Source organism: Procambarus clarkii, chromosome 31 (assembly GCF_040958095.1).
Source record: "Procambarus clarkii isolate CNS0578487 chromosome 31, FALCON_Pclarkii_2.0, whole genome shotgun sequence".
NCBI classification, from domain to species: Eukaryota; Metazoa; Arthropoda; class Malacostraca; order Decapoda; family Cambaridae; genus Procambarus; species Procambarus clarkii.
The window spans coordinates 30,871,984-30,932,931 of record NC_091180.1 but is presented as its reverse complement, the minus strand read 5'-3'; the positions used below and the strand labels follow the sequence as shown (position 1 = coordinate 30,932,931).

At 42.3% G+C, this 60,948-nt stretch overlaps 1 protein-coding gene across 1 annotated transcript; it reads left to right on the top strand.

The window, feature by feature from the left end:
* The first annotated feature begins 3,245 nt into the window (after nucleotides 1-3,245).
* drosha (ribonuclease 3 drosha) lies at nucleotides 3,246-53,298 on the top strand. Its single transcript, XM_045743588.2, has 24 exons — nucleotides 3,246-3,383; nucleotides 7,846-8,662; nucleotides 9,466-9,654; nucleotides 10,015-10,212; nucleotides 11,855-11,941; nucleotides 13,427-13,669; nucleotides 14,505-14,656; nucleotides 15,224-15,747; nucleotides 17,245-17,412; nucleotides 19,083-19,272; nucleotides 19,791-19,907; nucleotides 21,103-21,246; nucleotides 23,882-24,032; nucleotides 25,880-26,087; nucleotides 26,552-26,685; nucleotides 29,463-29,575; nucleotides 31,684-31,861; nucleotides 33,554-33,728; nucleotides 35,800-35,943; nucleotides 38,148-38,357; nucleotides 40,019-40,180; nucleotides 41,032-41,192; nucleotides 51,054-51,199; nucleotides 51,286-53,298. The coding sequence occupies exons 2-24, from the start codon at nucleotides 7,854-7,856 to the stop codon at nucleotides 51,885-51,887; spliced, it is 5,205 nt and encodes a 1,734-aa protein (XP_045599544.2). The 5' UTR covers nucleotides 3,246-3,383; nucleotides 7,846-7,853; the 3' UTR covers nucleotides 51,888-53,298.
* The last annotated feature ends 7,650 nt before the right edge of the window (nucleotides 53,299-60,948 follow it).

Genomic DNA, 60,948 nt, shown 5'->3' with positions numbered 1-60,948 from the left:
ATATGTTCCGGATATGTTCGAATGTCAGCAGTTGTGAGCCGTGTGTAAACCGCTTTTCATTCATAAACAGGGGGTTTGGCGGGTGCATGAAATCACTTTTGGATCTTTGTTTGGAGGACGGGCTGTTGTATTTATAGTGGATGAAGCATTTACAGCGTTGTAGTTCGAACAAAAGTCTTCAGTGAAGCACGACGTCATCAGTTGTGAGTCGTGAGTAAACCGTTTTTCATTCATAAACAGGGGGTTTGGCGGATGCATGGAATGGACGTAGGGTCTTTGTTCGGAGGACGGGCTGTCAGTTCATATATGCCTCATAGGATAAAAACTATGCTTTTATCCAGAATTTATTGCTTTTCTCCTTACTTTCCGCCCTACCTATTTATCATAGCTAACTTTTCCAGAGCTGCAATCCTGTTATCCAACTTTTATTCCAATATTTTTTTTTTTTTTTAGATATATACAAGAGTTGTTACATTCTTGTACAGCCACTAGTACGCATAGCGTTTCGGGCAGGTCCCTGGAATACGATCCCCGCCGCGAAGAATCGTTTTTACAACCAAGTACTCATTTTACTGTTGAGTTAAACAGAGGCTACAGTTAAGGATTTGCGCCCAGTAAATCCTCCCCGGCCAGGATACGAACCCATGACAAAGCGCTCGCGGAACGCCAGGCGAGTGTCTTACCACTGCACCACGGAGACTGGTGCAGTGGTTTAATATCTGTGTACCAACCTCAGAATTCACAGTGCTTCTCTGCACCTCATCACCACGAGGGTACACTTTTTTGGGTCCCGTTTCCTACTGCCACATGGCTAGCCTTAATCGTCGCCATTCCTTTCTCCCAAATGTTGGTCAAGGGGCTCGTTGGCTCTCCACTGCTTATCCCTTGCACCTGCTGGACGATCTTTATTTATTATTTATTTATTCAAATAAATACAAAAAGGTACAGTGGGACGTTCCTTCGGAGCTTCTTTTACCCTGCTTGTGCAAACCGTCCTCGACTCGAGTCCATTCCATCCAGCGGTCGACCCCACAGATATATTAATAAGTTTTAACATGCTGTTCATTCAAAACGGGAATTTTCTCAAATATAAATTAATATTATAATATATTAGCATATTGTGCATATATAGGCATTGGTTAGGTTAGGTGTTTAGGTTCTGTTGGCGTTTATTTGTATTTGTAGCAAGTAGGTGAAGCATTTATAGCGTTGTGGTTCGAACAAAATTCGTCAGTGAAGCATTTGCAGTGAAGCCCTTGACAAAAATGAGTTTCCGATTGGACTCTTCATTGACCTGAAAAAGGGCTTTGACACTGTTAATCACAATTACCTCTTACGTAAACTCCATCATTATGAAATCCGAGGCCATGCACTGGATTATATCCAATCCTATCTTAGTGATAGACACCAATGTGTAGCCATCAATAATATAACCTCTCCCACTCTACCAATAACCGTTGGAGTGCCACAAGGCAGCATCTTGGGACCTCTCCTATTTCTTATATACATCAATGATCTGCCTAATGTCTCTAACATTCTGAAACCTATTTTGTTTGCTGATGATACTACCCTTATCTACTCTAACCCCAACCCACATACACTAAATGATGTTGCTAATAATGAACTAAAAAAAGTCCACTTATGGATGTCAACCAATAAACTAACACTTAACATAGAAAAAACCTACTACATCTTATTTGGAAGCAAATCTACAAATGCAATTCAGCTTCAGATAGATAATGTAAACATTAGCAATAAAAATGATGGAAAGTTTCTTGGCCTATTCCTAGACAAGAGACTCAACTTCAGTACCCACATACAATACATAACTAAGAAAGTCTCTAAAACAGTTGGGATACTCTCCAAAATCAGAAATTATGTACCTAACTCTGCTCTCATCTCTCTATATTATGCACTAATCTATCTCTATCTTAATTATGGTATCTGTGCATGGGGTTCAACCACTGCAAACCACCTCCAGTCCATCATCACCCAGCAAAAATCTGCTATCAGAATAATAACAAATTCTGCTTTCAGACAACACTCAGCCCCCTTGTTTAACTCCCTTAACATGTTAAACATAATCTCACTCCACAAATTTTCGTGTGTCAATTACATTTACAAAACCCTGTTCTTAAACGCAAATCCTGCTCTGAAACTCTCCCTGGACAGATGTAATAGGACCCATTATCACCACACCAGAAATAAATATCTCTTTGATATCCCCAGAGTCAATCTTAATCTGTGTAAACACTCTATGCAAATAAAGGGACCCAGTCTATGGAACTCACTCCCTAATGAATTGAAAAGCTGTCCAACTTTTGCGTCATTCAAAAACAAAACTAAAAAGTACCTAATCTCATCTGCATAGTTTTTTTACCTTGTTGCTTTAAAATTGCACTGTATCTATTGCTACCCAATCTTTATGTACCTAATCCGAACATCTCTACCAATGTGATCATTACAGTCTTCTTATATGTGCTATCAATCTGCTGTATGGTGTCTGTTAATCTTGTTTAAATTACCTATCAAGTTGTCAATGTAATCAACCAGAGCTTTAATATACCAATGTGCTTTAATATACTTACTATTCTCTCTCATCTCATTTTTTTCTTGCAATGTATTTATCATTTTATTAATTCTGCTAGAATTTACCTACTTAAAATTATCTGTTAGATTAAGGACCTCTGCCCGAAACGCTGCGTGTACTAGTGGCTTTACAAGATTGTAAATACTATGCTATGTATTCTCTCTAACCCAATGTACCTTCTTGTATATAAATAAATAAATAAATTTGTTCTGGAAGTGTTCGAAGGTCATCAGTTGTGAGTCGCGTGTAAACCGTTTTTCATTCATAAACAGCTGGGGTTGGCGGGTGGATGGAATCACTTTTGGGTCTTTGTTTATAGAACGGGCTGGATTATGAATGAAAAACGGTTTACACACGACTCACAACTGTTGACTTTCGAACACTTCCAGAACAAGTACTTCACTGACGACTTGTGTTCGAACCTCAAGCTATAAATGCTTCACCCACGTACTACAAATACAAATAATCGCCAACAGAACCTAAACACCTAACCTAACCTATGCCTATATATGCACAATATGCTAATATATTATAATATTAATTTACATTTTAGAAAATTCCCGTTTTGAATGAACAGCATGTAAACATTTATGAATGCGTCTGTGGGGTCGACCGCTGGATGGAATGGACTTGAGTCGCAGTCGGGTTCGTAAAACAATATTGTTCCCTCATAGTGGGAATCCGGATGGCCAGGATACATGCGTCTAGGTGACCGTCGCCCTTCAACTAACAACAACACAAGGTGTATGTGTGTGTGTGGGTGCTACTCTGCCTCTCGCCCTCCTCCTTACAGGTATGTTGTTCTCGAGAAGAAATGTAGATGATTGTTATTCATTAAATGTGGCCTCATTTCCAGGCTCGGTGACATACAGCGTCTAATTACGGCCTTCATTACAGTTATCCTTACGAGGAAAAGTGCTTACTTAGAGACACGACGATTGGTTTCCCGACGGGAAACTTTATAACTCCATTTACTGTAGTGTGTATATTGTTAGATTAGGATGTATTAGGTTAGTGTGTTAGACTCGGTTAGAATAGGGTGGTGTGGATTAGCTTAGGCTAGGCTAGATTGTCGTGGGACGGATTGGTTTGGCTTGGATAAGATGATTAAACCACACACCAGAAGATGAGACGACGACGTTTTGGTCTGTCCCGGACCATTATCCAGTCGATTGTGATGGGAGCGAGGTGGTTGTTGTTTTTAGATTCAGCTACTGGAAACAAAAAGTTGCAAATAGCATGGGCTATGGCGAGTCCATAGTGGACTTGCCTGGCACAGGAGTGGGGCAAGTAGCAGGGGCTATAGTAAGCCCATAGTGGACTTACGTGGCACAGGAGCGGGTCTGTAGGGTGCGAGGGAGGCACAGAGGGTTTGGTTGTTTTCTAATGTTCTTATGTTTTGGTTACCGTACTATGGAATGGATATAAATTTACTTGAACGTGTCCAGCGTAGGATGACAAAGTTAATTCCCCAAATTAGAAGTCTTTCATATGAAGATTAATAAAGCTTAAATTGCATTCACTGGAAAGATGAAGAGTTAGGGGTGACATGATAGAAGTTTACAAGTGGTTGAATGGACATAACAAAGGGGATATTAATAGGGTATTAAAAGTATCAACTCAAGACAGAACACGAAACAATGGGAATAAATTGGATAAGTTTAGATTTAGGAAAGACTTGGGTAAATACTGGTTCGGTAACAGGATTGTTGATTTGTGGAACCAATTACCGCGTAACGTGGTGGAGGTGGGGTCCATCGATTGTTTCAAGCGTGGGTTGGACATGTATATGAGTGGGATTGGGTGGTTATAGATAGGAACTGCCTCGTATGGGCCAATAGGCCTTCTGCAGTTACCTTTGTTCTTATGTTCTTATGTTCTAATGGTTGCCCATTGTCGGGCAGAAAGCCTGCTTGCCTTCACAATTCGGAACTCGGCCAATGACTGGACTGGTAGAGGTGCGGTTACCTTTTCCCCCGGTTCAGTTCTTACTCCAGGTACTATCCAGTCTGGAGTAATACTCGGGGAGGGTGACCGTTCTGGCTCCTTAGCCCTTGAACTGCACATATCATATCTACAATAAAGTGGCACCTCGACTTACGATTGCCCTTACTTATGATAATTTCGAGTTACGATGTAAATTTCATTGAAAAATGCAACTCGACATCAGATGGTGTCGTCGACTTCCGATATTTGTTGATACACGTTCGGGTCGACCGAGCGCGTGGTTCCCGGTCACGCGGTTCGACCTGCCTCGGTTTACTACAGCTGCCCGCTTAGTGACGATCGCGCCTATAAGAAATTCCGCATTTGTGGTGATTTTTTTGCATTTTGAACATTAAAGTAATTATTATATATCACACCATGAGTCCCAGGAAAGTCAGTGGTAAGGCTCAACATATGAGATCCCAAGTAAGAATGACCATAGAGCAGAAATAAGAGATCATTCGTAAATACTGTATGAAGATGGTGTGCGGGTTGTTGAACTGGCTAGGCAGTACTATCATGCAAGAGGAGCCACACATCTATGGATCATCCAATAAAATCAGCAGACTTCTAGATGTTACTACTGCTCGGCTTAGACTCGGTTACAAGTATCTCTGGGAATTCTCATTATCTGCTGATGTAGACCTGACCAAATGTAAACTGTCAACAAAATTATTCGCACACCCTCCGTCACTGTGATGGAGTGCGAAAAGATACGTGAATTTAGAGACAATTCTATAACCAATGTTCCAGCGATGTGTAAATATTTCATTCAAAATGATCTGCTACCAGAAATTTTAGCCAAATATCCCCAGTTTGCTAACTGTAGGTAGTAACTGAGTGATTGTAACCTATCCACTGCTGCCCACTGGATGGGGGGCAGTGTGCAGGACAAACATATAAATTTTGACACTAGCTCTCCACATATGTCAGTTGCTTAATCTAGAACCTGTACTTGAGGTCGATCTCGAACCCATTGTTGATGTGACGACTTATATTGAATTTTGTAACTAGCTCATCAAGATTATAACTTGCTTAGCTAAATGAATTGTGGGGTTCAGTCCCTGAGCCCATTATGTGCCTCTGTAACCCTTTCCACTACTGCCCACAAGATGGGTATGGGGTGCATAATAAATGAACTAAACTAACTCTGGGAACGGATTAGCATCGCCCCATTGTATATGATTTTGGCCTAACCGACTGCACTGCACATTTACTGTATATATATATTTTAGTTTTGCATAAGATTTAAGTCCTGCACATACACAGGGCTCACATTTGCTTCCTCAGGCCTCCAGTAACCCGCACTCATGTTAAAAAAAAAATCCTGAGCCTTTCTCATTCCTTCTAGGGGGCCTTAGTAAAATAAAAAAAAAATGAAGACTATATCTGGTAATGTCACCATCCAGTGTCTGAATATGTGGGGCAGCCATACTAGGAGCCACTGAACTTTTGGCATGAGCAAATGAGTGATTACCATGTACAGTATATATTTCAAGCAAAATGTGTGCTATGTTCAATTTTATGATTTAGGCTTACATAAACTACATTATTATTACAGGTATATATATATACTGTATATATATATATATCCATGCATATTTATATTGTCAAAGTTATTTGTAATAAATTTCACATGACTCATCAAAGCAATCTGTTATGAAAATAACTAAATTAATAAAGTGGGGAAACAATGGTAATAAATTGAAAAGTTATTCCCGTGATGCACCTCGCCTCATTTCTACCAACAAATGGAACTTCTCCGGGCCACTATGGCTAAACCACAAGTAGACACTTCTTTCTTTAATTTTTGTGCTTCCTGGATGCTAATTAATAATTAAAAAAAAAAAAAATGTGCACCACAGGAAGGTCAACATTGAACAGCTGTGCAATGGAAGGGCTTTCGTGGGCAGCTCAACTTTGGTTTCCAGCTCTTCTAGCCCAGTGTTTAATTCTGGGCATTTTTCTGCACCTCCACCTCAAGCAACAGATCGGCCTAGTAATGTACAGTATCTCACTGGTTCGACCTTTACCTCTGCTCTGGTGTCTGAAGTTTTTGGTGCAGGGTTTATCGCCATTTGTATGGAAAGCAGGTGACTGGATTATTGATGCCCCATCTGTGTCTTTATTTGGGGTGGCAGTGTGAATTTGCTTGGTTGTCTTGAATTTGTCTTGCGTCTTTGTCTTCTTTCTTCAGTGTCAGTCTGATACTGGCCTTTTGTCATGGTTCTTTCTCGACCAGCATAAAGTGCCTAATTCTGTTGCCTCTTATTGTTCGGCATTGGCAGAGCCACTGGTGCTTCTTTTGCATAGATTTGCATTTGGCACCATTCACGGACCGAAACGTCTCCATCTTTTGGTGTGTGGTTTGGTCCTCGTTTGAGCTAGGTTTTTAATAAACCGATTGGTTTCATTTGAATCATTTGCAGTGTTATTTTGAGGTTTTATTTTCTGTGAACCTTGCAGTTGTCTGTAATGCCTTGCTGACATTCTGGATGCTTTCCTGGTAAGGTGGTGGATTGTCATTTGCTCTTTACACCTCTGGAGGGTAAAGGTTCCTGCCTTTAGTCCCCGGTAGGTCAAACAGAACTTCTGTGACTGCTCCAAGTTATTGGATCACATCAATCTTAGCAAAATAACTTCAGGGAGCCATCAGGGCTCTACCAGAAAGGGGCATTTCATTACATTCAGCTTTGTTTTTTATTAGCATTAACTACTAAAGGCAAGAGAAGAGTAAAAACTTTGAAACAATATGAAATTTAGGAGCAGTATTTTGCCTTTAGCTGGGTTGGGCTACCAAGACAGTTTGATTAAAAGGACACCATTTAAATTTGCTCTGACAATTTTTTCTGTTGGCAAATTCTTTCAGGCCCACAGTGTTCCTGTCCTCTGAGGACAGGAACGTAGTCTGTTCCTGTCCTCTGAGATACATTTGAGCAAGGTTCCACTGCATTAAATTTTAACTCAAAAATAAAAAAAATAAAAAATAAAATGTTTATTTAGGTAAAGTACATACATACAAGGGGTGATACAAATATTGATGAATTTATAGATAGAGCTAGTACATACAAATGCCTAAAGCCACTGTTACGCAAAGCGTTTCGGGCACTCTCTAAGAATTGAGGGAATTGCTTATTTATACTTGCTGTTTTGCATTCGGCATTATAATTTGTTACCAATCAGTACATTATATAATCTTAACGATTTCTGTGATATTCCCTATTACATTCTGACACTATAATAATGTATTTGTGTATGTTTTCTTTTAGATGACATCATGAGTTCTGGATCATCTTGGTCAGGACCTGGGGGTCTTAATGGTCCACAATGGCCATATTCAGGACCTGGAAATTGTCCATCTCCACAGTGGGAAATGTCAGCATCATCTGGATGCCCACCATATCATTTTAACCAGGCACCACCACCTGTTATGAATGCTCCACATCAGAGTTGGACTTGCACACAAGGCCCTACCCAGTCAATTGTCCCTTCACAAGTATTACCAGAAGCTCCACTTCCAGACCCCTTCAATTTTCATCCAGCAAATCTGCCCCATAACCAGTATCCTCCTCCTCAGCATGGTCCTCCTCAGCATGGTCCTCCTCAGTGTCCACCTCCTAATTCTCATTTTACAGTTCCACCAAGACCATTCATAGGACCAAATGGGCCACCCCCTATTGCATCCAGTGGACCTATAGGACCACCACCTGTTCTTCCATTTCCACCACCTGGACCTTCTCCTGGACCACCCTCGTGTCCACCACCTGGTCTAAACTACAGTGGCACCTCATGTTATAATTGGGGTCCATCACTGTCAACAACCCAGCTACCTCAGCCTGGTGTACCACCCCCAGGACCCACAAGAGGTGTTGGCTCAGATATACATCAGCAATCATGGCCAGGCTCAAGTTGGGATGATGATAGAGCCATAACTCATAGATCACTCGCCGAAGAGCATTCTTCTAGATCTGGCTTAGATAGAGGTTTGACGTCAACAATAAGTAACTACAGGGACAGTGGTCATGCGAGAGAACGTAACCCACCTTCTCGGGGTCAGGAGCGATCGTGCCATTCTTCATCAAGATTGTAAGTAAAGTCTGCTCTGCATTTCATCTCTTATTTATTGATATCATTCATTTAAAAATACTTAACATGTTTGCAACGGTTTGTGCCACTAATAGTACATTGCATGATTCTAGGAAGGCTCTCTTCAGGGGTTCCCTTAAGCTACTCGTCTGCAATATCGCAAACCTTGGTTACCATCCCAGTCTCTTAACAAATCATGAGCACATACTCAAGATTAGGACTAGAATCTGGGCCCTCAGTAGAAGCATAGGGTAGTCTGGGGCACAAGATTACAAGAGTACTAAGTATAACATGGGAGTGGGGAAGTGATTCTTCAGTACTGTACTTGATTTGATGAATAATAAATTCTTTACTATAAAACTGAGGTACTGACACACTGGGTTAATGAATGAAAATGACAAGGATTTTCAGTTACAGTACTTTTAATTAAATTCATAAAATACTGTAGTACCATCACTGGCAATACTTTATTAATACTTTGGCAGTGAATATTAACTAAAATGAAATGAGAACACTGACTTGAGACCACTGATTTTACTTTATGAATGTTAAATAAAATGGACTGTAAATCTCTCGGCTGCCTATCTGGGTGTTTGATGGCTAACACCATTGACTACAGGAGAAAATCACATTGTACCATCGGTGGCAAGTGCTATTGCAAAGTGTTAAAAGTTCCTCAGAATCCTTGACAGGTAAATGATGGGATTGGTACACTAACAGATGATATTAAAAACAATGTTTATATTTCCTGTATATACATATGGCTATTTATGGGAGTCTAATCATAATTGCATGACACACAGATATGAAAGGGACAGAGGAAGCTTAGATCCTAGGTATAAAGATGATCGTGGTTATCCTGATGATGGGTGGAGAGAAAGGAGTAGCAGTCATGGGAAACCCTCAAGGAGTCCCTCAGATTATTCTCCCAGAAGAAGGGAGTCCAGGAGATGCTCTCCACCTCGCAGATCATCAAAGGATTGTCATGATAGGTAATGAGCTAAATGTTGACTTATTCATTAATATAGTATTCCTCTCTCAATATTTCCACTTGTATTTCATGATGCTTTCTCTTCTGCCATTATATATATATTTTTTTTGCAAATGTACCACATTTTTAATTTGAAAATTACCTGACAAGACTAAGGTAAGCACTCTTCATATTGTGGGGATGGTAAAGCTAGTTCATATAGTCGAGATGCAAAAATGGGGACTTGGTTGAATCATATTAGCTGGTGTCTATATGTTGGACATTCATAAGAAGGTTACCTCGTATGCTTGTACAATGATATGACCTGGACATTTGTTAGTTTGCATCAGATTTTGTCAATAAACATTGTCACAATTTGCAGATTTGAAGGAGACCGAGGAAGTATGGAGTCAAGGTTTAAAGATCATGTCCACCCTGACAAATATTCTGGTGATGGGTGGCGAGAGAGAAGCCATTCTCGTAGGAAATATTCCAGGAGTCCTCCAGATTTTACATCGAGAAGAGGGGAGCCTCGGCAGTACTCGCCACAGCACAGACCAATAAAGGACTCTCGTGATAGGTAAAGAGTATTTATTTAAAGAGTAATGTATTTATATTTTATTTTTAGCTAGGAATATTAAATTTCCAGTTTAAGATCAATTTCTGCTCGGCATTTCCTGCCTTTGAGATGGGAAGGCACTTTTCTTGAAAGACGGGAAATAAATTCCTGATCAACCAGGCTGTGATTCATATATCAGCTTGCAAGCAGCTGCATCCAACAGCCTGGTTGACCAGTCTAGCAACCAGTCTAGGTCTGATCGTGGACGTTGAGCCCCAGAATCATCGCAAGGTAACCGCAAGGTAAGGTACTTCACTAGTACATGGATTGTACCTGATGGGATTCTGGAAATTCTTGTATTCCCCAAGCTCGACCCAGGGTCAGGCTTGGTCCAGTAGGCTGTTGCTTGGAGCAGCCCGCAGGCCCACATTGCCACAACTCGGTTGGTCCAGCACTTCTCCAAGAAAACTATCCAGTTTTCTCTTAAAGACTTCCACTTTTGTTCCGACAATATTTCTTGTGCTCAATGGGAGGATCTTGACCACAACCGTGTTCTTCTGATGTTCAGAGTTCTCTGATTGTGCTTATGGCACCTCTGTTTGTCACAGGTTCTATACTGCATTTCCTTCCATATTGTTCATTCTCGCCCTTTCACAATTTGTTGAACCAATCCTGCTTTCTAGCCTAGTTCTGCATCTGTGTACTGGTATAAATGTCCTTGTACAGTACATTCATCATGTAGCTTAAAAAAATTGTCATGCATCACATTTATTTAATTTCATACCAGAAAATCTTTCCAGTCAAATTCATTAAATAACGTGCAAAGTTTTCCATGGAATCCTTTCTTGAAATAAAGTTTTTCCACAATTTCTTTGACTCCCAATCTCTTCAAAGTTATAATCCATTGCATACTTAATTTCCAAAAGGACATGGTTGATCTTGCCCATTAGAGGAAGGTATTGAATGTCAAATATATCTTCTTCTTTTCCTTGTAAATACCAAATCAAGCAGCAATGGAGTAATCACTTTCTCTCATTCTTGTGACTGTTTTACGTGTTATATGAAAGACTTCGGGATGAGGTTTACAAATCGACCAGTCCAAAAGTCCTCCGTTCTTGCTTCATGGTCTTCCTAGTCTAGCGATTTTAAATTGGTCGCAAAGTATCAACAATTATAATTTATCTGCTCTTACAATAATTTGTCATGATGATAATAAAGCCCTCTTTTGTCATCGTTTTGTCATCTAGCTCTGCCTTGCTACATGCGGACTGTATGCAGTAATGATTATCATGTTATCATTCTGACTACACATCTCCAGTGCAGTTATGTTGACATCTCGAGGGTTATCGAGTATTATTTCTCTTGCCTTTAGTCGTTCCTTTATCAGGATAGCAGCAACACCACCTCATTTTTCCGTCACGTCTTCTATTAGAATAGCCAGGCAGCTAGGAACAGGAACCCACCAAAGACCCACCAGAAAGACTCATTTCATTACTGTACATTCAACATTGATTTGTTGCATGAATTAAATATCATTCAATAAAAAAAAAGTTTGCACATTGAGGTAGGGGACAATTTTGATTCTAGCTGCATTTTGATGTTAAAGCCATTATATAAAATGGTTTATTTATTTTAAATTATCGGTTATTCATATTAATTTCAGATATAATCGTGATCGAAGCTGTAAAGATCCTAGAAGTCCTGCTAGACCTTCAAGTTCCTCACAGACACGGTCTCCTGAAAGGAAAAGGTAAACTGTCAAATTAAAGTGCTCAGAATTAGTTCTTTAACCAGGTATGATTTTGTTATTGGTTCATAGGTAACTGTTGTATTGTTACCAGATGGGGGTACAGGGCCAAATCCAAAAGGTTGCCCCATGTGAGATGACTTCCCCTTAATGTGGGGGGGGGTAATGGGGTCAACCCCCGACCCACCTATGACGCATTCCTGGGTGGTCTGAGCAGTTTGTGTTCAGTGTAACTTGTTCTGTGGAATTGACAAATGTTCCTCTCAATGAGGATTGTATGCCCAAGCTGCTGCCGTGCCTAGCCATTAGGATGTGGCCATGTTAGCATTCAACCTTATTGTAAACTAATGTAAATACATAAAATCTTTTAAATAAACTTAAATATGACATGTGTGATAAATGATAAAACAATAACAATATTATTTAACTATATTCACAAAACAGCCAAGAGTGAAACATTATTGCACCAAGTGGCTCATGGCAGGAAATTCCTAATGGTGAATTGTTGACTCTCCTTGCTAACAGTACAAGATAACCCTGTCTGTAATAACGCATTAAAAAGATAGCCGATTTGTTCATGAGTCTAGGTTAATTTCATTACATTCATGTAGATGTATTATAACCATATTACACTTTGATATAGTATCCCTAGACTCCCTCGTATCTTCTGGAGGGGGAGGAAGGCAGATTCTGGTAGGCACGCGTGACTTGCAAGGACCTGGTGGGGTGCTTTAGGCTTGGTGCTAACCAGGCAGGTAACTCGAGGGAGTCATGAAAGAGACGCCACCAGAAAAGGGGCTTTTAATTACATTCAATGCTGATTTTTCAAGCAATAACTTGTATTTCACTCGCCCTTTCTGGCTTATTTCCTCGGTTTTGGTTAGCTTTCTGATTCCCAAGATTCCTTCGCCTCAGAGAGCCAGACTCTGGTCTTGACTCTCTGTAGGACATTGTCTTCAGTGACAGTGTCTCGGAGGCATGATCCTTAGTTTTTGCAGTACAGTACATCAGGAATCCACAGCTGTTCAACATACTCCCAGCAAGCATTAGAAATATTTCCGGAATGATGGTGGAGATATTCAAGAGGCACTTGGACAGATTCTTGCAAGAAGTGCTGAAAACCAGGCTGTAGTGATATGTGGGCCTGTGGGCTGCTCCAAGAACAGCCTGTTGGATAAAGTTATCACAAGTAGTCTCGCCCTAGGCCGTGCTCGGGGAGTAAAAGAACTTTCGAAAGCATCTCCAGGTATGCTCTAGGTACTAGTGTGTGATCATTGGTAAGATAATGATGACCTTCCAGAATAGGAGTTTCATTACATTTAACTCTTGATTATTATCTTTTGTATTAATTTAACTATTAAACTACACTTCATTTAAAGGAATTGTAAGTTTCCAATGCTTGGCTTAATCTAACATAACAAAATTTAGTGTTTTACATAGTATTCAGGGGCTGTTATATACCAGTGAATCTTTTCTTTGGTGGTAAAGGTGGCATGGTTCAAGAAGCCCAGATCGTCACCGTTCCAGAAGCCCTGAGCGCGTGGGTATCGGGAAAAAACGAGAAAAAGGCTTGCTTGAGAATAAGGAGAAGCAGGAACCAAAAAAACTTCAAGTTTTGATAGAGGAAGAACAACAGGAATTGGCTGGTGAGGAAGCAGCAGAAGATGAAGAAGTAAAACCAGCATGGATACGATCAGCTCCAGCCGACCTTTATTACCAGCGAGATGATAAGTAAGTTAGCTTTTTCAAATTAACATTCATAATATCATTATTTATACTGTGATTGATATTTTTGTTCATATGGCATAGGAATGTGGCTACACAGAATGTTGTGGGGTGGGGAATTTGAATTATGTTGGTTGTGGATTACCTAGTCAACCTGCTTCCAACTGCAGCCATGTGTGTGTTGGCACTACACACACGTCCACGACAACTCCCTTGTACTTGCCAGGGCGCTCACTGCTTGCGTTAGGGCACATTCGTATGTTGGTTAAACACTTGGGTCGGACAGTAGAGCGACAGTCTCGCTTCATGTAGGTCGGTGTTCAATCCCCAACCGTTCAAGTGGTTGGACACCATTCCTTTCCACCTGTCCCATCCCAAATCCTTATCCTGACCCTTCGAAGTGCTATAGAATCATAATGGCTGAGCGCTTTCCCCTGATAATTCCTTTCCTTCCTTTACTTCACACACTATGGACATCACATTCCTGATTTCACCCCGGATTCATTTCAGACCATGAAAATTGCTGCTTGGGGGGGTGGGGGGGGGGGGGTTTGGTTACATGACAATATTTCTTGAATCATTTAACTTAGGCTGGTCAGGGAGAGCCTTCCTCTACCCGCACACCAGTTCCGCTACAAATTTAGGTGAGACTAGCCCCAAGCATCTGACCTCCAACTTATTTTTACAAATAGACATTCTCTCTTGTATAGGGGAAGTATCGAAGGAAAGCACCAAGCCATTATGACTGTATAGCACACACACGCACACTTATTGATTAGTCCATATTTAGTCTATATATTAATTAATAGTTCAGGTTACTCATTTCGTGTTTTATTCACAGAAACCCTCTAGTCATGCGAGCAACAAAAAAATTAATGTTATTATGTGAAAATATGGAAGATAAATTAACAAAGAGAGGCATTAGGATTAGAGAAGACAAAAAGAAGCAGAGAGCAGAAAAAGAGCGTGCACAGCAACAGCAGCAATCTGTGGGTAAGTTTATATAGTACAAGTATTTCTTTTAATATTGGTATGTTATAATAATTTGTTTGGCCCTTGGATGATCCCACCTGACAGGAATACTGTACTGTGTTATGGTGAAAAGCAATTTGGTTAAAATTTACATGTCTGCCTGTCTGTACCTGGAATAGTTCCTCCCCCCAATTACCCTCATTTTCTCTTTACCCCTACTCCCTTATTACCTCTACTCTGCCCATAAGTAATAAGCGAGTAATATGGTATGTAGTATAAACTACATCTGATTAAAAATTTCTGTAGGTTTTTCAAAGTTTAACTAGTGTGTACGTGAACACAAATTCACATTACTCTACTTTACTTACAAACAATACAAGAATTGAATTATAATGGTAATTCAGGCACACATGTGCATGACTTTGCTAATAATATTGTTGGATTAAATTATGTATCTTTGTACAGTTATGAGTAGGAGGATAGGGATATGCAGCTGTATATCCTGTTCTATATGAAATGAGTCGAGTGAAAATATTATAAATTGTTACTCGGTTATAAATGGAACTGTAATATGTTGTATTTTTTTAGCTTCCAGAATTAGTTGCATCAATGTAACGACTGACGTTAATACAGATGAAGTAATTGCAGTTGAAGCAGTAGATGAGACTATTGAAAATGATTCTAAAATCAATGACAGTAAAGAAGAGAGTGAAGTGCAGAAGAGCAGCTGTGAGAGAGATGATAAAGAAGCTAGTGTGCAGTGTGATGGCGAGTCAGAACTGTGTTCGGAGAAAAGGGAGGAAGATGGAGGGCTCGCCAACCATAATGAAGAGATGCATAGTGAAAGCACATGTGATAAAGGGCCATTAGAGACAGCGACTGAGTGCACACGCAAACATAAGCACAAGAAGAAGTACAAGTTGAATGGTCAGTGTAGCAATACAGAAAATTGTGACAGTAGCAGCAGCAGCAATGGTAGTGATAGCAACAGTAGCTCAAGTAGCGACGAGGATGAGGAGGACGAAATAGACAGAATTTCCAAAGAACTTGAGAAGAAACGTAGCCATCCAGACCGTTTACACCCGGAGTTATGGTTCAATGATCCTGGAGAGGTGAGTGACTTTCTTAATACTGGTGCCATTTTATCTTTCTCGGTTATTTCCCTCGGCTTTTTATCCTGGTTCTTTCAGCTCTCTCGACTCTCTCTTAGTTCTTCTCTCAGCTCAACTCAAATCTAAAGTTCCACAGACCTAACTACATACTCTCTACCTGCTCTCTAGCGTGAGTATGGACTACCAGGATGAACTACCTGGACTACCTAGCGAGTATGGACTACCACATCAGTTTGGTGTGATGAAAGGAAAGGGACAAGGGGTTGGAAGAATGTTAAAGGGTACACAAGAGGTAACTTGAATTGATGTATAAGAATTGGGGAGAATTTTAAGCCGAGCCTGTGAAAGGGTCATGAGGGAAGTGACGGGTTACATGGCCAACATGAAAGAAAAATTAAATAAACTTGAGAGAGCCAAGGTCAGTCAAAGGGGCATTAAAGATCCTAAACAATAAACCAACCCAAATGGAAAATGGGGCAAAAAGATCAACCAGGCTGTGATTCATTTGTCAGGCTGTGAGCAGCTGCATCCAACAGCCTGGTTGACCAGTCCAGCAACCAGGTCGTCTGGTCGAGGACCAGGCTACGGAGAGGTTGAGCCCCAAAATCATTGCAGGTAAGCAAAAGGCAAGTTTGACGATGTGAAACCCGCAATAACTTGGAGAGGGAGTCTGGGAGCCACTGGGGCTCGTCTAGAAATTGTCATTTAATTGCATTCAATGCTGGTTTTCTTTGGGAGGGGGGGGGGGGCAGCTCTTGTGGCTTCCTGAAATTTTCTTTTCCTTTTCTTTTCCTTCATTTCTTTCTTTTCCTTCTGCCCATGGAGAATGAAAAGAACATGGGCACTTACCATGGAGGAGGAAGCATCTCAGGAATCGGGACGAAGCAGAAGCTCCTGGCTACGAAAGCAGACATGTGTTGACTCCTGGCATATTTTCCATATACAGTATTTTACATCCAAATTAATAATTCTTGTAAGATTGATTGATTTTATATATGTAATATATATATAGATATCTATATCTATATCTATATCTCTCTCCCTCCCTACCTTGGCAGGTGTCTAAATCCTTAGCTGCATGTTTGAGGTTAAAGAACATTTGCTAGCAGTACCCAATCTGCTGGATTGTGATGGCTTTGTGGGCCTTTAGGCTAATAATTCAAATAGGATCATGAACCAGCCAATCACCAGGGAATTTGAGTAAACTTGAAGCCAAACATAGGTCAACATAAGTAAATTGCAAATCTTCGCACTAATCTCCCTCTTGATACTTTAAATCTCTACTATTTTTTTTCTCTTATCCTTTTACAAATGTGATAATCATCTCTCTTCTTGTTGGTGTGTCTAAATTAATTATAATAATTAAAGAAATTACAAGACATGAAAATAGACATACACTAGGAAATGGATCATAAACATGTAAAGTATACTATAATTTGCAAATTTTTACACATTACTTACAACCAACAAAAATTTACATTTTTTTTTATCCCTTAGATGAATGATGGGCCTTTGTGTCGGTGCTCCTTAAAGGCTCAGCGATCTGGAATTCGTCATGGATATTATGTTGGTGAAGGTCATTTACCTCTGTGTGATGCTTGGACTAATAATGCAGATCATCTTCACCATTATCTGATCACTATATCTCCACCAACAAACTTCCTAGTAAGTCTTACAATGTCATTCTTTTAAAGTTGCTTAAAATAATCATTACAATAGTTCATATTACTAGATGGGATACCTGGCTATGCCCAAGGCACTCTCTCCCAATCTTCCTTTCTTGCCCTCTCTTCTCTTCCCTCATCTGATCACCTCTTTTTCCCTCTGTGTGGTGAGGTAGGTTTCCCAGCCTTCTTAACCAGGCTGGGTTAATTTACACACCACTTTCTGAGAGTACTGGCATAGTGTCCCAGGGCTTTGGTGTCCTGTTTGGATTGAAACCTTAAGGCCCTGGTAATTCCCTGTGGGCTCGGTGGCCATGGATGATTTCCTCTAACCTACTCTCGTTAAATGTGATCTCGAAAGATGCACATCGTCTGTGCCACATGGCGATGTTCGTTCATTCTGCCTCTGACATGCTGCTTGTTGGGTCAGTGACACCTTCGATCCTACGTCATGAGGGGAGTGTTCCTGTCACAGTGCTCTTGTTACTAGCCCTCCTGATAAGGCTCGGGATTATCAGACAGCAACTGCTCTTCGGATTAGATGTTCTGTGCTGCATCAGTCTAGGTTCTGTGTACATTTAAAAGCCCTAGAGCTGCCCTGGTTGGCTTTTAGGGACTTGGGATTGGAGGTGTTAGTCAATTCAACTTTGGCTCCACCTGCACCTCTTTTTTTTATTCCCTGTCTTGCATGGTTCACTTTCCCTCCAGTCGTCTACCCCTGTTTCCGGCCTCGAAGTGTCTTGAGGGTTTCAGGTTTGGGGCAGGGTTTGGCTTAGGCTTGGGTGGTTTCGTTGGTCGCCCCTTCTGATTCGGGCGCTGAGGCAGTTGACCCTCTTGTTCCTGCAGAGGCTTCTGGCCCTTTCCCTCAAGGCCTCTTGAGGGAAAGGGCCACCTCTGGTCTCCACCAGTCTCTCTCAGGTGGTGGGCATAGTCCTCTGTCCCAGGGCCCTCGGCTGCAGTTTCTGGGGCTTGGTGGGAGTTGGAATTAGGGCTGTGGGTTCCCTTTGTCCCTTTGTGGTTTCTTGCACCTTCTGTGAAGGGTCTTTGACTACAGGGTGTGGGGTTTTTGTACCCTTCCTCTGTGTGAGTTGGATTTGTCTCTAGCTAATCCAAGGGGCTCACTTCTGGGTTCCTTTGAGCATGCTGGGGGGGTAACTTTCTGGAGGTTTCCTTCCACAGTTTTCCCATTCAGAGGTTCACGAGGCGATTTTTATGTCCCTCCTGCATGACTCGGCTTCTTTTGAGTTCAGGTCCTCTTCTCCCTATTGGGTGCATTACAAGGTTCCAGAATCATTCTGGCTAGGAGACGATCCCTTGGTTGTCGTGCATATTTCAGGTGTATTTGGGAGCCTCTCATTTGAGCCCCTTAATGTTTGCCTGTTTGCCAACCCCTTCCCCCATTTTGTAGTAAAATTTATAACTACAGTACAGTACTGTATATTGGTTTTCCACCAATGAAACTTGTATGTTCTGAGGGTTCATGTTTGTTCTGTAGCACTCAAAAATACTGTGTAGAGTTTTTTAAATATTCCACATACAGTCTGGAATTTTTTGCAAAAACAATCTTGATGTACCACTACTGCAAATGTGTCGTATAAATGTATATTATTACTGTATCTAATTTTTTAAATTCTTAGATGTGTAACTCGTATTGAATTTTACAATTAACAGATTAAGACTCCAACTGTGATTTTGCATGATGGCCACGAGTTCATTTTTGAAGGATTTTCCTTACTGTCACATCACCCACTAGAAGAGGTGCCAACATGCAGGGTTATTCGCTTCAATATTGAATACACCATTCTATATATACAAGAAAAAATTCCTGACAACTTTTGTATCCAGGAACTTAATATATTCTGTGAGTATACTTTGTTCTTTAGTAAAAAAAAAAAAATTTTAATTGCTAGCATTTTCATAAGTATTTAGGCACTTCGTGAATGGGTAATGCTTTGCATTCAGAAGTTGTAGATCTGTCTTGTTCACAGTTGGTAGGGAGCTCTTAGTAGTTGGGCACCTAACCAGCTACTTAAATCAGGATGTTAAGACTGCACTTTTCTTGACTTTAAAATAGCTTTTGAAAATGATTCCTCACAAACACCTTGTGCACATTTGTGCAAGATGTGAAAATGGAGACAATCGGGGATAACTAATTGAGGGAATCTGACAGGATGCAAATAGTCAGAATGTGTCAGGCTGGAGAGAAGTGAAAAGCAATATACTTTATCTATTTAAATGCTCATCCGGAGGTAGCGAGCAGATATATGCCGATACTTGGTGAATGATGCCGTAAAAATGTACGGTAAATGTGTTATAGCATTATTACTGTACTGTACATATTTTTTTGCGTTGTCATAATGCATTTTGTTGTATTTTCAGATTCATATCTATTCCTTGAACTCTTGGAACTTGTTGACTTAAATCTCAATGCCATGGGTGATGCAGATGGTTGCCCAAGATTCCATTTTATGCCGAGATTTGTGAGAAAACTTGAAGGTTAGTGGTTCTTCACATAAGTTATGTATTTGATTGATTTGGTACTTTTAAGAAATATGGTAAGAAATTTGGCTGTCAAATGTTTTGGCTAACTCAAATGATGGTGGACCCAATATGATTTGGTTTCTATTATAGACAGCATTATGTTCCTTGTTGCCAGGGTTACCTTGCGTTGATTGTGGAGGTAAATATCCCCGCGGCCCGGTTTCTGACCAGGTCTCTGGGGACTCGGAGGGGACATCCCAGGGTTGCTAATATTTCCTCGCAGTCGTTTGGTTTTGGCTTGTCCTACCTTTCTGGAGGTGTGTTCTCTTGGTATGGATGATCATAAATCCCCTGCTCCCTGCACCTCTGAGTAGATTAGGTTTTAGGCTTTAGACTGTGATAGGTGATATTTGACAGCTAGCAACAGGGAGCCCATTGACAGACCCACCAGAAAGAGGCATTTGATTATATTCAGTGTACGATTTTTGTGTCTTCCTTATCTGCCTTCCTTCTTTCCTTTGTCTGCAGCTACTTATAATTAGGGCAGTGGTCTTCCTTCTTACATGTCCAGATTTTGTTCAGCCTGCCAGATCCCTCCATTAGTTAAGGCACTGTAATGAGCCAGGATAAAGGCCATTCACTCGCCAGTAGGGATCATCTTGGAGTAATGTCATTGACCAACAAAATTACACTACAGCACACCTGTACAGTACCTCACCCCCAAAATAACACTGCAACAACACCACTTCACCACACCACATGTTGCAACATAATCATATCACCACAGTACAAGCCCGTCATAACAAAACACCACTAACACGCTACCACAGTACGACAATTAAGATGCCATATAAAACCAGCTTGGAATCCTTCCCACCCTCTCCACCTGACCAAACCCCCTCTAGCTTCAGACTTTTCCTGTCACACCATCCTAATTTCATGACTATGCTCCCTATCTTATACACATTACAGTACCCTGTACTTATTAGACCACCTCATTCATATCTCAAGGTATGCCATCATAGGAATAATTCTCTTTAAATTGTCATGCACACTTCCATACAGCCTTACTGCTACAATGTCTAATTTAACATTTGCTTGAGAGAGATAAAATATCCAATTATCGACTTCTGTTTTAATTTTTTAATAGTTATGTATTTTATTTGAGCATATCCCACTGTTAATTATTTCTCAACTTAATGTTTTTCAGATAATGGCAAGGAAATTTTATCAATGAACGAAGTATTGAGCTTCCTTTTAAAGAGTAGTGGTCCTTTGATACAACCTGAAGACTTAGCACAACTTCTTAGCATGTCTCAATACCAGTGGCAGAATTATGCAGATAATCTTAAAGGTAGGTTTCATCAGATAACTTGGTTACTTAATGTACTGATCATCTACTATTTATGATACAGCATTGAGCTTTTTGTGATGGTAGTGCCTAATGCTACAGACAGGTGGCACTGAACTTACAATCCAGCATCCCTAACATGCATACCATGCAAGGTGAGGAGAAGATTGTGATAATAAGGGTAATAGCACATTGGGAGAGCAGGAATTTTGTAACACCACTAGCAATGGTTCAATTATTGTAAACCTTACACCACAGGTTCAATAAAATTCTATAACCAGGGAACAAAAATTAGACTAGATAGATAAGGGTGGGCATATTGCAAATTTTTAGATCATCAGAAAGCCTTTGGTACAATACCCCACATGAGAGTGGTGCATATGTTGGAGATGCAGGTATGAGTGACAGGGAAACTGCTCCAGTGGCAAAGGGATTACCCAAGCAACAGACGACGGTGAGTTACTATGAGAGGTGAGATCTTGGTGGCATGCTATCAGTAGCAGAATCGCACAGGATTCAGTATAAAGACCTCTCATTTCTCGTATACCTGTACAGTATTTAAATAATCTTGCAGAGGGAGTGGGCCGATTCCCCTCCATGTTTGCTGATGCAAAAAATAAGCATGAAAGGTAAGGAAATGCTAATTTCTAGGCAAGCCCTAGTGGCACCCTGAAGCTACCATCTTCGATGTAGTTATTTACATTTTTACTAGGCCATTTACTAGGCTCCATCAGTCGTGAAGTTCTCTGGCCTACTCGGGCCATCTGCCAGCTGGGTGAGAAGTTAGCAAGTCATTTTGAGTTTTGGTGGCTCATTTATTGGTAAATTATTAATTCTCAAACATATCTCAGTGTTATATTTTGTGACACTCCTGATTTTGGGTATTTTTTATCAATAGTATATTAATCTCTGATTACAACATGATCATTGCTTCTTTGAGATGGCAAGATGGAATTTTTTTTTGTCTCCTGGTGTAACACTGTAAAAGTGTTTGGTTTAGTTTTATTTAAAAATACATAGAGATTCAGGAGTCACAGACAGGGATTTGAGAAGGCGCCCGTTTGTCGGCCTGAAATTCACACCTCTAACCGTTAATGACCTCAAGTTGACCTGAGGTCAAGTCATGCGAATTTCACCTTGCTTCCGCTAATCGGATAATTGTAGCCTGGTAGCCTTCAAACATGCCGACGTTTAAGGAGTGGCTTGGTAGAGTGCCTGAGGCTATCTACTTGTGGGCGGAGTTAGCTACTAGGTTCCCCAATATATACTCGGAGAGCAGAGGATAGGAGACCAGAGAGCCAGCAGAGCAGAGAAGACTGCCTAGCCAGGGAGGCTGTCAGCCGGCAGGGCGGGACAGTCTCTGTCAACTACGGACCCCCCCCCCCCCCCTCCCCCTCTATCCAGCTATAGGCAGACACTTGGTGAGTTGAACATAAAGGTGACTTGGTTGTGTTTACAAATGATGTGTGAGGATCAGGGGCAGTCAAGTTGTAGGGTTCTCGAATTCTTGGATGATGACTCACTTTGCACTTTGTATCTTGAACATTAAGTTGAATGGTTTAAATTATGATACTTATCATGAAAAATATAATTCATGAATTTATTATTTAAATGGTCTTTAACTTTGTTCCCTAGAGGTTTTGAGTTGAGATGAGGAAGCCTCTGTGGTTACTGGGTTCATGATTTTAATGAGTACATGATACAGATGGAACAGACTAATAATGACCTTGTGTTAACATCTTTGAGAATTTGGTGATACAGACAAGTTCCATTCCTTGTCTTGTATGTAATGGTCTTGAATGGATGGTGGCAGCATTTCTTCTACTACTACCTACTCTTCTACTTCTACTATCTATTCTTCTACTTCTACCTATCTACACCTCTCCCTCCACCCCTCTCCAAACTCTCACTTTCAACTGACGACCCTCCTCGCTCCTCCCACCTCTCTACCTCTCTCACCCCAAACCCTCACTAATTACTTCACTATTCATTTCTTCCCTTTCTTTTCTCTTATGCGTTTGTGGCAGTGAAATGTATTCTAGAGTTCTCTCTAGAGTTTCGGGTAGCTGATCAAGTTACGGCGCCTTGTAGTACCCGCACCTAGGTAGGCAAATATCTAGGTTACAAGGTGTTGAACGAGAGGGGTTGCCGTAGGAACTCTGGGAGTGTTCTAGAATAGTTAGCTAACTGGGGACGGGATAACGGACTAGAGAGAGCTATTTCCCCCAGCCTCGTTAGTTAACTGGGGGTGGAATAATGGACAAGAAAGAGCTATTTCCCCCACCCCCCGTTACACTGGTGCCATTGGGCAGAGATAGTTAAAAAAGAGCCTGGCATATTAAATGTGGCCATACAGCATCACTACAATTAGCTCAGGCTAGCTGCTAAGAACTATACAGTAAGGGATTTTTTTTTATCACACTAGGCACTATTTTTCAGTAGCGTGTCTGAGCTTTGTTGCTATCTATGGAAGATTGAAGTATCTTTTCATAACCTGGCTTTTGTTGATATGTCTCTACTTCCTATTTAATGCTGATTTGCAATCATAAGAAGCCTAAGAGCTTTCTGTGCAGTGGAGGAGTTAAAAGACCAAAAGTACTTAAAATCTTTTACTAAAAAATCATTGAATTTTTTCCAGGTATGGTAGTGACAAGTCCAGGCATGAAGCCCTGCAGCATTCGAGTGGATCAATTGGATCGTGACCAAGTTAGCGAAGAAACTATTAATTATCCTGTTATTGTCCACTTTGGCATCCGTCCCCCTCAGTTGTCATATGCCGGTAATCCAGAGTGAGTATTATTTGTTCGTGGTTGGGGAAGGGTGGACAGTGCGAGAGCAGAGGAATATAATGTACACAGATACCAATCACTGTAGCCTTTGTAGAAGTTAGAAATAAGAAAACTGGATGTAACAACTATGGCAAAAACTGTAAAGTAATAAATACCTTAAATTTAGATTGCTTGTCCAATATAAAAAAAATTCAAATATGGCCTGAAAATTGGTAAGTTTTTCTGGGAAGGCTTTCTTAGGTGAAGCACTGTTACTGCCTTAGGATTTGCAGCAGGCATCCAAGACCCACCCTTGCCTACTGGGAGCCAGGACCAGAATCTGGCCTCTGTGCAAGGCCAGGAGGACCAAGGTGGTCAGTCATTGGCACAAAACCAAGCAAAATCCCACTGAAAAGAACAGGCACAGCAAAATGAGCAACTTGTATGGCAGCCCAGGTTATTGGGGCTTCTAACCAGCCTGCTTTCAAAATCTCCTCTGGTACTGTAAACATGGCTCTGACAGGGTCCATTCGTTGTTGTTGTTGTTCAAGATTCGGCTACTGGGAACAAATTTCAAAGTAGCACGGGCTATGGTGAGCCCGTTGTGGACTTACCTGGCACAGGAGTGGGGCTGTAACTGTTGTGAGGGTCCATTCTCTGCTGTACACTTAAAAGGATAAACAGAGTAGTAGACAGTTGGAACATGTGAGGTGGTGGTGGTGGCCAAAACCATCAGTAATTTCAAAGCTTTATGACAGTGCTGGGAAGACGGGACAACACAAGTGTAACTCTAATCACGTAACTCCACTTGGATAATTACAACTTGCTAACTGGTGCTTGCTATGGCTACAATATGAATTCTGCTAGGGCTATTGATTTTGTACTTTTGTTTTCTTTCACAATTTAGGGTGATGCCATCCACATTGTGTGCGCCCTACCTTGAGGCGAGGTGATTTGAGGGGCTTATACTAGCCAAAATACTAGCTTTGTATTTTGTTCCAGCTGTGGGTCCGTGTTCTCTTGGTAGTCGACTTACATTTTCCTTGCCCACCAGAGATGTCGTCTGCTCTGGTCGGATTTGTGTTCCTCCTCTGCAAGTTGACTCCTCTCTAGTCTCCTTGCTTTCTGGTAGTGCATGTGGAGGATACCTTTCCCTGTTACTGCATGGGGTCTCTTATTCCTCTGTGAGGCTCTGAGGTGGAGGAGGAAGTTGGGGTTTTCCTTGTTGGGGTGCACAGTTGTTCTTGGGCCTGTTTTATGGCACGGTGCTTGCATCTTTTCTTAAGCTAGATTAGGCATGTGCTCTTCTTGACGAGCAGCTGCTATGCCGGGTGTTCCTGTTTGGTCTTTATCTTGAGGACCTTATAAGCCACTTGCAGTCTCTGGTGTGGTCTGGGTTTGATTGAAGCCTGCACTTGCAGAATGTGAGTTTGCAAGATGTTTGTCTTCTTTCATGTCAATGGTTATTCTTATTACCTCCACATGCCTGTTGTGAGGGAAAGGAGGGGGGGCGGTGATCCCCACACAACACTCGCACCCAGTAAGGTTGCTCAAGATTTCTTTCCAAGATGGTATCCATTTACTGGAGGCCTGAGAAAGATGATGTGCCAAGTTTACCCACAGGACTATTAAATCTTGAGTAATACTTTAAAACTTTTCCAGCTGTGTTGTGCAGGTGGAAGGGATCCACCCCAGCCATGGTGCACAGTGGAACGGTTAAATATAGGAAATGTTAATTGGAAAGAATGTCTGTAAACATTTTCAGCATCTCCCAAGTTGATTAATTACCATTTGTTGTTAATAATAGATACAGATAAAATTACCTATCTTGACAATGTATTATATACAGTATTTGTTAATATTCGTAGGTATCAAAAAGCGTGGAGAGAGTACGTCAAGTTTCGGCACTTGCTAGCTAACATGCCGAAGCCATCATTTGAGGACAAAAGACGACTAGAAGCAAAAGAAAACAGATTACAAGAGATGCGAATGACATCCAAAATGAAGAGAGATGTGACCATCGCTGTCTCTTCTCAAGGGTTTTACCGAACAGGGATAATGTGTGATGTTGTTCAGGTTAGTTCACTGTTGGTGTTAAATTTACATTTACTTCATTATTGTGTTGCTGCAATGCTGATTCAGGTAACATGCTCCATATGAGAAAAAAATTGCTACAAGACTGACATACTGAAACACAGTATTAGGAAATGATTTCAATAGCAGTCTAATTTCAGTCTGTCCTCTCGAACAATAAAAAACATTTTGACATATAAATCTCCAATGGTCTATATGTGGTGTATTATAAACCATAGCAGCTCACAAAGTTGGACTGTCCCATTTATTATTCATGAGTTGACATGAATAGAAAAGTTTGGTTAGTGTCTGGCAATATAGTACATCATTTTTGAGATGTGACAACTCGAGATGGACTGCCTATTTACTAGCATAACTCTTGATATAATTTGTATTTTCAAATTATTACTGATCTATGTTTATTCTGTCAATTGGAAAAACTACTAAATAAAAAATTTTGTTCACAGCATGCCATGTTGCTACCCGTTCTGGTATGTCACTTGAGATTCCATCAGTCTCTTGAAGTGCTGGAAGAACGCATTCGCTATAAATTTCAAACTAGGTTCCTACTGCAGCTGGCTCTTACTCACCCATCATACAGGTAGGTTTGTTGTGCATGCAGTTAATTAAAATTATTATTAATTAAAAAGTGATGGATAATTTAGCGTGAGAAAAAAATTTGTTACACTATTCAGATTTTGTCTTGCTTATCCACCAGACTGGTTAAGCAAATGCAAGTCACCAGATATAATAAATGTTCTATATCTGTCAAACTCAAGGAGGAAGTGAGATGGCAAAACCTTTTTACATGCTTGTAGTGTCCAGGCAGCTCACTTGGTCTCTCAGCTCTGAGGTCATTTTCCCTGAAATCTACTTTGGGGTTTAGGCCCCCCCCACCCTACATCAAAGTCACTACAGTATTTGCCTCCCCCACCCCATCTTCTCCAGAGTACAGGAATTAAGAACAGTGCTCAGTGTGTCCTATGTGGGTTATGTGACTGTCAACATTGTCTGTCATCATCGGCAGATGTCAAGGGCTCAGATCTGGAGAAGGTACTGACAGATGAAAGGAAACAGTGGTTACTACTTCAGGAAGAGGTATCCGCTGGTAGTGGGGAGGTGGAGTTTGTTCCCATGAATACAAGAACTCGGCAGCAGCAGCAGGACAGGCAAGGCTGGAGTAGTCAAAATGTGCTGCTTTCACATTTTCAACTGAGACTACCTCTTGATTACCTTGACATTCGATGGGGGGATGGTCTTTGGAGTTCTCGATAGCACCTGTAAAGGTCCATCATATGTTTCCTGTAGTGTCTGATATACTGTACAGCATTAACACATGGCTAGCTGGGAGAATGTCTTAGGGTATGTAGGTTCATTGTGTAGACAGGTGACGGAGTGGCATAGGGCATATCTGTGACATTGCAATTCAAGGTCGCTCCATGAAGACCGATGTATCCACCTGCTCATTGTATGATATTGAGGTAACCAGGTCTTCCTCCTGGAAAATGGAGATGAAAACTGTGTTGATCAGTTAATGAAAACCCGTTGTCCTGTTTAGTTGCCAAACGGATACCGAGGAGTACCAAAGGAAGATTGTCGATTCACTTGGTTAGGTCTGGTTGTGCCTTTAGTGCTGCCTTCAGTTAGCAGTGAAACCATTCAACTATCCTGCTAGCCTGTGGATGGCAGGCTATGGTGTGGTTGTATGTTCCCAGAAATTACATCAGTTCCTGGCACAAGTGATTCAAATTGTTGACCCTGGGCAGTGACGATTGTTGCAGGGAGCTCTAAATTGGGATGCCCAACTATGAAGGAAAGGACGAGCTTTTGACTCGGATTATGTTCTCCACTATAGGAGCTGCCTCAGGAATCTAGAAAAGAGGTCGGCATGTGAATAGGAATGAGTCTCCTCCAGATAGAGGAAAAGGGCCCACTATCTACAAGAACCACCTCAAATCTGGCAAATAATAGCAGGGAAATATTGAAGCAATGTCTGTGACATGGTGTATCCTGTATTTCTAACATTGGAGACATATGCACAAGCCTAGTATCGAATATCAGTGTTAATTTCTGGCCATAGCACCCATTTGATTTGATCATGAGGTGCAGTGTAGGTACGTAGATGCACTGGCGAGTCAAGGAGTGAAGAGTTGTGACGATCCTCCACTGATACCAATATGGCCATAGGACACCAATGAGAATTGTTGCAAGTATCCTCTTGCAAGTACAGTATCCTCAGTTTTAGGCAAGGTTATGTTAATAGTTGAGATACGGAGAAAGATTTCCGCAATATAGGAGTTCAGTCGTGCTGCTGTGCTCTAGCAATCTCTTCACCTGTGTCCTCTTGTCCTGCTTTCTGTCTGAAGAGGCTATCCTTGTCCACCTTATCTATTCCTCTTAGTATCTTGTAAGTTTTGGTCATATCCCCTCTTGTTTCTTCTATCCTCTAGGGTAGTTAGATTTAGTTCTATTAGCCTATGCTTGTACCTCTGCTCTGGCATCAATCTTGTTGCAAACCTCTGTACTTTTTCAATTTTGGCCTTGTTCACAGGGTGTGGCTTCTATATAGGTGATACTTGTTCCACTATTGGTCGAACAAATGTTGTGTAGATTGCTTTGAAAGGGTCCTAATTCAGGTTCCTAAATGATGATCTTATATTTGATAGCATCCCATATGCTGCCGATGTTATCCTGTTTGTGTGCGCCTCCTGTGTCGATAGTATATCCACTGCCAGATCCTTCTCTCGATTCCTGTAACTGTCTTCCCCATATGGTGTAGATGCCTTTTGGTCTCCTTTCTCAATTTCTCTTCCTCATTATCTAGCACTTGTTGGGATTGAACTCTAGCAACCGTTTGTCAAGGTCCTCGTGTAACTTTCTGCAGGCCTTGACTGTCTCCAGATTCATCTGCAAACATTGATGCAAGTTCATTTGCTCCAAAACTGATGAGGGGAGCCAGCCAGGCACTGGGGCTGGGCAGTATTTGGTACTAAAGAGAGTTGAGCCAGTTTGACTAAATCCCTTGTTCTGTGTGACTTATTTGGAGAGTTGTTTGGCAGCTTCAAGTTTTCATATTCTGTGAACCCTCCAGTTGTCTATAAAGCTTCACTGACTTTCTGGAGCTTTTTCTGTAGGTGTGGCAGATTGTTACTTGCTCCCTGTGCTGTTGGGACAGCTTTAGGTTCTGGTCCTCAATAGGCCAAATGGAGCATCCATGACTGATGTGGCCTTTTAGTATGGGGTAATCGGAGCAAGATGGCTTCAAGGACCCACTGGTTCTCCTCCAGAAAGAGAGAATTCATTACATTCAACTTTTCTTGTACAGTATTTCTTACAGGAAACTTACTTAAAATATTAATCTTGTATTTAATATTTTAGGGAAAACTTTGGAACTAATCCAGACCATGCCAGGAATTCCCTCACAAATTGTGGCATTCGTCAGCCAGAATATGGAGATAGGCGAATTCACTACATGAATACTCGTAAAAGAGGTGAGTGCTTGCTTAAAAGGTATATACTATAACTTTAAATTTTTATGGGATAACCTTGTTATAGGTTTGCCTTGCTTAGTTTTATAATGTACTATTTAAATAATTTTCCTCTGCTTATTGTGTCCAGCTGATGACTTGAGTGTCTGAAAGTATTGTCTTCAAATTTCTTAACCCTCGGCATTTATCTTTACTGAGGGCAAGCCCCAATTTGAAGAGGCCTGTAGCTATAATACTAGAACTTCTTAGGTCTTTTCAATATACTCATAATATACACATGGAAGATACTGAAGGTGCAGTGTAGTGCACCTCCAGGTACCAAATCTACACGGTAAAATAACAACATACTGTACTGGGGTGAACGATATGGAAGAAAATGCAGACTACATCCAGTAAAGAGCAGGGGTGCCATAGGTACAGAGAACACTGTGTAAACATTAGAGGTCCTCAGTTATTCAACATCCTCCCAGCGAGTATAAGAAATGAGAAATGTTGCCGGAACAACCATGGGCATTCTTCAAGAGAAAACTAGAGAGTTTTCTTAAAGAAGTGCCGGACCAACCGGGCTGTGGTGGATATGTGGGCCTGCGGGTCACCCAAAGCAACAATCTGCTGGACCAAGCTCTCACAAGTCAAGCCTGGCCTTGTGCCAGGCTCGGGGAGTAGAACTCCTCCCTGAACCTCATCAAGCTTTAAATCTTAGGGAATCATAAGTCTTTCAGACCCACTTGAATGTACTAAGAGATAGGACCAGAATCTGACTCTTTGAATGAAGGGAAGCTTAAGAATCAGAGATATGGTATAATGTGGTAAAACAAAGACATCGCCAAACTTGATGCTTTAATGATCATAAAATTGCAGTGTAGTAATCTGTAATAAGACAACACATATGGTTTACAAGCCATACGGTTTCAGCACTGTATATAATTAGTTTAACAACAATAAAGTATTGCTTATAACACTAAGCAATATGTTTAACAATAGGTAGTTTAACAATGAAAATAACAATTGCCATTAACAATAAGCAATGAAATTTAACAAAGAGTAATTCCTGACTCGGAGATTCAGCTAGAAATTACATTTTACCAACCTTAACGCAAGCTCGACCCGGCTGACTGACAATCGGAACACCAATGGTAGAGCGAGCATTCAGCCGGTATGACATTAGCTCCTCCCCGATACAAGGGCTATGAATGTATGACATTTTACCACAGTATACACAAAATTGACAGAAAAAGTAAAGTTCAAGCACATCAAACACGCAACTGCTTGAAGTAAATTAGTACGGTACTTTTGAGGAAAACAAACTGAGCAAACGGGTGCCATTGAGTAAACACCAAAACTCTCACAAGTCGAGCCTGGCTTCAGGCCGGGCTTGGGGAATAGAAGAACTCCCAGAACCCCATCAAGCAGGTATCAAGCAGGTACCCCACTCATGATAGGCCAACCACTACTAGATGGCATCCCTGGTCACCCGGGATCCTCTGGTTTTTCACATTTTGTTCAAGTTGTGGCTCCCTTCTCTGTAGCTTCACTCATAGGAAGCGGGGATGGAGAATTTATTTTTTTCTTTATGTACATGATGATAAGGAAAGCAAAAGATTTTGAGAACATGTCAAGAACTCTTGTGGCAACATCTAAATCAGTCATAGTTCTTGAGACAGATTTGTCCTTGGAATAATTTTTCCAGACTTACTGGTGCAAGATTCATTTGGATTTTATGATTTTCCTTTAAAGCATTTATGCATGTGTCCAGGGCCCCAGAAGGTTGTGGAATTATGCTCATAATAATGCATATGCAATTCATGTATGCATAATTTGATTGGCATAGTGTTGCCACAGGTTGGAGGTATCTTTAGACATACTGTATTTCCCAGATTTTCATTTACTGGTATATTCAATATATTTCTTTTTGCAGGATTTTGATGATCCGGGTCCTTTAAGAATATGTACACCTCATATCCATGGTCTCATTCATTCACTTATGCAGTTGTTTTAAGAATTAACCCTAACAATGGTAACTACCCGAGATTAAATTTGAGAGGCAGGTGTCGATGTTTATTGAAATCTTTATAAGGTGCACAGTTTTAAATGTTTAAATTGCTTTGCAGGCATTAACACACTCATAAACATCATGTCAAGATTTGGCCGAAACCTTGAGACGGAGAGCAAAATCACACACAATGAGCGCTTGGAATTCCTTGGAGATGCAGTTGTAGAGTTTCTGACCTCGATTCATCTCTTCCACTTATTCCCTAGTCTGGAAGAAGGTGGATTAGCAACATACAGGTAAACTATTGAAATACATTATAGTAAATTTACAATAGAGGACTGTCTGAATATATATACTGTATATATATGAACTTCATTACAGTATACTAATATTTTGAGACGCGACTTTTTTGCTTCATGTGTATTATCAATGCTTCATTAACCCTTCAGCTGTGATTCACAATCAGGGATGTGCTCACCATTAATCCCTGAACTTTGCATTACAGTCAGGGATGTGCTTGCCATTAATCCCTGAACTTTGCTTTACAATCAGGGATGTGTTCACCATTAATCTCTGAGGTGTGCATGACAATTGGGGATATGCTCACCATTATTCCCTGAACTGTGCATTACAATCAGGGATATGCTCATTATTAATCCCTGACCTGTGCATTAGAATCTGGGTTATTTTAAAGTACTGTGTAAGATTTGAAACTCGATTAGTTATAAAACTCTAAGGAGATCTAGACGTGGTGTTGCAAAGTAGACTCTCACTAGGTTGTGCATTTAGCATAAACATTGCTCTCCAACTTCAGACTCACTTGGATGGGGAAATAGGAATGAAACTGTTCATTTCTTTTGTGAGACCTTAATTGGAATATGCGGCAGTTGTATGGTGCCCATATCTCGAGTAGCACATTAATAAACTGGGAAAGGCATGTTACAAAATGGCTTCCAGAACTGAACAACAAGAGTTATGAAGAGAGGCTAGAGGTGTTAAATATGCCAAAGCTAGAAGATGGAAGAAAAAGAGGCGATATGATTACTACTTATAAAGTACAGTAATAACAGGAAGCTGCAAAATTGACAGAGGAATTTCTGAAACTAGCAACTTCAAGAACAAGTGGTCTCAAATTCAAACAAAGGAAACAAAGATGCCAAAAAACATGAGTTTTCTTTTGCAAACAGAGTGTTAGGTGGTTGGAAAAAGTTAGGTAAGAAGGTGGTGGAGGCTAAAACAGTCAGTAGGTTCAAAGTGTTATGACAGTGCTGGGAAGACGGGGCACCGCAAGCAGAGCTCTCGTCCTGTAACTACACTTTGGTAATTACTTACACACACACACACACGCACGCACGCACGCACGCACGCACGCACGCACGCACGCACGCACGCACGCACATTTTTATATATTTTATCACCATTCAAATTGTTAGCTAAATGTTACTCATGTGCTGTCAAAAATGTAAAGTTTGATTTGGACTGATGGTTACTTTTCTAGCTCAACCATAATTGTAATGATTTGTTAAAGTTATTGCTGACAGTTTCTCTTCTGAATTTGAAAACTGTGATGATTTTTAAATCATTGATAAATGTAGCATCTAAGTCTTGAGTATAATTTGTAATTATAGATGTTCCAGGTTATTGTTATGACTTTCTCCTAGGTAAATAATTTACTGTAAATTTGTGTAAATTAACTCGACTATGAATGTGTAAACATTTATTAATCGAGTATTTGATTTGTAACCTTCCTTTTCCTGCCTATATATGCTGCTACATAGCCTTCCTGGCTTCAAAATAGTACTGTATTGTTCCTTTATAAAATCATTTTGCTTTATAGCTTTCCTGGCTTAGCACTTTTGATAATTACTGTCTTATAAATCTTGCACAATTGTATTTTCCACTCTGTTCCTACCTCACTTAAATCCAGTTGGTGTTGCATGTGAACTCATGTGGAAACGTTGACAAGTTTACTTGTTATAATCCTTCAGGGCAGCCATTGTGCAGAATCAGCATCTGGCAGTGTTGGCAGAGAAGCTGGGCTTGGATCAGTTTATGCTGTATGCACATGGTTCTGACCTCTGTCATGACTTCGAGCTCCGACATGCTATGGCTAACTGCTTTGAAGCCCTGATGGGTGCAATCTTCTTGGATTCTGATATTGAGGTAAAACTTTAAACAAAATGTGTTCAGTGTTTTATAGTAAAAGTAAATTGTTTCTTGCTACAAACCAGTAGCAACTGCTTCACTTTAATTGTAGACAAATTAGCTTATGAATTTCTGAAACATTTGCTTCAAATATTTGTGCAAATATTTTAATATTAAAAGCTGTAACAATGCCTGGGGAAGGTTCTATCAGAGATCACTCTTTCAAGGAATGGTAGTTTCCTCAGTAAACAAAATATTCTTTATGAATAGACAGGATGCTTCGGAATGTGTAAGAAAATAATGTTGGATAATAAATAAGCTAGATTTATTTATTCATAAAAGAAATATTTAAATTTAGCTTCCAATATGTGGAAGTCACGTCCTTGATTTTGGCAGAATGGGTAAATTTTTACTGAATATTTTCTGCTACCGAATAGTTTATAATATACTTCACTGTAGATGTCTTGGTTTTACAGTAATTAGGTTATCATATATATCTTGGTATATTCCTGTGAAAAGTTAAATGATAAAATAATCTGTAGTAGTATTACAATTTTCCAATATGATAAACATATGGTTTGATATTATGTCTTTCTAGTCAAGACATCATATTTAGCTTGACCACTCTTTGGCAGATGACCCCCGGTGTTGCCGGCAGGTTCTTGGATGGTGTCCCTAGGCTTATAGGATTCCAATTGGCATGTGCCTATCCATCCTTGGTACAGAAGCTGACTAGGTTTTGTGCTGGGGAATCAGGCTTACTGCTTTCAGGTTCTTTCATTCAGCTTGAATCTGGCTCCCTGGATGTTAACCAGGTTGACACGAGTGATGATCTGTCGTCTTTTGTTTTTGGAAGTTCACTTCTTAGACTTCCTTGGTGGCTGACTGGCTGCTTAGGGCTCCTAACCAGTCTGCATGTCTGAAAACCAAAATTATGGTACTTACCCAGCATGCTAGTTTCAGGTTTCTGGTGAATTGACAAAAGTCCCAGTTGGTTCCATTGCAGGTCCAGACCTGATTGGGCCTGGTCTAGAATTCCCAGTCGACTTTCCTCTCCCTTCCACTTGCAGACCTGCTATACGTGGACCTGCAACTTCTTCTGGTGGTGGAAAGGCCCTGGATCACCTGCAGGTCTGCAATAAATACCATAACATGGCATTTATTCTCGTTGAATTCCGTTTGCCACATAATGCTCGAAGCACTTACTTTATCTAGGTTAATTTGAAGTGCATGGCAATAATCTAGGTTTCCTATCTTCCCTAGTAGCTTAGCATCATTAGCAAACATGTTCATATAATTGTGTGTTCCTTCTGGTAGATCATTTGTGAAGATGATGAACATTACTGGTGCAAGAACTGAACCTTGTCGTACTCTGCTAGTAACACCCCTCCAGTCAGATACATTGCCTCTGATTACTGCCCTCATCTTTCTGTCAGTTAGAAGAATTTGTAATCCATGTCAGCAGTCCTCTTGTCACCCCTCCAGCATGTTCTAGTTTCCAAAATAACCTCTTGTGTGGGATTATGTCATAAGCCTTTTCTTTTTACGTCCAGATAGACAGTGAGTAGATTTGTGAGTTCTCCTTCGTGCTTTGTTATCCAGCACTAAATGTAATAAAAACCTCTTTCTGGTGGGTCATCTGTGGCTCCCAGGACTCTTCATTCCTCTTCTAGGGGGTGTTGGTTTTAGCCTTTCTAGCTGGTGGTGTTTTGGCTTGGTCATGGGCAGCTGCTACTACAGGGGTGAACTGTCCTACTACTTGATGGATCATTTTCTGTGTTTTGTTTGCCTTCCTGTTAGTTTTGTTTCACTCTACCATTTTGGTGGTCTTGGCCCGAGTGATCGAGCATCACCAGCTCACTGCACCTATAGACAGGGCCAGGTTTTGTCCTAGGGTACCCGGTAGGGTCGCAACGACTCGCAAGGCCTTGGTGTGATTTGAATTGGGAGGAGCTATCCATGTTGCTAGCAACAGGGAGCCACTGAGGACCCACCAGAGAGAGAGCAATTTCATTACATTCAACAATTTTTTTTTTCTGGAAAATGTAGTTCCATTATGTTAAACTAACTTTGTTCTCATAACACACAGGAGGCAGACAAAGTATTAAGCTCTACACTATTTAAAGATGAAGATGTACTGCACAGCATCTGGGTTAACTATCCACCTCATCCCATTCAAGAACAAGAGCCAGAAGGTGATCGCAAGTGGATTAAGGCTTTTCCAATCCTCACTGTAAGTAATTCAGATGTGAATTAAAACTAAGATTAAGATTGCTATATGTAACAAATACAATTTATTCTTGAAAATCTGGGTGGTGATAACCTGGAGAAGATAGGCAGATGTAGTTTAATGTTGAAAAATATAGGGCTCTTACATTTTAGGCTAGAAAATGATGATAGTTTAAAAATGATGATAGTGCTAGATAGTGTTGAAAATGCTGAAGTCTGAATGCAAGAAAGATTTGAAGGACATCATTAGTAGTAATTTAAAGCCAAAAAACCAGTGTGCAATGTAATACACCAATATAGTGCCATACGGTAAGATGCCATCAGTTGAGGAGCTCTTATTGGCCTACTGGGTGCTAGAATCTGGCCCCCCCCCCTCAGAGGCACGGGGAACAGTGGGACTATGAATAATTTTATGTAAATTTTTTATATCTGCCACTACCAAGGGACAGCACCCAGAAAGTCAGTGAAATAAAACACTCCACTGCTTGATTAAAACCATACTGCATCCTCAGAACAGCCAAAAGAACTCCCAACCCCTCCCCCCCCTACAATGTAAGCAAACAATTGAAAATTCGTGGAACTAGCACAGGCCAGTTCGCCTCGCCTCCCTCCTTTGTTAGGGAAGAAGAGGGAGGCAGACTGGGTCAGTTGGCTGCTCCACCCACAGTTCTTTTGAAGGAAACCACCCCGATGCCCTGGGGAAGGGAGTGTCTGGGAGCCACCCGGGGCTTGCCCAAAAATTTCCGCTTCATTACATTCGACACTTGTTTCTGGGGGGAGCCCCTTGCGGCTCCCTGAAGCTTAATTTTTTGAAGAGAGAAGGCATCATAACCGAGATCATATGGTAACTTAACAGGAAAATGGCCAAATTCTATCAAGATACAGTATTTAATTGTGAAACCGGAAACGACTGCAAAATTTCTAGGCGTCGACGGGACAAATTTCTGGAAGCAGTTGATATACACAGCTGTTCACTAAGCTAGAAGCAAAGCAAATAAATGTTGCAGCCATCATCCACATCTGTTTTGCTCTCCTCCCTCTATCTTATATGGCTTCCCTCTTTCCCCATCAGTGTTCATGTACGAGTGAATATTTAGTTTAATTCAGGAATGTGGGAATTTTAAGCCGGCTCCTTCTAGGGTCGTATTAATTAGCGTTTTGAATACTGTACAGGTACTGTAATTTAAAATTTATATCGTCAGGGCTATGTACGATAATTATTGGATTAAGAGTCAAATTTATCAGTTTAGATATTAACTCTGTGACATGGTATGTGCCTACATTACAAGGATTTCATCACATTAATTTTTCAGAATAAATAAAGAGGGATTCCTCATAAATATAATTTATAGACATTAATAAATTGTAACTAATTGAGCTTAAAAGAACACGAATCTTCATAGCTTTTTAATAATTTAAATTGAATATACAGTAATGCATTTGAGTAGGTGAGAGCATTTTCCCACATTGACAGCTCATTACCTGGTCACCGTTCTTGATCCCTGTTGGGCTTATGATGCTTTTGGTCAGGGTTCCTGTTTTGGGTTCTCTTCCTTGCAAGTCTAATTCTTGCTCTCCACCTCCCTGGTAAGTCCGTTTTCGTGTTTCCCTGTGGTTAGCTACAGGGAGTCACTGTTCAACCCCTCCAGAAAACCAGCCTTGAATGTAATAAACATACACTGGTCAAGCCTCGGGTGATGTGGAAGCCGGCAGCTACGAGTGGTGCTGCCACCTGTAAAATCAGATGGCTCGTACCAACTACCGGTCTAATCATTTGAAATTCTTTTCCGCTTCGTGTTTCTCTTTTTCTCTGTGAACCTTGCAGTTGATTGTTTCTCTTTTTCTACATTTTGGATATTTTCTTTGAGGTAAACTGTGAAGAACTCCCTACTCCCTGAGCCTCTGTGATGGGGTCAGGTTCTGGCTCTGGCTCCGGTAGGCTATCGAGATCACCTGGGGCTGATGTGATCTCAGTGTGGCTAGCTACAGTGAGCCATTGAGGACCAACCAGAAAGAGGCATTTCATTACCTTCAATGCTGTTTTGTTGTTTATGTGCACCAGGAAATAGATTCAGAATGTTGGCTTTTAGTTTGAGGGTTAAGCTGCAGAGAGACATTGAAGGACTGCACATAAATTGACATTTCATTACTGTACACCCAATGCTGCATTTTTCAATTAAAATTACCAAGCTCTTTATTATGTTTCAGAAACTTGTCAAGTTTGAAGAGTCCATAGGTGTGCAGTTCAAACATATTCGACTGTTGGCTCGTGCCTTCACGGACCGAAGCATTGGATTCAATAACCTTACCTTGGGATCTAATCAAAGATTGGAATTCCTTGGTGATACTGTTCTGCAACTTGTATCATCAGAGTATCTCTACAGATATTTTCCAGAGCATCATGAAGGTCATCTGTCGGTATGTGACTTCATTATTCTGTTAAATAATATACTGTATTCCACATTTTTTTAGAATATGACAATACATAATATTTGTTTATGTATTTTGCATGTAAGCTGTAATTCCCATGACAACATATGACTGTGCTTTGTAGAATGTAGTTTTATACCTGCTTGATGGGATTTTTCTACTCCCCAAGCCTGGCCTGAGGCCAGGCTTGACCCATTGATATGTTGTCTTCATATGTATATTATGTGATTTTGTTTCGGTGGAGAGGATAGTATTATATCATGTTACATATCACATAGGTGGTCACCACAGAACTCTTCTATTATACTACACCCCACACGAGAGTAATGTCATAACACCACCAACAGTCCCCAAACTCTTACCCCCTTGGAGAACTGCTGCTACTCTTCTCAGACTTCCAGTAGTCATGAAAGAAGCATTAGAGTAGTGAAACCTTATTTATACCCACATATTTATATACTGTATACTGTACTGTATATGTACAGTATATATCTATATATATTGTTACGTGAAAAGGTACTGTCTTAATACCCAGCAGATGGTATGCTTCACAGAAACAACAAATTGAAAAAAAAAATGCATTTGACTTTTGCTGTCAATCAAAATTGAATCCTTCAGGGGTCAAACTCTTGACCCCTAAAGGATTTGCACCTGGTCAGCCAGGGCCTCTATGCCCCCTTGGCAGTACAGTACTATAACCACTCAACCACTGACTGTACAAAAGTATTTGGAAGGCGTGAGACTTATACCCCAACACCAGACAGCACTCGGGGCATTATTGGGCACCGATATTTCATCAAATCGGTTCAACATGCTAAGGCTGCATGAGTATAAAGTGTGCGTTAAGCTTGAATGCTCCCCAAGCCAACAGGCAATGGAAAACTCTTGACCCCTGAAGGGTTCAAACGTGGTCAGTCCATGCCCTATCCATGCCCCTTGGCAATCCCAAGGAGACTCCCCGAAACTCCTCCCTTCCCCAGGTCGGCGGCATGATGCTCATTAAAAACTAAAGCCGCGTTTTCCTGCCCCCAACAAGTGGGAGGAGGGAAGGTGGAGCTAATTAGTTGGGGGGGGGGGGGCTAGTTTCAGCAAGTTTTTGTTTATTTTCTTCTTGGCGTTCTTTTGGCATTTTGGGGAGCTTTGGTCTTGTTTTTAAACCAGTGGTTTGTTTTGATTTGCTTTTCTCTCTGGGTGCCTTCCCTAGTAATGGTAAAGCTGATATCATTTAAATGCTTTAAATGTAAAGTGACCATAGGCCATCGTTCCCTGTGCCTCTGTGAGGGGAGGGGGCAAGACCTGGCCTCCTCACAGAGGTTGGGGGGGGGGGGGGGGACCCCTACTCCCTGGTAGGTAAAAAGAACTCCACAACTGACTACACTTGGTAGTATAGCACTTAATCAGTGATGGTAACTTCAGGGAGCCTCCGTGGCTCGCCCAAAAACTGGCATTTCATTACGTTCAATACTTTTTTTTTATTTTTTTTTTAACCTCTGTTTTATTAGTACAATAATTTTAGTTTCTTTAATTGATCTATATCATTTACCTCATAATTAAACCTAAAAATTATAAGTAAAATTGAATATTATTTAAAAAAAATGTAGTGCGTATTTCATCTTTGAACTACATGATCTTTTGTATTTGCGTTACAGTTGCTGAGGTCATCATTGGTCAATAACCGCACTCAGGCTGTTGTTTGTGATGACCTTGGAATGACAACTTATGCAATGTACTCGCATTTGAAAACGGAACTCAAGACTAAGGATCGTGCAGATCTGCTAGAAGCATTTTTAGGGGCCCTCTATATTGATAGGGTAAGTGATAATTCAGTACAGTATATATATTAAGCACTAAATTTCTACCCACCTTAATGCCTCTACCCTCTCCTTGTAGCTCTTGTCTTTTATTTCTGAAAGCCATTTAATTGTATGACTTTGCCCTTTTTCCAGTTTGTTGATGTGTTTAAGATATGGACACCATTCAACTGCTGCATATTTCGGCTTTTGTCTCGCAAAGATCATGAACCATTCTTTAGCATTTCCCCATCTATGTACTTAAAAGCGATTCTGAAGTTGGAAAGTGCAGCATGTGCTCCCTTCACAATGTTTTCTGTGATACTCTGGTGACATTCAACTATCCAGAACCACCCCTAGAGCTCTTTGTTAGTTCTTTAATTCCTTTCCTCTTAATTTGTATGTTTTGTGTGGGCTGTTTTCTCCGATTCCACATTCCATAACACGGCCCTTATTCCCACTGAATTCGCAGGCGGGCATCCATGTCGGGTAAGCATCCTTGCTAAGCCAATGCCAAACCCTCACTATGAGAAAAAGCATTGGAAGCCACAGATAACACCTGCAGTATTTTCAACTCTTACATTTTAATAAAAGTTGATTGTGCCACCAGTATAATGAATCTGAATCTATCGGCTGTCATGTCATTCAGCACCGGCCTTGAACAGCAATGTACAGTATATACCTGTACTGTATTATAAATATTTGATTAGTTTGGTAAGAAATTCATTGGAATAGAATAAATTACAACATTTTAGTTTTCCTGTTTTAGTAGTACGTGTAATGTCTCATTTTCCATTGCTAAAAAGTCGAATACAAATTCAAATACTATTTTGTTTGTAGATATTTGCTATAAATTACCATTATTTTCTCAGGGCTTGGAGCATTGTCGCACATTCTGCCAGGTATGCTTTTTTCCACGTCTTCACCAGTTTATTATGAACCAAGACTGGAATGATCCCAAAAGCAAGTTGCAACAGTGTTGCCTTACACTCCGTACCATGGATGGTGGCGAGCCTGACATTCCCATATACAAGTGAGTTGTCCATTATTTTATTATTGAATAAATCATGTCAACTTTATTCATCCATTATGATGTTCAAGGTCCAGCAACAGGTGAAGCATAAAGGCTTAGCTTCCTGGTGGTGCTAACCTGACAGTGGCTGGCAGGAACTTAGAGATTTGATTAATTGCTTGATGGATCATTTGCAGGGATGTTTGCTGCTGCTTTTCTTTCTGTGAACCTTGTAGTTGTCCGTTTTCCTTGGCTTATTTTCTGGATGTTTCATGGTGAGGGTGAGTGAAACAAACACCTGCCCCCCGTGTCTGTGAAGAGATGGTGACCCACCATCGCCTCGTATCGTGTTGCAGTGACAGAGCTGCTGCAGCTAGAGTTGAGGGTCGGTACTTGGCTTCGTTTTGCAAGTTTTCTCGCGCATTTGGTTCTCCTCCAGTCTACTCCTACACTGCCTGAGCCCTATACCTGTATCTTGTGCCTCACTTTTTCCTGCTTGGTTTATGGTTTCATAAGGGGCTTGCCCCAGTTAATTGGTGTTTAATGTAATGAAACGCCAATTTCGTGGATGATGTTTGGGTCCCTGACACCCCTTCCTCCAAGTCTTGAGGGGGCTTATTTTGAGGTTATTTTGAGATGATTTCGGGGCTTTAGTATCCCTGTGGCCCGGTCCTCGACCAGACCTCCACCCCCAGGAAGCAGCCCGTGACAGCTGATTAACACCCAGGTACCTATTTTACTGTTAGGTAACAGGGGCATAGGGTGAAAAACTCTGCCCATTGTTTCTCGCCGGCACCTGGGATTGAACCCGGGACCACAGGATCACAAGTCCAGTGTGCTGTCCGCTCGGCCGACCGGCTCCCTGGGTTTGAATCAATGCAAACCAACCGGGTTTGCATCATTGTCAAACTGAAGGTGGAACAGCTGCCTGAACCCTGGCTGCTTCCCTCCTCCCCCAAATAAGAAGAGTAGGGGCAAACGAGCTGGCATTAATTTAACGCTTAACATGCTAGGGGTATAATATCCTTTCTTCCCCACAGGTGCATGTAATTTTGAAAAAAACAAAAATTATTTTTTCTTCCTAATCTGTTAATTTGTGTTCACTGATCACGGAAAAAATAATAACAAAATCATAAGTGGCATATATTGCCTGCTATAGGGCGGGGAAGTCTGGCAAAAAACAGGTGCTGAGTCAGCGTGCGTCCCAGGTGGTCTGTTGATCGCTAGCTGTCAGGCCGGAGTTGCCACAAAGAGATAATTACCTAATTATTTCAATGTCTCTGATTGATTTTTCATAGTTTTTTTTTTGCTGTAATATTATTCAATAGTGTGTAGTTTGATATATTTATATAATAAAATGAGTGAATCATTGCTGTACTCAAAAATATGGTGTGCATATTGTTGATTCAATTATGTTCATCAATCAGTGAACAAATACTTTGTTGGTTATTACACTATAAGCACAGGTTATATATACGTATCTGCATGTTTTGTTCACCTTAACGAACCACTAAGTAGCTATTATGAGACAAAAAGTAACGAGGAGTGACCGCTGTGTACCAGCCAGCCACTCACGCCCTCCCTCCAGTCATCTGACTTGCCCACATTCTCCTCCCACAATACTGTTTTTGCTTTTATTCACTATATACAGACGTTATACATAAGTATCTACATTCGTGTTCACCATAACGAACCACTAAGTTGGTATGCTGAGTGGCAGTGCCAGTGGCAGCCCGCCACTGGTTGCCACTTCCTCCCTCCCTCAAGTCACCTGACTCGCCCACATTCTCCTCCCACAATACTGTTTTTGCTTTTATTCACTATATACAGACGTTATACATAAGTATCTACATTTGTGTTCACCATAACGAGCCACTAAGTTGGTATGCTGAGTGGCAGTGGCAGCCTGCCACTGGCTGCCACTCACTCCCTCCCTCACCTCACCTGACTTGCCACCATTCTCCACCCACCACACTGTTTTTGCTTTTATATACAGACGTTATATGTAAGTATTTACATGTTTTGTTCACCACAACTGTACATCTAAGCTTGTATGGTGAGTAAAGGCACAAAGACGTAGGACCTCACACAGTCAGCTGATGGCTGCCGCCCTCAAGGCCAGACGCACTAATATTTCTCCTCCAACAATACTGTTTGTGGTGTTATTACGCTATATACACACATTATATATAAATATCTACCTGTTTTATTATACTTGTACAAATAAACTGGTATGACAACACTGTCGTCTGCACGACGCCACCGCCCTCACCAAAATGGTGGCTCCCAACCTTCTCTTGCTGTTTATACCCTCTATACACACGTTATATAGAAGTATCTACATTTGTGTTCACCATAGCGAACCACTAAGCTGGTATGGTGAGTGCAGTCAATAAAAGGTGGCCACACACAGTCACAAGACATCGCCACCACTCTCCCTCCATGGCGCACAGCGCTAAATATCACCACAATCCTGCTATTATCAGAACCCTGGTCAGTTTTATCAGTCAGGGGTCTTCTGTAATAATATCATCGCTTCATAATAGCATGAACAAGTATATTATGGCATTTTCTGGGGGGAGCCCCGTCGGCTCCCCGGAGCTATCCCAGGCTGATATGCTAATGTCAGACTTTGGCATCAGTCATGTGTATGGAGTTCTTAGGCCTACTGGGGACCACGGCCAGAACCGGGTCCCCTCTAAGAGGCAAGGGGAGCAATGGCCTATAGAAGCCCCCGTGTGGTTGGAAGCATTCTATGTCTGCCATCGACCGGAACAGGCACCCTGAAAGGTAAGCGCCTCAAAACAAACCCCTATTCTGGTTAAAATTGCTACCAAAAGCCGAACTAGTGGATAGAACTCCCCAACCGAAAACAAGCAAACTAGTATGACGTCACACACCGCCGCGCCGCTGTCTGTGCAGCTCCCCCCTCCCCGGGAGGGGGAAGGGGGAGCCCCAGACCCTCCACGCCGGCTACCCACACCTCAGTTCTTGAGGCTGATGCTATAGGCGATGGTCGTGTGCTCTGGCTCCGCTGTCGCTACTGTGCTTTGCGTGTGGTGTTGGTTTTGTGGGTGCGAGAGCCAGGAGTTATCTTCAGTACTCGGGCTGCATGCGCCTAGGGCTGCCTTCCCTAAGTGCCCTGTAAGTACTGCCCTTGGGGCTTGGGGCCACCTTCCACAGGCTCCTCGGGGTCTACCTCTGCTGGTTTGTTTTATCTTTCGGTTTTTCGGCCGCCTGTTGGGCTCTTGGGTGTTCTGTTCTCCCTTGTTACCGGCAGGTAAGAGGCAGTTTGCACTGGTAGGGGCGCAGGGTGCTGCTCAGCTTGTATTCCCGACATCGCGGCCGGCTCTGTTCCTTGGGGTTCGCTGTCCTCTTGCGGGGTTTTGTTTTTCTTTTTGTTTTTGCCTCGTGGGGGGGTTCTGTCATTTTCAGTTTGTTTTTGCCCTTCCACTGTTCTCCTCAGTGGCGCCCCCTGCAAGGTCCCCGTGAGTGTACACGTCCCTGGGGTTCAGCTATAGAAGTTTGGTTGGTAGTTTTGGGCGCCAGTTTGTAGCACCCTGCCTGGGACTACCTGAGCGCGAGTCCTCTTAAAGTAAACGCTCAGGACCCTGGGAATCCCCTAGGGGGCACGTGGGTCCGATGGATGTGACCCCGGAGTTCCCACTCGCTGTGTGCAAGTTTGAGGGTTGCTCGGTCCCCTTGTCTCGGGGTGACCCTCATTGTTTTTGCCTCTGCCACGCTGCCTGTTGGGTCGGTGATACTTTCGACCCCGAGTCCTGTGAGTGTTGCTGCTTGCTTGTGACTCAATTTACCCAATCCTCTGATTCTATTCGGGTACAGGCGGCACGTGCGTTGCAGTCTAGGTTTTGTCTGTTGCAACGCGCTCGGTTGGTTGCTCACCCGGATGCCCCGGGGCTGCCCCGCTTTGCTTTTCGAGACCCGGACTTGGGGGTGGGGGTCACTTTGATCCTGGTTCAGTCCGCACCTCCTCGTTCTTCCCCTTCTGTTCGTTCTGGTCCCCCCCCCCCCTGCTTCCGGCCCCGAAGCGTCTGAGAGTTTCGGGGTCGGAGCAGGGGTTACTTGATCTTGAGACTCGGGCAGCTTCGGGGGGTGCCCCTTCCGGGGGGGGGGGCAGCAGAGGCATTCGAGTCTTATCTCCCGGCCGAAGCTTCTGGGTCTGACCAGTGGGCCCCCCTTCCTCCAGCTTTTCTGGCTGCTCCGTCCTCGTCTTGTGGGGTCGGGGCTTGGGGAGAGGACTCGGCCTCGGGTCCTGTGGTGAAGGACCTCGAGGCTTGGGTGGGGCTGACTTGGGGGCCTTGGGCCCCACTGGACCCCGCCTGGGTTTTTCTTCCCTCTGAGCGGGGCTTATTGTTACAAGGAGTGGGGTTTTCTTTTCCCCCCCTCTGCGTACGAGTTGGATTTGGTGTCGGCCCCTCCCCGGGTTCGGTTCCGTGTTCCCCCGGGTACGTCGGTTCCGTCCTTCCGGAGGTTTTCGGCTTATTGCATCCAACCTGGTGTGGTGCGAGCGGCCTTTGCAGCTTACCTCCTGCGTGACCCGGATTATGCCTCGGAAATGGATCCATCCGAATTCAGGTTTGGGACTTCGTTCCCTTTCTGGCTCCATTACGAGGTTCCGGAGTCGTCCTGGCTAGCAGAGTGCCCCTTGTTTGTTCTGGATTCCTGGCATTCCTTCTGTCATTCCGCACGCTGGAGTTGCGGGAAGCTTCCACGGTGCTTCAGGTTTTCCTGGTGGGCGAGCTTGAGTACCTAAATGAGTGCTTGTTTTCCCCTGCCCTTCCCCGCGATGTGGGCGTTATTCAGCTCCATGTGCAGGTTCCCACCCTTTCGGCGGCGCTCGTTGCAGAGGACTTGCACGCCCGGGGCCTTTTGGCTTCGGCCTTGCGGTTCTTTTCCCTCCTGGAGCTGTCTCCAGATTGGCTCGTGGAGGATGTGAGAACGCTTGGGTCCGTCCCGGGGTCCGGCACCTTGTCTTTGGCTGCGCGTTCGTCGGCTTCCTTGTTGAAGCTGTTCACGCCGATTTTGCAGGATGCAGTTTCCCTGTTTTATGCTTCCCGTCTCGTGTGTTGGCAGATGGTGCTGGGTTCCTCCGTGGAATCTGCTCGAGCTCTGGCTCTTAGGCGTTCTTCACCATTTTGTCCTCTTCTGTTTGAGGAGTCGGCCATGGCGCAGTTTATTCAGGCTGCGTCGGCGGCTTGTCGTCCGATGTCGGACCTGTTGTTTTTCCGGGGGTCCCGGGGTGGGTTTTCCCCAAAAGGTCATGCCAGGGCTCGGGGTTCCTCTCGTTGTGGTAGGCCTCTGGTGTCAGGTTCGGGTTTGGCTCCTCCTGCGGACCCTCCCTCGTCTGGTCGGCGCGGTGTTCTCGCTGTGCGGGGTTCTGGGTCTCGTAAGGGTCGCCGGCCCTTTCGCGGTTTGCCCCATTGACGGGGCGGCTTGCACTGTTCGCCCGCGCCTGGTCCCACGATTCGTGGTACTTTCCGGTCGTGTCTCGTGGCCTGTGGTGGTGTAGGGTGGCCCCTCCCCCCTTGGGGGGGTCGGGGCTGGCAGGGCAGGTTTCTTCCCCTGCGCTCTGTCGAGTCGTCTTGGAGTGGGTACGCTTGGGCGTCGTCGAAACGACGTCGTCCCTCAGATGGGTTTTCCGTCTGTTTCCGGTTCCGAAACGGGACTGCGCGGACCTGCGGCTCATTCTGGACTTGTCCCGTCTGAACCCCTGGGTTCATTGCCCCTTATTTCGGACGACTACGCTGTCTCAGGTTCGGCTCCTCTTGGAGCCAGGAGCTTGGATGGTGTCCCTGGACCTCCGGGACGCTTATTGGCATGTCCCGATTCATCCACGGTTCAGGGACTGGCTCGGTTTTGTTGTGGGGCGTCTGAGTTACCGCTTTCGTTGTCTCCCGTTCGGGTTGAACCTGGCACCTCGCATGTTCACGCGCCTTACACGGGTTGTGGTGGCTCGTTTGTGTCTCCTAGGTGTTCGGGTGTTGGCCTACCTCGACGACTGGCTAGTTTCGGCTTCCAGCTGGTCAGCTTGCTTGCTAGCCAGGGATTTGGTTCTTTCCCAGCTCGCCGAGTTCGGGTTCTTGGTGAACTGGAGGAAGTCCTATTTGGTTCCCTCTCAGGTTCGGACTTGGCTGGGTCTCGTTTGGGACTCTCGAACCGCCTCCTTGTCTCTCCCTCCGGAGTCTCTCCTGCGGCTGCGGTCCCACCTTCGCCTGTTTCTTGAGGGCCCTCAGGTCACCCGGCGGTTGCTCGAGGGGCTGTGCGGGAGCCTGAACTTCACGATGGTGGTCTACCCGCTGGGTGGGGTTTGGCTTCGACGGCTATTGTGGTTCCTTTGGGGTTCCCCTTTCCACCTCTCTCGCGATCGCAGAGTTCGACCCCCGAGGGCCTTGCGTCGATTGCTGCGTCACTGGCTTCCTCTTCGGGTTTTTCGGGGTTCAGTGCCTTGGCGCTTACCCGAGCCCTCGCTCGATGTGTACACGGATGCGTCGTCTCTCGGCTGGGGTTTTGTGACCAGTGCTCACCAGGCCGGCCAGGGGCGTTGGGATCCATCCTTCCGTCGAGCTCACAGCACGGTGTGGGAGTTTGCGGCAGAGTGGTTTGCTCTGGGAAGGATTCGGGTGGCCCGCGGATCAATGATTCGGCTCCATTCGGACTGCTCTCCAGTGGTTCATTGCCTGAACCGCGGGGGTTCGATGCGGTCCTTGTCTCTTTGGGGTTGGTCGCTTCGGATGACTCGTCTGCTGAGTTCTCGGGGTTTTTCTCTCCTGGCGGTTCACGTACAGGGCGTGTCCAACGTCTTGGCCGACGCCCTGTCTCGCTTCGTTCCCCTCTTTACGGAGTGAACGGTCGACGACGAGTCCTTCCGTTGGCTTTGCCAGACGTTCGGGCGCCCCGAGGTGGACCTCTTCGCGTCGGTGTGGTCGCGGCGTCTCCCGTTTATGCGGCGCCCTTCCCCAATTGCGAGGCTGTCGGGGTTGATGCCTTTCGGCTAGACTGGTCGAGGTGGGGGTTCCTGTACCTCTTTCCCCCAGTTCGGCTGTTGCTCCAGGTCCTGACTCGCTTAGAGACTTACCAGGGGAGAGTTGTCCTTCTGGCCCCTTGGTGGCCGGCCCAGCCTTGGTTTCAGGCGCTGGTTGCTCAGTGTCCGAACCCGAGGGTTTTCCCACGGCTCCGCCTCTTTCAGCAGATCGGGCCGGTACGTCACGTGGCTGGTTCGATCTTCTCCTCGAGTCTTCGCGTATTGGTTTTTTGACTCGAGTCTATCATCATCTCTATGGTGATCAGGTGGCCTCCTTGTTGGTGTCCCACCTGAGGGCTTCTTCTCGGCAGCAGTATGAAGTTTCCTGGCGGTCCTTCCGTTTCTTTTTGCGTCTTCGTCGTGTTAGTTCCTTGTCTGTTCGGGTGGTCTTGTCCTTCCTCTCGTGGTTGTTTCAGGACCGTTATCTTATGCCTAACACTGTCACCTCGTATCGTGCGGCGCTGCTTCAGCTTGCTTTCGGTATCGATGTTACATCTGCGCCGTTTCGCAAGCTGTCTCGTGCATTGTTTCACCTCCGGCCTGCTCATGCGTCGCCTGAGCCGTCCTGGTCTTTGGACAGAGAGCTCGCTTTCCTTTCATCTCCTCGTTTCGTTGTGGCCCCTTCGGTCCAGGATTGTTTTTCCAAAGCACTTTTCTTGTTGGCTTTGGCCTCTGCGGGTCGGGTAGGGGAGCTTCATGCTCTCCTCCGGCGCAGGGGTTTCTGCTCTCTTGGTCGTGGCGATTGTTTTCTCCGTTTGCAGCCGTCTCCTTCTTTTCTGGCGAAGAATGAGACTGCTGCGTTCCGGAGGGGTGTATGGGTGGTTGATGCTTGGTTGGTCAGGCCGGGGGTGCATCATGTTTTGTGTCCAGTTGCGGCACTTTGCCGTTATTTGCGCGCCACGGCTTCTGTGTCCGGGGACGCGATGTGGGTTGATCCGGTTTAACTTCTTCCCTGTTTGCGGGTTCGGGTCTCCCAGGTCGTCCGCAGGGTTATTAAGTCCAGCCAGCCTACAGTCTATCCCCGTGCCCATGACGTTCGTAAGTTCGTGGCTCTTGCTGCCGTCTTTGGGAATATGTCTTGGTCTGATATTCGGGCGCGGGGATTTTGGCGGTCAAACAGGGTTCTGGCTGCTCGTTACCTTGTGAATGTCCCTGGGCCCCGTCGGGCCTGTGTTACTTTGGGTCGACGGTTGCAGCCAGTTGTCTCGGCTTCGAGTTGAGGAGTGAGCGACGACCGCCTCCCGGGTAAGTCCCTCTCTTTCCGTCTGTGGGTAGTTAGCTCCGGGGAGCCGACAGGGCTCCCCCCAGAAAACTAGCATTGAATGTAATGAAACGCCATTTTCTGGGCGAGTCCCGGAGGCTCCCCGGCATCCCTTCCTCCCTCTGGTCGGCGGTTTTTCGCGTTTTTGACATCCAGCCTCAAGTACTGAGGTGTGGGTAGCCAGCGTGGAGGGTCTGGGGCTCACCCTTCCTCCTCCCGGGGAGGGGGGAGCTGCGTAGACAGTGGCGCGGCGGTGTGTGACGTCGCACTAGTTTGCTTGTTTTCAGTTGGGGAGTTCTATCCACTAGTTCGGCTTTTGGTAGCAATTTTAACCAGAATAGGGGTTTGTTTTGAGGCGCTTACCTTTCTGGGTGCCTGTTCCGGTCGATGGCAGACATAGAATGCTTCCAACCACACGGGGGCTTCTATAGGCCATTGCTCCCCTTGCCTTTCTGAGGGGGCCCGATTCTGGCCGTGGTCCCCGGTAGGCCTAAGAACTCTATACACATGACTGATGCCAAAGTCTGACATTAGCATATCAGCCTGGGATAGCTCCGGGGAGCCTCCGGGACTCACCCAGAAAATGGCGTTCCATTACATTCAACGCTGGTTTTTAGGCGATGCTGTGGTCACAAGCTGAACAACAGTGCTGTTAGCTCATGCTACATGCGTCAGGCTTGGTAGCTCACTCAATACTGAGGGCCTAACACCCGGGAGTTTGGCCCATGATTCTTTTTAAAAGTGGCGTCTGTTTACAAGAGCCCTGATGAAGGTGTGGTGAACCCCGTGTATCCGCGGGGCCGTTTAAATTTTGCGTAGTACTCCAACACGTCATATGACGTGATGCGCAGTTGACTGGAACAACTTCCAACACGTCATATGACGTGATGCGCAGTTGACTGGAACAACTTCCAACACGTCATATGACGTGATGCGCACTTTAAGGGTTAATGAAATTTTGATCGTTTATTTACATAGCTGGGGAAGATTTGTAGCCGTTTTTGGGTGCCTTTCTTGGTGGTGGCATAAACGAATAACTCGATATATAAATGCCATCACTCCCTGGGTCTCTGTGAGAGGGCCACTTTCTGGAGCCAGATTCACGAAAGCACTTGCGCAAGCACTTACGAACCTGTACATCTTTTCTCAATCTTTGGCGGCTTTGTTTCCGATTATTAAACAGTTAATGAGCTCCGAAGTACCAGGAGGCTGTTTATAACAATAACAGTTGAATGGGAAATTTTCATGCTTGTAAAGTGTTTAATAAATGTAACCAAAGCCGTTAAAGATTGAGGAAAGATGTACACGTTCGTAAGTGCTTGCGTAAGTGCTTTCATGAATCTTGCCCCCTGGTTCTTGGTCCCCCCAGTAAGCTATAGAATTCTGTGACTGATGGAACCTGATAGTATGGCACATTATCATTTTAACTTCAGGAAGCCACCGGGCCTCATCCAGAAATTGGCGTTTCATTGCATTCAACACTGGTGTATATTTTTTTTTCACTCTTGGGTAAATTTCTGAAAACAGTATTTTTCTTTATTGTATTAAAATAGTAAAAAGTTTTTTTTTCCTTTCACAGGGTAATTGAGTGCAAGGGCCCTACAAATACTAGAGTATACACCGTTGCAGTTTACTTTCGTGGTCGCCGTCTAGCCAAAGCGTCTGGGCATTCCATACAGCAAGCAGAGATGAATGCTGCCCGTGAGGCACTCATGAACTCAAAAGGTAATGAATAATTAATATAAATGAATGTTTGTATGGTTTGCCAAAATTAAGTTATTGTTACTGATGATTCTTTTTTCTCCCCACAGAATTGTTCCCACAACTGGATCACCAACGCAGAGTAATTGAAAAAAGTGTCAAGATTCAAGGTGTAAACAAATCTGAATCGCCTTATAATGAAAGAGACTATAATAAAGACAAGGACCGAGAAAGAGAAAGAAATAGAGGATCTCGAAAAGATGATGAAAGACGAGGAGAGAGGGAGAGACCCAGAGAAAGGGAAAAACTTGTGGAAGATAGAGAATTAGAGAGAAGCAGGAGCAGTGAAAGAAACAGGACAGTGCGAGAGAAAGATTCGTCCAATGTAGATAGGAATAAACAGGTCAAAGGATGGGAGAAAGATAAATTAGGTAGTGATAGAGAAAAATTTGCAGGTGAAAAGGAACGATTTATTGGAGAAAAGAGCAAGTCAAACGTAGACAGAGAGAGAGTTGGAGACTCTAAACGCTATAAGCTGGATGGAGATGAAGAAAGAAGATATAAATTGGAGGCAGATAAGGTGTATAATAACAAATTTCCATTGAATGATCAAAAGTCCAGAGGGCATGTAAAGTATCCTTCAAGAGAAGGGGAAGAGATGGATAGACATAGAGATAAGTATAAAGGATATAATAAAAATCGCTATAATTAACGTACGAATTTGGTATCGAATTTGAAGGGCAGTCACAGTCCTAGAATTGATTATAGCAGAAAACATAGTTGGTCAGCTAGATAAATATCGATTTAAACAGCTCATAAAAGTAGTTACTTACATTAAAGTTATAATTAAAGCAGAGCAAATATTATCTTTTATATAATGCAAAACTTAAATATTTTTAATGTTGCCCATTTTCTATTAACTATGAATTGAGAAATACTTTTAATAAACTTATTAATTACACAGAGGGGGCCTGTGGCTGAGTGGACAGTGCTCTGGACTCATAATCCTAGGGGGTCCGTGTTCAATCCCTGGCAATGGCAGAAACAAATGGGCAGTTTTTCAGTAAATAGGTACCTGGTAGTTAGACGGCTGTTATGAGCTGCTTCCTGGGGTACGGGGGGGGGGGGGGGGGGGGGAATGATGGATTGACAGTTGAGAGGTGGGCCAGAAAGAGCAGAGCTCAACCCCTGCAAGTACAACTAGGTGAATACTTGTACATTGAACTTTAAAATTTGTATTTTAAACAAAAGCCATAATTTTTTGTCCCTAGCAATGACAATTGGCTGTGCATTGAGCATGTAAATGAACAGTATTTATCAATCGACCCAATTTCAGGGAGGGCTGCCTCACTAGTTACCCAAGCTGAGTGCTGGTGCAGTCAGATGCTTCAGATGCATCTTAGATGCTTCATCCTCCAAGACCCATCCTTGCCTACTGGCAGTCAGGACCAAAATTTAGTTTTCTCCAAGATGAGAGCTTGGGGGAAATCAGAGATTGATCCAAACCCAAGAAACGCCCACTAGGCTTCATAAGTACAACAATAGGAGCCATTGCTTAAAGAAAATTTGCTACCCAAGGGTGGCAAAACCAATAATCATTGTGGGGTAAACACCCTAACTGATGTTTCCAACTGCCACCAAATGACAACCCACCCAGGACTCCAGCCAGCTTACTCAGTTCTGTTCCCTTTGTTAGTCAGATTGTGAGAGGTGGAGCCGGCTGGTTGGTATCACAGATATGGGTTCTTGGCTGCATCGTGGTTTGCCTTGTCACCCCTGGGTACCAAATTTTCTTAAAACCATTGCTCATTTTATTGTAATTCTTTCTGATTTCTCATTTTTGGGTTGATTTCTTGCCTTGGTGTGCCAGATTCTGGTCTTGGTTTTAGGCGAGAGTGGAGTCTCGAGAGGCTTGGTGCATCTTAGTTATAACTACACCAGCACTCGGCTTCGGGAGTGACTTGATTTCATCTAGCTTACTTCAGAACTATTGTCACCAGTCTCTGAAATAAATCACAGTACAGTATATACAGTATCTGTATACACTAACTACCTATTTGTAGCTATAGGAAGAGAATTATATGCATGATGTCCTTTTTTTATGATAAATTATTTTAAAAATTTCTGTAGTTTTTAATACCTCGTCCTATAATTTATTCCAAACATCCCCCATACTTTTGGAAATAAAGACAATATTATCCTTTCTACACCTTTTCCTCCTGTAGTTTACAACTACACATATACCATGGGTACCAAACCTTTTTGAGAGCACGTGTCTCCAAAGTAATTTCCACAAGAAGGCACCAAACTGGGGAGACCTCGCAGCACCACCAGTCTGGCTGGATGTTCAGAAGGCGCAAAACATCAATGAGTATGCCGAGCCAGAGGCATTTCTCTCCATCCATTATTGTGGTAGGAGGAAGGCCAAGAAGATAGGGTTACCTTTGAGTGCAGTTTTGCTACCTAAAACACCACATCAATGATGGTCTCTTAGGAATGAATGACTGGTCAAATTTAAATAAGGAGGGCCTTTTTGGGAAATGAGACAAATGCAGATAGAAGCCTCTGGCAGTCATCATCCTCATTTAAGGTAACACCAATATGGCTGAGAACCCAGTAAAATGCCTATCTCTGATGGTGACAAACGTTAAATATTGGAATTCAACCACTACAGGCTACATAGGTTTAAATGACTTCAGAGGCATGAGTGACCAGATGACATTCAACCACGATGACAGGAAAGTTGATGGAAAAGCAGTTTAAGAGCATACAAACTGTGAATATGCCAGTCTCTAGGGGGTAGGTGGTACATTGGTCCAATCAGAAATGACAAGTTCAGACAAGCAAACGCGTTCAGCAGACTTAGATCCATATGCGAGTAGTGCAATGGAGTGAATGCAAAGAAATTTTAAAGGAAAAGGTACTAGGACAAGATTCAAGATGAGGCTTAAGAGTAAGGAAAGCAGGAAGATGAGAATTTGAGCTAACATTAAAAAAGTGCACACCTAGTTCAGATGCTACTGACAACAGATCCGCCACAACAGAACCACGGAGGTGAATGACTGGCGAGACATCTGGAACGAACTTACCCGCTATCTTGTAAATTTTCTTCTAGATCCTGGGGGAGTGGAGTGGAGACATAAGATTTCCAACTCTCATGTTCAGCTGTACAGATGGCCCTATGGGTCACTGCACTGGCCTTAGTAAACAAAATAAAAGAATTGAACATCTGCTGGTGATTGATTTTTTTTTTAGGCTGCACACTTACAGCATACTGCACAAGCAGTCCAAATTCCACCAAGAGACGCATTTTTCGTGTGCCACAAGGTAGTGCGAGGAACAGACCGGAGGGCAGCGTCAAATACGTTGTCGTGAAAAATTAAGGGAGGGGGACTTGAAGGAGAGGAAGATCAGGGGTCGAAGAGTAGTGTGGAGGGTGCAGATTCCAGTCAGCCTTGGCAAACTGGAAGGTTTTTAACCTATGGAAGGGTGAAAAAGAGAAGGTGACAAGGATGGGAGGTCAAGAACCTGCGATGTGAAATCTAGATAAACGGATGATGAGCAGAGAGAAAGATCAAAACAGGAAAGGGTTCTAGTTCACGATTCATCATGAATCAATGATGAGACACAGGAGAGGGTTGAGAAGAATGATGGGGTCGAGAAAGGAAGGAGGGGACAGGGAAGATGGAGGTGGTGAAGTGAGTACCATTTATTCACAAAGATAAGGCCAGTGGGGGAATGAATGTGCGACTGGAAAATAAGGGGTACAAAGGAAATATGATGGCTCAGGAGAGCAGTAGTTAATAGCCCAAATAAAAGCTGGGGAGGGAAGATAGAAAGGAATAACCAGTATGCCTGAGTATATGAAGTAATTACAAAGCTCAAAATACCTCAAACCATTTGGTCTGAGTAAAATACAGAATTGATGAGGGTACATAATTTAATGAATTAATTCCAGTTGTCCGGAACAGGAAGCCTGTGTACATATTTAGCTGAATTTATTAGCGGGCCACCAACTCTCTCTCGTGTCCTTAACGGGGACAGGAAGCCGGAGGCTTGTCTAAGATCACCCCATGGCCCCCCCCCCACCACCTTCCTTTGGTCGCACTGCTAATTTTCCCCAAAATGCCACATCGGAACAGTTACCTAACTCCCAGTTTCCTATTTACTGAGGAGTGAACAGAGGCATTAGGTGAAAGGAAACGGTCCCAACCATTTCTGTCCAGTCCAAGTGAAAGTTTAGTATAATAACAACGCAGACGTAAATATCCTAATGTACTATATATCCTAATGTACCTAGTAATCCTTGTTCATTATAGTGTATTGTTATTATTGTGTATTAATCTAATCTTTGTTTATTGTCAAAATTTCTTACAATGTACCTGTAAACATTTTTTGTCAATCTTACAGCGAATTATCTACTTAACATTATGTGTTAGTTTAAGGACTTGCCCAAAACGCTATGCGTGCTAGTGGCTTTACAAGAATGTAAAATCAACTTCATTTCTATATTCCCTCTTAACCACCAATGTACCTTCTTGTATATAAATAAATAAATAAAATAAATAAAATAAATAAAATAAATATATGAAGTAATAAATGTTTAAGTTACACGTTAAAAAAAATTATATAGAATTGTTATTGAAAGAAAACGTTACTTTGTGAAACATTTTATGGGTGTCTCTTCTAAAAAGATGATTATATATATTTATTTATTTATTTATTCAAGAGTTCTTACATTCTTGTAAAGCCACTAGCACGAATAGAGTTTCGGCCAATTCCTTAATCTTAATTATTCACTGCTGGGTGAACTGATGTCTACAGTTAAGGATTAGCACCTAGTCAATATGCCTAGTCATCCAATATGCTGTATTGTGCCAATTAATCTTTGTTAAATTACCAATCAAGCTGTCAATTATTCGCACTCCATCCGTCACTATGTGATGGGGTGCGAAAAGATACGTGAATTCAGAGACAATTCTATAACAATGTACCAACGATGTGTCAATATTTCATTCAAAATTATCTGCTACCAGAAATTTTAGCCAAATATCCCCAGTTTGCTAACTGTAGGTAGCAACTAAGAGTGATTGTAACCTATCCACCGCTGCCCACTGGATGGGGGGCGGTGTGCAGGACAAACATATCAATTGTGACACTAGCTCTCCACATATGTCAGTTGCTTAATTTAGAAACTGCACTTGTGGTCAATCTCGAACCCATTGTTGATGTGACGACTTATAGTGAATTTTGTAACTAGCTCATCAAGATTGTAACTTACTTAGCTAAATGAATTGTGGGGTTCAGTCCCTGAGCCCATTATATGCCTCTGTAACCCTTTCCACTACCGCCCACAAGATGGGTATGGGGTGCATAATAAATGAACTAAACTAAACTAAACTACTAACTAACTAAGCTGTCAATGCAATCAATCAGAGCTAACGATGTGCTTTAATATACCAACTAATCTCTCTCATCTCATTTTTTTCTTGCAATGTACCTGTTATCACTTTATAAATTTTGCTAGAATTTACCTACTTAAAATTATATGTTAGTCTGATTAATCTGAAGGGTATTGGGATAGAATTTCTGAGGTAAATGTAGCCTCTGCCATTAGATTAATGAGAGGAGGGAGTGCTAATGAATTAAGTCCTCTCAGTTCAAAAGGTGGGAAGCAATGAACAATGTATGATAAAGAGGAGAGCATGTATGAGTATGTTCTAATGTTATAAAGTATGATGTTATTACAGAGAGTATATTGCTCTGCCTAAGAGACAATTCACATCACCATGGGAGGATTGTAATGTAGATGTAGTAATTATTCCCTTGCAAAAGAAAAAAAAACGTATGTATGAAATAGGAGAGCTGAGAGCAACATATGATTGTATAATTAGAAAACTGCCTACAGAAAACACTCTACATGTATATTGTGATGGGTCAGTAGCTAGGGATGGGAAGGCAGGATGTGGAGTCTTGATCAGGGAGTACACTGACATCGGCACTGTAGATACTGTTATTGGACGCCGCTTAACTGACAATGTCTCTTCAACGCAGGCTGAACTCCAAGGTGTATTAGCAGGATTACAGGAAGTAGTCAAATGTGGTAAAAATGCCTGCTTCTTTATTGACAGTAGAGGAGCGTTAGAGTCTATAAATAGCAGACGACCAGTTTACCAGAATATTGTGATAGAGTGTAGAGAGAATGTCAAGAAATGAGAAAAAACTGGGTATAAAGTAAGATTCATGTGGATCCCTTCACATGTGGGAATACTGTTGAATGAGGTAGTTGATGACATAGCGAAGAGAGCCACGGAAAAAACTCTTGTTGATGTTGTATCTTATTTGGAAGCAAATCATCAAATGCAATTCAGCTACAGATAGACAACATTAACATCAGTAATAAAAATGATGGCAAGTTTCTTGGCCTATTCCTAGACAAGAGACTCAACTTCAGCACCCACATTCAACACATAACTAAGAAAGTCTCTAAGACAGTTGGTATACTCTCCAAAATCAGATATTATGTTCCAAACTCTGCTCTCCTCTCACTATATTATGCACTAATCTACCCCTATCTTAATTATGGTATCTGCGCATGGGGGTCTACCACTGCAAACCACCTTAAGCCCATCATCACACAGCAAAAATCTGCTATCAGAATAATAACTAACTCTGCTTTCAGACAACACTCAGCTCCCTTGTTTAAATCTCTAAACTTGCTAAATATTAACTCCCTCCACACATTCTCTTGTGTCAACTACATTTACAAAACCCTGTTCTTAAATGCAAACCATGCTCTGAAACTCTCCCTGGACAGATGTAATAGGACCCATTATCACCACACCAGAAATAAATATCTCTTTGATATCCCCAGGGTCAAACTTAATCTGTGTAAACACTCTATGCAAATTAAGGGACCTAGTCTATGGAACTCACTCCCTAGTGAATTGAAAAACTGTAAAACTTTTGCCTTATTTAAAAGCAAAACCAAAAAGTACCTAACTTCATCTATTTAGTTTCCTACACTGAGCGTTAAATTTGCTCTGTACCTAGTGTTACCCAATCTCCTAATTTTTATGTAATATCAAACAACCTTATCATTGTGTTCATTGCTGTCTTCTTTTATGTGCTAGCCATATGCTGTATTGTGACTACCAATTTTTGTCAACTACCATTCAAGCTGTCATTGCAATCAATCTTATATTGTTTCTGCTGTATTGTGCCTACCAATTTGTTGTCAACTACCATTTTAAGCTGTCATTGCAGTCAATCATAGATACCTATGTGCTTTAATATACTGTACCTATCATTTTCTCTCATCTTTTTTTTTCATTCCATGTAATCTGTTATCATTTTTTTGTCTATAAATTTTGCAAGTATTTACCTCCTTAAAATTTTCTTAGATTAAGGACCTGCCCGAAACGCTGCGCGTGCTAGTGGCTTTACAAGACTGTAATTACCATATTTGTATCCTCACATTCCTTATGTACATTCTTGTATATGCATAAATAAATAAATAAATAAAAGTATGTCAGATAACCTTAAAACAAATAAAAACAAGAATCAAGATGATCCAAGAGGGTGAAGAAATGATAAAGAGAATGGCAATGGTGGACAGCAGTAACACACTTAAGAATTATTCAATAATAAATACAAATTCGTCCTTTACCTATGGTAGAGGAAAGTTTACTTGGAAGTATTCAATTTACATGAGATTAAGATTAGGATACAAATATATCTGGCAATACGGTGTTGATGTCAGTGAAAAAGATAAGGAGTGTAAATTATGTAATATGCCACACGCCCACACCTTAGAACATTATGTATCAGAGTGTCAACTTATTGATAACTATAGAAATAAGGAAATAAGTAGCGTACCACATCAAATTGTTTGGATGTGTGATAATGGTATGATGGACAGTATACTTAGGAGCTACAAGAATTTTGCCCCAAGAGTGTAACAATTATATGCTGTGCTTACTATATTAACCTGCAATGTTAAATGGGATTCTTGTACTGTATTGTGATTTGTGTATTTGTACTCACTTAATTTGTGCGCCCCTTGTGGGACTTGAAGTAGAAGGAGGGTAGAAATAGCCTAAGCTACTCTATCCCTCTGAGATCTCAAATTCAAAATTCAAAATTCAAATGTTTATTAAGGTAAAGTACATACATACAAGGGGTGATACAGATTTTGACGAATTTATAGATAGAGCTAGTACATACAATGCCTAAAGCCACTATTACGCAAAGCGTTTCGGGCAGGAAAAACACTAAAGACTAAAACTTAATACTAATTGAGATTAAAGTATAAAATGTGTTGAGAAAATAAAAAAATAAAAAAGGGGGAACATGGCAGGAAAACAGCAAAAATATAATTTGGTCGACAAACAGCATTGTTTAAAAATAACAGACATGGGTTGACATTATAGGGGTAAGGTAGGTTACAGGGAGTTAATTAGGTAGTGCTTAGTTTTTGTCTTAAACTGGTTGAGAGAGGTACAGTCTTTAACATGATTGGGAAGGTCATTCCACATTCTGGATCCCTTGATTTGTAGAGCATTTCTAGTTTGATTAAGTCGTACTCTTGGAATGTCAAAAAGGTATTTGTTTCTGGTGTGGTGCTCATGGGTTCTGTTACAACCTTCAATGAAGCTTTTAAGGTCAGGATTGGCATTACAGTTCAGCGTTTTATATATGTATAATACACATGAGAGGATGTGCAGTGACTTAATATCTAACATATTCCGAACACTGCCCGAAACGCTTTGCGTAATAGTGGCTTTAGGCATTGTATGTACTAGCTCTATCTGTAAAGCCAACAAACTTTGTAAAATCTCTTTATGTATGTACCTTTGCCTAAATAAAAATTATTATTATTATTATTATTCAGAGATTTGAGTAGGGGTACCGAGTGATGTCTGGGGCCAGAGTTGGATATTGTCCTAATAGCAGCTTTGTGTTGAGAAATTAGAGGACGTAAATGATTTTGGGTAGTAGAACCCCAAGCACAAATACCATAGTTGAGATATGATGGCAAATATGATTAGATGGCAAATTCCTTGGCATTCTCATTGACCACAAGCTGAATTTCCAGGGACACATTCTAAATATATAAAAAAAAGTTTCAAAAACTGTGGGCATTCTTTCTAAGATCAGATATTATGTACCACGCCCTGTCCTGGTGACTCTCTATTACTCCCTTATCTATCCATATCTCAACTATGGTATTTGTGCTTGGGGCTCTACTACCCAAAATCACTTACGTCCTCTAATTACTCAACACAAAGCTGCTATTAGGACAATATCCAACTCTGGCCCCAGACATCACTCGGTACCCCTACTCAAATCTCTGAATATGTTAGACATTAAGTCACTGCACATTCTCTCATGTGTATTATACATATATAAAACGCTAAACTATAATGCCAATCCTGATCTCAAAAGCTTCATAGAAGGTTGTAACAGAACCCATGAGCACCACACCAGAAATAAATACAGTTTTGATATTCCTAGAGTACGACTTAATCAAACTAGAAATGCTCTACAAATCAAGGGGCCCAGAATGTGGAATGACCTTCCCGACCATGTAAAAGACTGTACCTCTCTCAACCAGTTTAAGATAAAAACGAAGCACTACCTAATAAATTCCCTGTAACCTACCTTACCCTACTATTGTCAACCAATGTCTGTTTTTCTTTAAAGAGCGCTGTTTGTTCGACATATTTGTATTTGTGCTGCTTTTTCATCTATGTTTTCATTTCTTGTTTTCA

Excerpts from the sequence above, each read along its gene's own strand:
- drosha (XM_045743588.2), top strand. The coding sequence starts at position 7,854 with ATGAGTTCTGGATCATCTTGGTCAGGACCTGGGGGTCTTAATGGTCCA. Across the intron at positions 21,247-23,881 it reads TTATGCAGATAATCTTAAAG|GTATGGTAGTGACAAGTCCA; the intron begins GTAGGTTTCATC and ends AATTTTTTCCAG. Across the intron at positions 40,181-41,031 it reads GGGCCCTCTATATTGATAGG|GGCTTGGAGCATTGTCGCAC; the intron begins GTAAGTGATAAT and ends TTATTTTCTCAG.